Source organism: Vanellus vanellus (genome assembly GCF_965231255.1).
Source record: "Vanellus vanellus genome assembly, chromosome: 22".
Taxonomy (NCBI): domain Eukaryota; kingdom Metazoa; phylum Chordata; class Aves; order Charadriiformes; family Charadriidae; genus Vanellus; species Vanellus vanellus.
Window position 1 is genome coordinate 8,244,649 of NC_138927.1, and position 60,948 is coordinate 8,305,596.

Consider the following 60,948-nt stretch of genomic DNA (forward strand, 5'->3'; position numbering starts at 1 on the left):
TTCCTGCCCATGGCACGGGCAGGAGCATGGTCCCAGACCAGCTGCCCACGGCGCAAAGCGGGAGCGGGGAGATGCTGCTCCTCATCCCACCTCCCCGACGCTGGTGGGAGCCCCGGCACTGCCGTGCCCCAAGCAATAGGGAACTGTCACCATCCCAGCGACGCTTTTAATCGTCCTGAGCAGTAAAAGGGAATCAGTCATGTTAAAAGGGAATCGTAAAGCAGGTTTGGAAAGCACAGAGCCGTGCAGAATTGCTCGGCTGTGTTTGTTCAGAGCCCAGCCATTTTACGGTGCCATAAACCTCCCGGCACGTGGGCTGAGGAGTGTAAATCCTGCGCTTACTCTTCTACGTGCCGGCTAATGACAGGGGCACGGCGCAGGATGAAACGAGCTGACACAGGGACTGGGGTGCCGCGTTGCTGTGTCCTTGGTTTCGCACAGCTAGCCCCAGGAGATTTATTTTTTTGCCGAGTAGACAACTCTGCGCTCCCGGGACACGACAGATGTTGCAGCTTCACCATCTCTGCGGCACTCATTGCGATGCAGTTTGCTGAGCCTCTCGGCCTTCAGTGATTTTCCTCATTGTCACCACTCTCCAGATCATCACTCCCTCCTCTTGCTCTCGGCTCTGGCCCAAAGCGGGTGCCGTGGCTCCTCACCCGCCCTGATGTTTAGGCTTCTGCTCACAGAGAGGTTTATTCTAAATCTGGGGTTTGCTGGAGCAGTTGGTCTAGAGGAGCCGCTGCTGCGACGGGCTCTGCCAGCAGCTACATCCCCTGGGACCTGGGCTGCCCGGCCGAGCCGAGGGCACAGAGAGGCTCCGTCGGTCTCCTGCCCAGGGCTGTCTCCGTCGCTCCCGGCTCGGGCTCACCGGGGCTCGGGGACAGGAGGCCCCTCCTGCGCAGCCCCAGCGCATCGTCTCGGCCTCGCTGTGCCCACGGGGGCCGTGGCCGCCCCCTGCGCTCACAGCCCAGTGAGCAGAGAAGGGGATCCCGGGCAGGAAAAGGGTTTTTATACTTCTGCTCCTCCACCTGTCACCTCCCCGGGGTTTCGGAGCGAGCCCTGCTCCCACGAGGGGGACAGCGGCGTCCCCCACCTGCCCCGTTCCAGCCCGTCCCACGGCTCGAGGAGCGACCGCAGCGCTGTGGGGTGGGCACTGGAGCCGCCCGCAGCACCGCGGGGACCCGGGTGACAAATCGCCAGTAAAGTTGTTGTGGGGAGCGTGCACAGGCAGTAATGGAGTTGTAATGAATTAAGTGCTGTTAAAATTGATGCAGGGCCACCGTAATGAATGTGCATGTGTTGTGAGGATTAGGACACGGGGGTGATGAATATTGTCTATCAGCTGTGATAAAAAGCCTATCGTCCCAATACATATTTTCAAAAACTAATTTAATGCTGAAAGAGATTATTAAAAACGAGGAGAGGAAATTGTCTGGGATATATTTAGAGTCCCTTGGTAGGTAAGATGAATTCCAGAAGTCAAAATACCGCCTGTGGGGTGAAAAGGATAGATGCAGATACTGTGGTAGCTCGTGATAAGAAGACAGGGCAGAGGCAATCCTTGTGCCGGAGGAGAGCGCCCGGGGAAGGAGAGCCCTTGTCTGGGGACCTGTGTGCTGAGCCGACGCCGCAGCGTGGGGACCGTCCCGCAGCCGTCAGCCCCCGCCGGGGCAGCAGGGCACGGTGCTTCTGCTGTCCCGCAGCATCTCTGCCCCCAGCCCGCCGTCTGCCCGCTCCCCTCCTACCCCCCTTCGATTCCTGAGTCTGCGACTGTTTCACAGCCGTGCAGAGGGGACACGAGCTGCTGCAAGCGCTGGTAAAGGACCCCTGAGGGGAAAGAGCTTCCACAGAACAAGGTCTAAGAATGGTCTTTGCCGGGAGCTGCCAAGGAAAGAACCCCCCAGAGGCGGGTGGGCGCTGGTTCTGTCGCCCCACGTTTTGCTCTCTCATGAAGAGGACATGTGCACACGTACACGTACCCTGAGCTGCTTTGCCAGGTTGGGTCTGAGGAGACGGAGCACCGCGAGCCCGCCGTGCTCCGGACATCTGGAAATCTGAGTTTTGATCTTGACTGTTCCCCCGGTCTTTCATTTAATCTCTCTGTGCTGTTCGCAATGACAAGATCATTAGAAACGCAGTTCCTGTTGCAGAGCTCTTCCTCCGGAGCAGTGTGTAACCACGCGGACGATGCCTGCAAGACAAGAGGCTTAATTGTGTTCTGCCAGCATCCAGGGGGATGTCAGCGAGTCAAATTTAAAGCCAGGCTGGGTGGGGGTGGGAAATGCACCTCCATTACTCACCCTGCCTGAATGAGGTTTCGGTTTTATTATATCCCGAAATAGCTGGTGCCTGGGAGGTGCTGATTGAAGCCATTTGAAAACATGACAACATCCTCAGGACAATAGGTGTCTAATCTAATGAAGCCAGAATGCATTAGCTAAGAGCTGCGTAAAGCAAAGAAAATGCAATTAAAGCATTCCTGAGGACAGATGTCGACCTACGTAGGGGACACCGATATGAAGACGTTGGCAGAAGTCTAATGAAAATAAATGATCTGTTTGAAACATTCCTCAAATCAATAACGGAGTCCAAGCCACCGCCGCTCCCCCCAGCCCTCGCCGGCTGCCACCTCGCTCCTTTGTCACCTGCGTTTTGTGGCGTCTGGGCAGAGGCTGGGACAGGTCTGGGACAGGTCGTGCTCCCGCAGGACGGTGTCCCTGGTCGAGGGCAGGGGCGAGGGCCGGCAGGCGCACGGCCGGCACGCGCCGGGTGGTCATCAACGGGGGCAGCTCTGCTCGAGGTCTGTCTGCTTCAGTCAGAGGGCAGGAGCCGGGCCGGGGGCTCAGCAGCTCCGACACCCGCCGGGGCTCAGGCTCAGTGGGTCCCACCCTCCGCAAGCTGGTGCGAGCACCCACGCAGGGGGGTCACCCGGGCAGCGGTCGATCGCGCCCCGCCTGCGCAGCGCCGTGGGCACGGAGAGAGTCTCGTCCTTGCAGCCACGCTGTCCATGGGAACGTCACCGCCTCGTCGTCCCGGGGATTACAGGGCTGCATGTACGCACGCGGGAGCCGCTGTGATTAGTGACTGTGCTAATCAGCATCACCGACGGATCGAGGCTTTTCCCAGACAAACGCCCTTCCCGAGGCTGGCAAACTGAAATTTTTCTTGCAGTTTGTTGACAAGACAGGATCCCTTCTCTCCTTGCAGAATTTTGTAAGTTTTTGTCTCTAAATAACCACTTAAAATTCCTCAGGCTGCTGAATTTTAATCAGCTCTTTTCGTCCTTAAAGACTAAATCAGAGGAACACACAGACTCTTTCAGTGCAGTTAGACACTGATGCATAGGAGCCAGATTTCAGAGATTTCATCATCAATAACCATGGCTCCTTGCCGTGTCTTGTATTTTAGGTTCTCAGACTCTCTCTGACAGAGTTCCTTTTATTCCCAGCTCCTCACTGACACGGGAAGTCTGACAAAATTTTGATCTCAGCCCATACATCTTGCTATCTTCTTTCATCTCGATGCTGGTTTGAGAGGCAGCACAGAGCCACGGCAGCCGACATCAGGGTACGCTCTTCCCCGCACGAACGACGGGGGTCAGGCCCATTCCCTCTCCCGCCCGCTGGTTTCTCCAGGGAGCACTGTGCGGGAAGGGCAGCGCGTCGCTGAGCCGCTCTGCACTTACCCGTGATCAGAGCTGTGCAAACGAGGGCTGTAATCTGGGAAGTGCATCTTCCCACTGCAGTGCGACCAGTGCCAACAGCTGAATAATTCAAACCTCTGGACCAATATACTCCTTATAAAATAAAAAAATCCTGTTTCATTCACCCAGGTGGGCTGCAGACCGTGCCCACAGGTGGGTTGCTGGCAGCAGGACCCCTCCCCACAGCCCAGGGCGCATGGCCCCCCCAGCCCGTTTTTGGGGAAGGGCCATCATCTGCCAGGGCTGGTCCATGGGTGCTGCGGCCGACGGGCACCTCCAGGACGGGCTGGTTCCCAGCACGAGGCAGGAGCGGGGCGGGAAGGGCCATCAGCTCCCAGCCCCAATCCCGCCATCGGCCCCTGCCCACTCCCTGCCCGCTCCCGGGCCCTCTCCTGCCGCTGGGGCACCCGCTGCCTCCCCAGCTCCTGCGCCGCTTGCGGGGGGCGTGCAGCCACACTGCTGGTCCCCGTCGTGCAGCCGGGGAGCCCACCCTGGGCAGGGGACAACACTCCGGCCGGGTGCGGGCAGGAGACCTGGATGGAGCCCCCCCACTGGTGGCAGCCACTGTCTCCCCCGTGGGCGTTTGGGTAAGTGGGAATGGAGGAAATGTTCCTTTTCCATGATTGCTCAAAGTGGATTGTTTCACTCTCTCCCTCTCGTGCTCTGCTATGCTGGAGCTACATTAAGGATCCGGCGTTTCTGTTGCACAGCTAACACATATTTGAGCAGAGACACCGTTAGCTCTCTCTCTTTAGACTCTTACATGTCTTATAAATAGTCATTAAAACCACCCACTTCTGTAAATTACTGGCAAAAGTAACTCACATCAAATCACGATTCTTTGGCAAGAGTTTAAATTTACAGTGACAAGTTTATTTCAAGAAGAAAGTTTTATTTTTGGAAGTTTGATTCATTATGCCACATCACATTTTGATGCAGTGTGATGTGATACCTGACACATCGCGTTTCCCTGCAAGTCAAAGCAGAGATTTATACATTGCTCTGCTTTGTGCTGTGAGACACACGCCAGCCCCTGAGAGCTGCCTTGCTCTTATCAGGCAAGACAATACTCTGTTAACAATAATATTAACAAACTCAGGGAAACTCCTATCCTTTCCTGGGCAAATGTTACAGTCATAGTTGAGCTTCCTTATAAAATAAGTGGAAACCAGGACCTGCCCCAGCTGCAGGCACTGTAGGCCCTGTTATGCACTTAATCATGATTAGGAAATCAAGGATGTTGCAGAGCTGACTGCAAACGTCTTTCTGCCCAGCTCAGCTGCCCCACTAACACCAGCACTTTGGTTGCCAGTGCTTTAGATGGCAAGGACTCGGGCACACCTGTGAGATGACCAGGACAGGCACCTCTGTTCTCGTTCAGCTCCCGCCTGCCCCCGCGCCAGGGCGTGCGGGGCTCGGAGCCACCGCCAGACCCAACACACTGCAGTCTTGGGCAGCGTTTGGGGGTCTGCCAAATCGGGGTTTAGTGCGGTGGTTTTAATCTTCAGCCCGCGAGCATTTGGCAGCATCTTTGCTAACACAAGAGACCCTTTTTTGGTGGGAACAAGCAAAGGCGCAGGGCAGAGCCTTGCAAGGAACTGTGTGAGACCGACCCACGGCCGCTGGCGGGGCTCGAGGCTGGCCGGGCCACAGCATCCACCTCGAGCAGGAGTGTGGCGGCGCGCAATGCCACCAACACGTGAAAACCCCTTGGGTCACGCACACACACACGCACGTGTACAGACAGCACGAGGATAAAACAGTTTCTTCAGGATTCCTGGTGATGAGATGGTGGAGAGGGAATGACTCTGTTGCTGTTCCTCACGTGAACTACCTGTAATGAATTCTGCTTCTCCTGCAAAGCTGCGTTATATCTTCACTTAATTTAACTTTGCCCAGAAACAGCCACTGTGAAAGCAGTCTGCGCCTGTTTTTCCCCACAGAGGTACAGCGTTGCCAATTTACATACCACTTACCCCGGGAGCTCGTATTTACAGTCACAAACCGCTATTTATCCAGCACACCAATTGCCATCATCCCAGAGCACCTAAATCTCACAAAAAGCATTTTCATTGCCCTATTAATCCCTTTGTCTCCTGGCATTTAATAGAATTCACTTAAAAATATTAAACAGCATAGACCTCCCGTGGCTGAGTGCCATCCCTGTGGCTGCCTGGAGAGACTGCCCACCGCCTCCGTGCTTGGGAGAGCGGGAGCACGTAGCTCTGCTGTGCGCTGGTCGCTGGCCCCGCAGCCACGGGGCCTTTCGGAGTGAGCGCAGGCTGCCAGAGCTCCCCAGCCCCAGAGCTGCGGCCAGACAGCCCCTGGGCAGCAGCGGCAGTGGCATTGGCGGGGATGCGCCGGGTACCAGCCACCCTACAGGGTCCATCTGTCCATCAGACACAGCGACTGCGCTGAGGCTGGGGTCTGGCACAAGGATCAAACCAACAGCTTTTGGTTTCCAAGCTGCAGGGTCCTTGAGACAGAGCGCTGACATTCTCCTGATCTGCCCAGAGAAGGCGGCACCTGAGCAGGACGGGGAGAGGCACTGCCAGCGTCTTGGCACAGCCCAACACGAGCTGCAGAAGGGATCGGCGGGAGATAACTGCCTGCGTGCTGTGCCCCGGTGCATCACGGCACTCGGGACACGGTGGGACGTGGCCACTTGCAGGGAACGAATTAAGCTGAGCTACCTAAACATTGCAATGGGTTTTATTCACTGCTAATAACCACAGGCTGCAGCAGGAGCTGTGCTGCTGTGCCCCAGCATGGGAGTGCGCGTCTCCCTGCCCTGACTCCTCCCGGCTTCATGCTTTTGCTTTAAAGAGCAGAAGACCTGTTCCATGTCTGTGGTCCCCTGGGGTGTCCCTGCTGCCTCTGCGCACCCTGTGCAGCCGTGGCGAGGGCAGCTCACCCACCGCAGGCGTGAGCAGGGCGCAGAGGATGCACAGCACACGAGCACCTTGCCCTGCTCCGCGGTGTTGGGCCGGCTGTGCGATGCCCTTCCTCTGGTGCTCCTTTGGCCCTTGAGGGCCCATCCCGACCTGTGCTTCTTTTGTCAGCAAATGCAAAAACCCCACCGCTGCCCCACTGCTGCCCCACCAGGCCTGGGCACTCTGTTAAGCATCCAGCTAACAGAGACGGTATTCCCCTGGGAAAGCGTCAGTGAGAACAGCCTTCATTAAGGAGAAGGGACTTGCAAGAAAAACCTGAATTGCCCAGTTCTAAGTTCTTATTCAAATGTGCAAGGTTTCCCCAAAGTGCCTCTTTGTAACAGATGATCGAGGGCTCCAGGGGGGATAAGATGCTGCTGCTTTATTTCAGCTCCATTATGGAATTTAAATACTGTGCAAGTTAATGGAGATGTTTATGACTGTACATAAAGAGGCGCACTGTGCTCCCATCGCGCCGTGCAGAGAGCAGGACCGGCATTCTGCGGGCTGCAGGTGCCCGGGGGGCTCATCGCAGCACCCGGAGGGGTGCCCAGCCTGCGCCCCCCGCCTGGGGGTGCCCCCGCCACCTGCCCCTCCGCAAACAGCCGGCGGCTGCTCTCCAGCGCATGGGGCTGCGTGCACCGCAGGGCCAGCGGGAGCACGTCCCCGACCCCGCTGCCGCGGGAGCCCGCACTGCCACACTGCTCCGCTCGGCTGAATGTTTGTGGGTAAATATTTCATCGCCCATTTGTAAAGTGTGACTTAATGAACATCCACACTCAGCAGCACCCCCGAGCATGATGCGGCTGCATCTCTAATGAGTGCGTTTGCTCAGCTGCTGCCAATTCCCAGCACTTCGTGGAGTTTCTCTCATCTAATGAAAGTTCTATTAGATGCGATAGAGCCCCATGCACACAACCTCTGCATCACTCCGGTGCAGCCTCGCTGGCTTTTGCAGCTCAGGAGCCTGCGGGGGCTGCCGCCGTGGCGGGCAGGGGAGGTGCTGGCACCGGCAGCAGTGGCGGTTCCTGGTGCGCTCTCAGGGTGCCAGCTGGTCACGCAGCCCGCTCCACGTGCCGGCCACCGAGGACATCTGCTTCTCCTGGGAGGTGCCGAGGCTGCTCGCCCGCTCCAGCAGCCCAGCGGCTCCCATCAAAAGTGCCCGTCTGCAGTGAGCTTTGTGAACAGTTGTGCAACACTCCTCCTGGCACAGCCGATTCCTCAAAGTCTGGTCTGCTAATAAACCAGGACTCATTAAAACGGCCTTTTAGTTACTTACCTCCTTTAAGTCAGATGCCACCCAAAACAAAAAAAAGGGGACAAGGAGGGAGATGCTTGGTGAAAGCACTTTATAAGGGCTCTTTGTGGCAACAGAAACAGCAGAAACCCTCGGAACCACTTCCCATCCCGCTTCTTCCCCCTTTGCCACCACAGAGCTGCCACCAGCCTGCAGCCAGCAGCCAGGTAAGGACACGTCCCAGCCAGCAGTGCCATCCCCATCATGGGTGTGTTTTGCTTCCCAGCACCGTGTGGACAAAGCTAAAAAGGCATTAGGGGCGGGGGGGCATGGCCCCTGTCAGCCCCCCGGCTCCTGCTGTCGGGGCTCTGGATACGGCAGGTTGTTGGAATGCGACAAAAGCAGGGGAAGAGCCAGCGCAAGCTCCCCGCGGTGTGGCAGAGCCTGTGCAGAGGCTCAGGGACTGATCCGGACCTACTGGCTCAGTGTTGTCCCTCTGCTGTTGTTTGTGCCCCTTTGGCTGTGGATGCTGCCCAGGAAGGCAGCCGCTGCGAGTGATAACGCCTTCTCTTTGTCTGATGCTGAAGGTGCTTGTCAGCCTCGGCGAGATAAGGCAGCCAAAGACATTTATAATTGTGTAATTAAACGGCTCCTATGCCTTCCAGACATCTCTTGCTGCTGGGCAGATGGCTCTATTGTCAGAGGCAACAGCAACTGCAAAGGCAGCTAAGGCTACCCACGGGGCTGCTGGCGGGCGCCCAGCCCTGTGCCACGGCCACCCAGCCCTGTGCCACGGCCACCCAGCCCTGTGCCACGGCCACCTGAACCAGGACGCACTTGCGTCAGCCTGGGCCGGTCCCCGCTCTGTGTCACGCCTGTGCCAAGCCTGAACTCCATGGCTGCTGCCGCCAGATGAGCCTGGGACTGGCACCTTCGTCCCCAGCACTGGCACCTCTGTCTCCACCGGCGTGACCAGCGGCAGAGCTGGACGGTGGCCGCGTCCGGCCCCACTGAGGGATGGGGGGCAGTAGGAGCGAGTCCCTGCAGTCTCGTATCTGCGCTGGGGGGCTGAAACTGAGCCTGCAGCCTCTGCTTTAATTAGAAGTGGTTGAAGCAGACAGTGTTGGGCGGAGGCCAGAGTGGATGCAAAGCCTTCGCCGTGGAGTCCTGGTGGGGAGGTGGGCGCTGGGGAGGGGCAGGAGGAGCTCTGGGGTTTTGGCCGTGCCCCGGTGTCTGCAGCACCCTTCTCCCACACCGAGACAGCGGGGGATTAACACGAGGAGGAAAGGTGCATCCGTTCCAGTGACACTTGAACTGACAGATCACTGATTATGATGATAGATGGCACCGGCTCTTCCTGATAATTAGCAGTCGTTCATATTTAAACGTTGTTCTTCCTCCACAGCCAGACTCTTTTCAGTATTTCCCTGGGCATCACCCTCCTCCTGCCCATCTCCTTCCCGCACTGGTCCCAGAGGCAGCATGGGGGGGACACGCACCAGTGAGGATGGCCTTGTCGGACCCCACCACGCCACTGTCATGGGCGCCGTGGCTCGTCCCGGCCTCGTCAGCTGTCGCAGTAAACCTCCAAAAGAGGAACGGACGGGGAAGGTGATGGATTTCATGTCTGAGGCCGCTAAGTGGGAGCGAGGGGCAAGAGGAGGAGACCCGGCTGTCCCTTTGCCCTCCCTGCAACACGGACCTGCCCGCGGCGCTGGCTGGACGCTGCGGCCGCCTCCTCTCACCAGCACCACCAATAAACGCTTTGCTTAAAAAATGCCCCCTATGAGGCAGCATGTGTCAGAAGCTGCAAAGTCCATTGCCGAATATACAAGAGATGCAGAGTGGCAGACCAGGTTGTCATTTTCCCCTCAAACCCTCAGATCAGGGAAGTAGAATTATATGGAGAGAGCCTTTCTCTGGTCTGTTGTGCAGAAGATATTCGCAGTCTGGTCATCTCCGTCAGCAGAGGGTGGGGGAAGAAGGAAACGGCAGCTTCAATGTCAGCCCGTGCAATCCATCACCGCCACAGGGCAGTCATAAAACTGCGAGCACTAAGTTACAAGGACAAAGCTTCCGACTCAGACAGGGCAGGGAGACCCTGACACTGCTCAGTACAGCAGCTCGACCCAGTAAGACAGCAAATCCGCCTCCATGGTTGGCAAGGCAAAGTGCGGTGGGACAGCTGGGGAGCTCTGCTCCCTGGGTGGCAGAGGGGAAGGAGCCCCATTAGTGCTATTAATTATACAGGTGTGTAACAATTCATTTCTGGGCAATTACCTTCCTTTTTTTTTTTTTTCACTCTTCACACAAGGCATCAAGTGAGAAGAGCTCAAACGTGCCAGGGCAGAGGGGAGAAGGGCTCTGAAAGGCGGGACGCAGGCGCAGAGCTGGGAGGGGGCGCGGGGCTGCGGGCTCCCACGCAGGTGGCCGTGGAGCCACAGCACACAGCCGCCACCGGTGCCCGCTCCGACTGCCTTTCACACTGACCTTTCACGGCGCCGCTAATGATTTCTCGGCTATCTCTGCGAGCCACCGCACGCAGCCTATGGCAGACTTGTCTCCATGTGACATGATCTCAATTATTAACGGCTCGCTTTACGCAGCACGCCGCAGCCTCTGCCTGGCACGTTCCTGGGGGAGCCAGTCCTGCCCACGCACCACGGGAGCACCGCGAGGCGGAACGCCCGGTACCTTTGCCATCACTCCCGGCTGCCCGCTGGCCCCGAGGGAGTGCGATGGCTGCAGCTGCAGACCCCCACCACCCCACATCCCCCACTGCACCCCCCGGCTGTCTGTGCTGGGGGTAACCAGCCCCCCGCAGCACAGGGGTCCCGGGCCGGGGGAGATGTGCCTCACAGCCCCCAGCTGAGACCGTGCCAGGAAGGTCACGGAAGATGGGTAAACCCATCACCCGCAGACCACGGGAGGCACAAGTGCAGATAACTCTGGGCAAAAAATACATCTGCTTGGCTGTAACTTGCAATCCACTATTCATAACCCTGCTTCAGAGCTCTAATTATTTCTTTATAGTGCCAATGTAGCCCTGGCCGGGCTCCTGGTGAAGACTGGCTGAATTAATTGATCGACAGAAGGCAAATAGACTTCACCCATTTTAAGCACCCATTCAGTTCCTTTTTCCTAGCAGCTGTCACTGCTGCCAGTGTAGCGAAACCAGGCTTCTGCACATGGTCTTTGGCATTAAGCAGCCTAAGAAAAAGAAAAGAAATGTGAACTAGTGAGAGTCGCATTGAATTATTTCTAAATATTGTTTGTGCGGTGTTTGCATTTGACATGCTGGCCATACACTGCTTTCATTTACTCAATTAAACAATTAATTACATGCTTTGAGCACAGTAACTCTGCAGTGTTTTCCCTCTGCTCAGCAGCAACCCCACACTCACACAGCAACACGTATATTAGACTGACGATTGCGCTTGTATTGACAGCTCCACACTGCACGCTCTTCCAAGGTTATCAGGTCCTCAGGGCGGCGGGGAGGATTCCTGCCTGCCCGAACAGCGTCTGGCTGCCAGGCCAGCCAACAGACCCTTCTGCCCACAGAACATACGCACTGTACTAGTGAAGTAATGGGGTTTTTCCCACTAACAAAGTGTCAATAGCAAGAAATCACCATCCCCAGTCCCACCGCCGCTGCCACCTCTGCAGCAGGAGCAAAGGCAGACGTGCTATTTAATAAAACAATGCATCATTTCACACCTCAGTGCTACTTAAACTACTCCCTACCAGACAGCCGCTGCCCTTGCTGAAGCGGTGCTTTTCATCAGAACACCTGAAATAACCCACACAGACAAGCCAGGGCAGAATTAGTGGTTGTTTTTACTTAGGTTTTTAGGTATCTCATTATTGCAATCTTCAAACATAGTTCAATAAATACAAAATTAACAAAAGTGTCAATGGATCTTTATTACCATTTTTTATTATTATTACTATTATTAATTATTCCAAACCAACAGTCGTTCCCTGGAGATGTCTGACTATAGCTCAAACATGAAATGCACACAGTGTCCCTTATGATATTATATTACATTTGTTTCAAGCTTATAAAAATATATATTGACTTCTCAAGTAAGTATTTACAGTATATAACACGTGGTTAATGAATATTAAAAAGCATCTGGAGATGAACCAACTTGATTCCAGTTTGGTTTCACGTGAGGGGGGTGTTGCGGGCTGCCGGTGACCCGGGAGCCGCATGTCCTGCCCACACCGTGCAGCGCCGGGCTGCAACCGCAGCTTCCCGAGTTCCATCTCCGGCACATCGCTCCCACCCCAACACTGCCTCAGGCCCTTGGCCGTGGCCATGGCCGGGGATGGGACAGACGGCCCCGTGGCCCCGATCCTTCAGGTGTGTGCGGGAGGCAGCGCACAGACCGGCCGTGCGGTTGGGGTCTGTCTTCCCAAGCTCACGGAAAACAAGACAGGGCACAAGAGGGGACATTGGGGGATGGCAGAGGAGGGAGCTCAGGGGAAAGGGCCGCTCCTGTGCGAGTCCTGTCCGGCTGCCCCGGGGAGGCCGTGCTGGGCCTCTTCCCACCGGCAGAGAGGAGCATCTAGTGGAGATGTGGCCAGGAGGAATTTCAAAGCAAAGCCCCGAAAGAGAAGGTCTCCTGCTGCTGTTATCACGGCAGCAAAGCGCCCTGTCCAGCCGCCCAAACACCGGCTCTGAAGATGCAGGGCTGGACGCCGGGTCCACGTCGCTGCCCCCAGAAGCACTCAGCCCGCGGCTGCCCTCACACACCACTGCTGCACCGCTCCTCCGGGGGACACACGGCGGAAAGGGCGTCCTGCCTCACAGCCGCGAGGCACCAACAGCCGACGGGACACGCCGAGGGATCGGGGCTGCCCGCCATGTCCTTCTCCACGCAAGGACAGCCGCAGTCCTGTCTGTGCCCAGACACCCCCACGGGCTCTGCCCCTCTCCTGCACAACCGGCCTCCGCTCTGCCGGACCACCTAAAATCTGACCCGCTTGTAACTGCACTCGTAATCCGCAGGCTTTGCTGAAGCTAATAATACACTCATTCTTTTTTCTTCTCTGAAGAAGCCCACCAAGGCTCACGCTGCTGCAGCAGCCCCCAGCACCGATGAGCTTCCCCACAGCCCGGGGGGAGGAAGCAGCTTTGCACTGTGTCAGCACCTGCGTGGGCAGACTGAAACCATTTACCTTGGTCGAGCAGCTTAAAAACAGCATCACTAATTAATTTAATTATAAGGCATTGAATACTTCTCCAAAGAGAGGTGCTGAGAGCATGTAAGCTAATTTTAAAATCATAACAACAATCTATAACTTAATCTGCTCATTTTATTATCTTCAGTGTTGATGAGGAGCTCAATTAAAAGTGTTTATAGTTGCAATGCTAGAAAGCATACTTCCATTGTGTGCTTTTTCTTCTCTTTTGTGAGAGAGAGATGAGGAAAGCAAACGCCTCTTGTTTCCGCTGAGTTCAAGCACGGTCCCATCCACAGAACCATACTGTCCAAAAGAAACGGCTTTCTCAAACACCACACCCGAGTCCCCCACCAGAGTAAGTCAGAAAAGTAATTAAACACTGAATTTCTTTTGGGAACAGATAGAGACACAAACAAAGAAATTACGCCTTCAATTCTGATTGTCCTACAGAATGTAGTACGGGAGCCCAATTCAGTGGGGGAAACAGTTAAGAGATGATTGAAAGACGGCCTCATGTTTGCTTGGAGAGCTCTAGCACAGAGTGAGCATCCCAGGATGACGCTAGGATGACAGACACAAGTGGCACAGGAGGCTGCGGGGCTGCCAGCCCTGTGCTGCGGAGGAGGGCAGGGACCCCTGCCCGCAGGGCCACGGCAGCTCCCCAAGGACCCACGGCGCCCCACGAGCCACTGCGCCCTGCAGCACAGGAGGAGCTGCCACGACCACAGAGCCGCTGCGCTGAGGTTTCTCCCTCTCCAGCTGGGCAATGTTCAGAGGGACAAAGAAGCAGATCCCAGCAGTTCCGAGAGCAGCAGGAGCACCCAGAGCCGCCCCCTGCCTCGCATCCCTAACTTTGGAGACGGGGTCCGTTCTGGGGGGTTCAAGAGGAACATGACGCTGCCTGCTCACAGCCAGGTCTGTTTCCCAGACTCTGAAGCACTCTGTCACCTTGTCACCAAGCCCTGGATTTCCCCAGACCTCTCTGAAAGCAGCTGCACCAACCTGCAGCGAGCCCCAGGAGCAGCGACCTCCCAGCACCGCTCCCGGCACCCCGGCACAGGAGGCTGCTGGAGACCCCGGCGGGCAGGACAGGAGCAGGGAGAGGGGGAGAGGATCCGGAATCAAGCTGGTTCAACTCTGCCTAGAGAACTATAGTACACTTTTTCTATAGATAAAATGTAAACATAAAGAGCATACAAATTGCACTTGATCCTTGGGATCTGGCATTTCTACCAAATGAAGGTTTCAGTTCACCATTATTACTCCTCTGGGTGTGAAACAGCAGGGTGGCGAGTCACCAACCTGACTGGACACGGGCCAAACTTAAAGACAAATTATTTCCACTAAAAAACTAACCAAGTGACATTGGGGAATGTTGCTTAAACTGCAGAGGTGGCAGGAAAGAGAGAGCTTGTTTACCCCGGAGAGCAGCAAACTCCCCAGTGCATGCCCAGCACTCACCCGCTGCCGGGCACGCACCCACGGACCATCGGCAGCTCCCGGCCCCGCCGGGCACATGGGTTCCTGGCTCGGGCTCTGCACAGCCTCATCTGTGCCGGCTCCCACCCCTCTACGCATTCGCTACCGGGAGCTCAAAACCTGTGTGGGGGACGGTGCTCTTCTGCTGGCCTGCACTGCCAGCGCTGCGGGAGCCGAGAGCCGCTGGGAGCACATGGTGCTCACCACGGCACTGCCTGGGAGCGCTGGCACAAGGCGGAAAACTGATAATCCAACATCAGCCAGCACCTTCCTGAGACAGGTCAGTGACGCTCAGGCAGAGAGTTCTGATCCCTGATGCAATCAAGCTAAAAATATTTGAAAAACATGAAATCTTGTCAATCTTGAGCACCCCTGGAGCCAGCCCGGCCACACAGCCAAGCCAGGAGACCCCGAGGGCCGGCGAGAAGGAAACCACCGTGACGGAGGCTGCGCTAAGCAGAAGCTGGATCCCCACAGCATTCATCCCCTTTGTAAATCTCTGCCTTTCATCATTAATAATTCACTTGCAATACTTACAGATGATAATAAAAGGCCTACAAAACTCTGTACAAGGCTGCAAAGACCCATTTAATTAACTAACTTCAAGGAAACTTGTATTATTAAGCAGATGCTATTTATGTCTTCCGTCAGGGGCCAGGCCTGCATGAGTGGGCACTGCCGGCGTGCAAGGCAGGCAGTGCTGCGCGACTGCCTGCAACGAAATAAAGTGCTGATGTGCCCTGGTTTGCCTGGATTGCAGGGCAGGATCTCGGGGATCCCACGGACGCAATGCCGGTCCTGCCCAAGCCCCAGCGTCTGGCTAGGGTGCGCGGTCCCTCCGGCACAGCCCCTGCAGCCACTGGCACACCCAGACCCACGGTGCGCCCCACTGCAGAGGCTGCGGCTGCCGCGGGGCGTGCTGGCACTGCAGCCCATGGGCATGGACCTCTGCCCAGCCATTAACCTGCGGTGGAGAACTGACACCCTGGCCTGGCCAAGCAGGACGCTCCAGGCAGGACACTGGCTTTCCCCTCCCTGCCCCCCACCGGGCACGGGGCAGACGGAGGAGGAGGGGAAGGGCACTCACTGCAGCTGAGGTGGCCCCTCCAGCAGCCAGAGGCACACTGCCAGAGCGGACATGGGAAGCATCCACCCAAAGCACAGCCATGCTCGCTGTCTCTGACTCCAAACCAATTCCCAGATTTTCATCCCATTTCTAGCTGAATTGGGAGGTTTCTTTCTGCCACTGTGGGTTGAATAAGTGCTGTTCAAAAAACCTTTTCCTCTGCCAAAGTTTCCAGAGCTCGGGAGGGAAGAGCGCTCGTCTGTCTACTGCTGGGAGGGAGAGCGGACACCTCCGAGCGGGATGCTCCAGCTCAGCTGAGAGCAGGGAGTCCCCGGGGTCTGGCGTCAGCCCAGTGATGCTCTGCCTGCTTCGCTCCGCAGCCTAGGGACAGCGGCCGAGCCCATCACAGCTGCCCGGGCAGCCGGCAAAGGCAAGATGTGGGACACTGCCCGCAAAACCGCAAGGCAGGAGACGGAAGAGAGGCAGAAGCAGCAGCAGATGCTTTAGCATCAGTCTGCACGGGTGGCAGGTCTCTGCCTGCGGGCTCAGTGTGTTTGTGGGCAGCAGAGAGCTGCCTGCTCTTGCTCTGGTCCATAAGTTCCCACCCGGCTTCTGAGCTCCAGCAGTAAAATGAGGGACCGGGACCTGCACAAAAGGCAGTGAAGGCTGAGAGCATCAGCAGGGCAGCCCAAGGGCTCCACTGCTTGCCCTCTCTTGGCTATGGGTCTCTTCATCAAAGCTTTTCATTTCTTCCTCTGAAATTGTCTTGTCAAGAGAGCCTTAGAAACATTCAGCACCGTTTGGTCTGCACTTTGGTGAACAAAACCAAATATTCTCCACTAACTGTGGCGTCAAGACTCAGTGAGGTGACTCTTGGAACGGAAGGGACCTGGCTGGGAAAGAGCTTCCTTTCAGCAGAGCAGATGGGGAAAGTCACCTTCCAGAAGTTGGGCGCTGGGTGTGAGCTGTGCTCTGGTCTCTAAAAATAAAAGCAATAAAAGCTCCTTGTGGGGTTGCTAGAACGTGTCACCTTGTATAAAAATACCCATGGATTTCACCAGTAGGATGCTAGATACGAAAATGCTGTCAGCTCTGGATTAAGACAGTGCACAAATGTCCATCCACCCTGTTAACCTAATTACCATATGAAACGGCATCATTACAGTTTGACTCGTCTTACAAAACAGCGCTAGGGAGAGCCACATCCACCCAGGCACACCGCACACGTCCCGGGAATCCTTGGCTTCTCCGGCACAGGGGACGGGACGCCTTGCTCACTTGCCACATAGAACGACCTGTTTGGCAGCAGCCCAGCGATTCCTACATCCCACCCGACACCGCGGAGTTTCAGAGGTTTGGTCCGGTTTGGGGCCGGCTGGCTGCCTCCTCCCCGGGGCACCAGGTCAGTGCTCCGCACCTCTGCGGGGGGCTGCGTCACACCTGCACCCCTCGGCCATGCATTTGGATCACCTGGGCCCGGAGAGTCTGGATCCCGCTCAGGATGGTCTTCTGGTGCTCCGCCAGCGTGATCCCCAGGCTGAGGACATCTCTGCAAAACGAGCCCCACGTCAGCCACGAAAACCCGGCCCTGACCGTACCGTGCCCCGACACCAACGGCTCCCAGGCCAGGGCAGCGCAGGCTTCAGACTATCAGCCTCCTGGGGACCTGCCAGAGTAAGAAATGCCCAGTCTGTCGTCCCAGCCAAAGCAACACGGCCCCTGACCGGGAACCCAGGGGTGGCACCCGCCCGGTGTGAGGTGGCGGCCGCCCTGTGCTGCCTGCGTACCGGGTGAGCAGTAAATTGCGTTAGACTGGACTCTGCTTTCTGGAAGGGACAGGCAACGCTACCCTTGTCAGAAACAAGAGGTTAAAGTCACAAACTCCAGGTTTAAATCTCATCTTCAAAAATCAGCAACTGAGATGCACAACCCACACAGCCCAACCTACGCCAGCAAGCTCTTACAGACACGTCTTGGAAGATCTGTGCCCCTGTTTAGTGACACCTGACTAACTGCCAAGCAGAGCTCACTCGCGCTGCACCCAGCGACACGGGGTTATAGCCGGAAAATCAGTTCACTTACTGGGCTGTCATCCTGGCCACTGACTCCAGGTAGCAGTAGCCTGCAGCGGTGAAGTTGTCTTTGTACCTGCCCATTTCTATTGCATCCAGCCACTCGCCTACGGAGCTGAAAGATGGAAAGGCTGAGAAGGTACGCTCGGTGAGGGGGATGGACGTGCTGTGGGACCTGCCAACAAAACGGGGCGGTGAGGAGGGAGCAGGGCATGGCATGGCACACCTGAGGCAGGAACCGGCAGGGAAAGCAGAACAACAGGCAGCAAAGCAAGAGCGGGGTCACCTGGTGCATGTGGAGCTGGGGCACTTCGGGGGCTCCTGGCTCTGCACCATCTTGCTCAGGATGTTGTGGATGTGCGAGAACTTGGGTCTCTGGCTGCGGTCCTTCTGCCAGCAGTCGAGCATGAGCTGGTGGAGGGGCGGCTGGCAGTTCACCGGGGCAGGCAGGCGGAACCCGTCCTCCACAGCCTTCATCACCTGCAGCAGCAGAGGAGGTGAGGGGACAGGGTCAGGCGCTGCGATGCAGATCGCAGGCAACCCCCGGGACAAGCCGCCCTCCTCACACCCCGCCGGGGCGGGGGAGCAGCAGCAGCCCCTCTGCGCACCACAGAGCCACCTGCACACCATTAGCAACAGCAACATCGTCATCTACCAGTTACTCACGTCCTGGTTGGACATGTCCCAGTAGGGCCTCTCGCCATAGGACATGACTTCCCACATGACGATGCCGAAGCTCCACACGTCACTGGCCGGACTGAAGTGGTGGTACTGGATGGCTTCGGGGGCCGACCACAGCACCAGGCTCTTCCCACGCTGGATGGACAGAAAGGGAGAAGAGACGTGCTCGCACAGCCGTTGCACGTGATTCCCGGGTGGCCGTTTGTCATGTCCTGCCTGGCATCGCAGGGTGGACACCAAGCAAGCCTGTGTGCCACGTGCAGGTTTAGTACTATGAGAAAACTTTTGCCTCAATTTGTTTTAAAATGGTCATGCAACCGTATGCTACATGAGTGTGAGTCCTGAAATATTAATGGGAGAAGAGAACATCTCTGGGAAGAGCTGATGGCATTTTTTACATTAATATTTAATGAAAGCCATTTCAGAGCTGCGCAAACACACAGTCCCTCCACCCCGGCTTGCTCTCCTGGAGTTCGCAATCCCCATCTCGGCACCTGCAGAGCCCTCTGGATGCACTGGGGGAAGCGGGTGACAGGCACTGCAGCTAATTGCAATTAACAGCGGGGAGACCTTGACCCCAAAGTCACAGCCCTGCTGCACCAGGGTGGGAGAAGCCAGGGCTCCTGCCGGGGCTCTCCATCCCCCTCGCTCAGCGGGCTGCTCCGTGCCCGGTGGCACGCCAGCGCCAGGGCGACTCTGCTCGAGAGCTTTGCAGCGCGACAGCCACAGCTGAGCCACAGCTCCGCAGGCGACGCTTGTCACGTCCAGCGAGGTCATGCTTTGCTGGGGACTCTTCAGGACGGTGGTGCTCTCCCTACAGCGCCCACCGAGCGTGCCTCCCTACAGCATGATACTGGCTGAAAGTTTCCCAAGGCTCCTTCTGCCACCCGCCCGCTCAGAGCTGGCACATGACTGCGGCTCGCGGCAGAGCGTGGGCCAAACCCTGAACACTGCCTCTTCCCCCTGGGACGGCCGTTCCCTGCACCGGGGCACAGGCACCGGGTCCCCACGGGCAGCACACGTCAGCTGCAGCTGCCTTGGCACTGCTCCCTGCAAACAATACCCGCTCGTTTCATCGAGGAGTCAACGCTTTTTAAGATATTAATGCCCGGTTAATGTGATGCGCTAACAGCCTCAGCTGATACGGGGCGGCTGCAGCGTACCAAATGAAATACGTCTTAATGCTCTGCAGTCAAAGACGCATTGATGCGCCCTGAAGTGAAGGAAGCGGGGAGGGAGAGCCGGCTCCAGCGAGGGGCTGCGGGGCCTCGGGGGCCCACGGGGTGCGGGGGCAGCCCCCGCTCACAGCCAGGGGCTCCCAGGCCGCTTCTCCACACGCATGCAGGCACTCAGGGGACGTGCTGGCTAGCAGAGCTGACGTGGCGTGCGTGTGAATCAAGCAGGACTTAAATTCTTAATTGAAAACCATGAATTTCATTACAAGTGATAAAACAGACATAAGGAGCCCTGAGGCTGCCGGAGCTGCCTCCAGCCACCCGCCGCCCCCCTGCCAGTCTGCGCAGACACGCGGCAGCGCGGCGGCCAGAGGAAGAGCGGTGCCGGACGGCTGCGGCGCAGTCCCCTGGCGAAAGGCATTTGATTTCTAGCTGAGAAAGAAGCTGTTAAGAGGCAGAGCCCGCATTCACACATGAGGAAGGAAAGGCAGCTCGGAGAAATACGAGTTCTGGAGTAAGATTGCTGTGTGTCTTACTAACTCCACCTGCGGAAGCTGGCTGGCTTTGGAGTCGATCCCTGCTCAGCATTCAGAGCAGGTTGCAAACCTCTCCAGTGACGCCAGGCCCCATCCAAGCGCTCCGAGCCATGGCCGCGCACTGCAGCCAGGGAGACCCACCTCTGCCGAGGTTTTGTAGCTGTTCTGTCAGCATTTTGCTTTTGGGGAATGTTGACAACAGAATTTGAACATGCAGCTCACCATGGTGGAGAAGATGGTCTCCATCTTATCTTCTTGTGGCCGCCTGAAACCAGTTATTTTGCAAGCCAGGCTGCTGTTCACGAGGACTTTGTGGGCAGCAAGGCTTTTATGTACGTAACCCATCTCTGCCAGGTACTTCATGCCAGAGGCAATCCCCTGCAGCATGCAAACGAGCTGGGTGGCCGTGAACTGTCCCTCATGTTTCTGTAAAAAAACAGGAGGAAAAGCCAAAGGTGACCAACGGCCCATTCAAGGGGGCGCCGCCAGCAGAGCCCGAGCGCGTGGCAGAGCCCCGCAGTCACCACCGGCTCCCACAGCACTCACCCTGAGAAAAGAGTCCAGCACGCCGTTCCCCATGTACTCCATCACTATCATCATGGTGCTCCCTGCACGGACAGACAAGAAGCACTGCGTGAGTCCTGCCCGTTGCTCGGGCAGTTCTAACACCGCAGGTGTGAGAAATCCGGGCGCTAACCTCCAGCGCGGTCCGCCCGCACTGCCTGGCTATTAAGGGAGACGAGGACTTATCTCGGACAGTTTGCAATGAGCAGCAGGTCCGAGGCTTTCCTGCTGGGAACCCACCGGATCCCAACATCAGACGCTCCTTTAATCAGGACACTGAACCACAACATAAGGGAGGACAGCACTAATCGGTGAAAGCAAAATCAACAGCTCAGCCCAAGACTCAGGACAGAAATACTTCCTTACCTAATAAAAAGGCTAGTTAAAATCAGCACGCGTGCTCATGTTTCTTTGGATTTACATGAATATCCATTTAACTACAGCATCCGCAGACTAGTTCAGCACACACACTCCCACGAGAGCCGGGAGCAGTCAGAGTCATCTGTTTTACTGACAGAACCTCACTTCAATTTGCTTTTATTAAGAGTGCAGTTTTGCTGCTAAGCCAGTCCTACTACTTGGGCTCATTAGTCTAGCTGTTAGTATTTTATTAATCATCGGAATGCTAAAATAATTAACACATGAGAAAACACCTGATTTCCAGAGAGCAACAGTATTGCGCCTCCGGCACCAGGTCATGGCTCCAAAGCAACAGCTGAAGCGCACTGCCTGCACAGGAGCCGCCCTCCACCGCGCGTGGACACAGGCCGGACCCCCCTACCTCTGGTGATGACCCCCTCCAGGCGGATGACGTTGGAGTGATCGAACTGGCCCATGGTGCACGCCTCCGCCAGGAAGGAGCGCTGCTGCTTCTCCGAGCACCCTGCCCGCAGGGTCTGGATGGCCACCGGCAGCTCACGCTTGCTGGGCAGCTTCAGGCATCCCCGGCAGATTTCTCCAAACTCTCCTGCGCGGCAGAGAGATGAGTTAAACAGCACCCGCGGCCACGGCGGGACGTCCCTCGCAGCTTCCCTCTAGGGGATATTTTCTTTGCTTTGGGACCATAGAGTGCGTTCCTATAGAATGAGTGATGTGTCTTTGCTGTGCAGACAAGCAAGATTTTCCCATCGTTAATCAGAGCATTTGCCAATGCATAAACTCAGAAACACGCGGAGCCCTGCATGGCTGCAAGTTTCCCCGCAGAGTCTGTTCCACCATCTTCCCCCACCTCTGCAGAACACACAACGCTTTGCACAAATTTAGCATCCACATGTGACACTAAAACGTGACACTGAATGGAATTTCTTCTTCCTCTTCCTACACCTCTAAGCCATTCTCTCCATACTGCTCAAGTGCATATTGCACTTTTTCTCATGAAAAGAAGATTAACCCCCAGCCACCGTCCACGCGCCCTGGGCCTGGCCCGTTCTGCTTCCAGCTCGGCACACGCAGGCTCCGCTTCTCATGGAGCACGGCATGGCCAGAGGCTTCCTGCAGCCTTTGAGGGAGAGCGTCCTGCTCCGCACAGCCACGCGCTTCACAACAGGAGCTACCAAAGTCGTAACATAAGAGGCCAATATTGGCTTTACAGCAACAAACGTGTAGCTATGAAAAGCTTTAATGATTTGAAAGCCAGGTTCTTGTTAGGTCAGCAGTAAGACGAATGCACTCCCAAATTCATTATATTTAAATGTATTCCTGACTAATTTTGCTTGATTTTTCAAACACCAATTTGCTTCCGAAAGGAATGTGGGATTAAGTCTCAGATGCTCGACTCGGCAGCTACAGAGATAACCTCCTCTTCTCCTCAGTGTCCTCTTCCCTTCAACACTGTCCTTTGAGCCGGTGGGCAAGCCCTTCCCTCCTCCCTTCCTCCACCCCTTCTTTTTCTGCAGCTGAATTTATCTTTACGAAAAGAAAAGACAAAGAATAATCGTGTTTCCCATGTTCTGGCGCACATTAGCGATTAAGGCTCTAGGGCCCAGTGAGGGCATTTTAATTTGCTTTTAAGTTTTAGGCAGTGAAGTTGATGAAAATCAATAAATCATTAAGTTCACATATTTATAAATAGTTCTCATGCTGCTGTCAGACTGCCCAGATGCAGATAATTGCCGATGCTTTCTGGTCCGCGCCTCCCTCGGTTGGCTGTACTTAGTGCCTCAGAAAAACAAACAGGAATGCAAAATCAAGCTCCCGAACAACATACTCTCCAGCCCCGCTCCCACCTCCCCGCTGCAAGGATGTGCCCCCCCGAGGCAAGAGCAAAGGTCCGCAGCGCTGACAGTGCCAGCGGGCGAGGAGCTGCCCTGGGAAATGCCGGCGAGGCGGGCAGAGCCCACGGGCAGCGGTGGGAGAGCCGGCACACGCCCACGGCACCGCGGCTCGGGCAGGACCGCAGCAGCAACCTCAGGGCACCACCGTGGCCCTGCCCGCGGGGGCGAGAAGGGGGCGCTCCGGCTGGGCACAAGCACAGCCCGCGGCACGGCCACCAGCCCGCGGCACAGCCACCAGCCTGCTGTCCGCCGCAAAGGAACTTGCCTGTCCCGATGATCCTCTCGATTTTAATGCTAGCGTTATCCAGCTCTTTGGCAAAGAGGTGCACGGCCTGCATGGGGTCTTCGCAAGTGTCAGGGTCGATGTACGTCCTCCTGGTGGGTACTTTAACTGCAGGGAAGCAGGAAAGGCACAAAGAGCGTGAGAGGAAGGCTCAAAGAGCTCCTGCCTGCCTGCCCCGGGGAGCACTCTCACAGGTTATCCATCTTCAGGTCTGCTGGCAGGACTAACGTGCCACCTTTTTATAAGCAAAGCAAAAGACAGATTTAAGGTCGCTAGGAAATTTCTTGTGGGATTTAATGAACCTAATTGCTCTGCTCCACTGCCACGACTCCAGGTCAAAGGGAAGCAGCTCCTTCACTCCAGTGCAGCTCCCCCCAGGACTGAGCCTGTCTGCCTCCCGTGATAGTCCTCGAGGATCCCAATCATCTCCACTCCCAAGACCTCCAGGAGAGATAATTATAATCGTGAACAGCCATGTTCCAGGTCCCCTCGATTAGCAGCATGGGCAGCAAAACACCTCCCACAAGCAGCTACCATCTGCTGCATGGCAAGCACGTCCAGAAGAGCCGTGCGGAACGAGGCTGCAAAGCTCCGGAGGGGACACAGCCACCCGATCACTGGGACTTCCTCAAGACCCTAATTCACATCTCCTGAAAACAAACAGCCAAAACAACGGCCGAAGCACATCAGCTCTGCCGCTCGCTGGGCCCCTACTAGAGTGCTGCCGCGTCTCCTCTCCCTGAGCACGGCAAGGAGGACGACGGATGCTTTGCATGAGCTGCTTGGCCCGCCCAGGACCAGCGCACAGCAGAGCCAGACTGCTCCAGGAAGGGGTGACACCACGCGAGGATTCCCTTCCACCTCGGCTCCATTCGCCTTCCCCAGAGCGGGCGGCTGCTGCGCTCCCCGTGCCCTGCACAGGAAAGCTTCGGCGAACTCCCACGGGCAGCTCAGCAGCGCCAGGCCCCTCAAAGGCGGGTGAAACGGCCAAGCTGCATCTGAGAAGCACGCAGGCTCTGCTGCTTCCGAAATGCTTCAGGGAGCAGGAGAGCATGTGTGCGCTTCACGGGCATATGCCAGGAATCAAATAAACTTGTCAATCCTGACATCTGAATTTCCTTTGACAACTGTTGTCAGTAAAATTATTACTGCTCACTAATCAAGAGTAGCCCCAGAAAACAGAGCTGTATTCTCACGCAGCCGTTTGTGTAAAGCTGACGGGATAATTCATATGCCCTGTGGAAAGCTGAGAGCACCCCCGTTTCCTTCGGCACGGCAGTGACCTGTGCGCAGGAAGGACGGACGCCGGCTTATGAAGCTGCCGAGCTCTCCCTCCCCAGAGAGCTGCGCTGCGCAGAGCCCCTGCTCTGGGATAACGCGGGATGACACCACTTCAAAAGCAAGACTCAGGGCTGCTTTATGGGGAGCAATACACACGGGGATCCCCGCACAGTCGCACCGGCCGCAGTGGCCAGGCGTCACTTACAATGGAAGTACAGCTCCTCGTCCCCGTCCTGGCTGGCTTTGCTGTACCCGCACTGTCTGCAACGAGAATGAAGATGCACACCGTTACCTGGGCAGCGGCCTCTCGCTGGCTGTAAAAGCCTCCAGCGGCAGTGCTCAGGAACGGAGTGCGGCCCCACGCACGAGGCGGCAGCAGGCGGCTCAGCCCATCTCCCACGCGCTCCCCAGAGCCCCTCCTGCGGGGCTGCCCCTGCCCCAGCCCCACACCTCCTCAGCCCGTGCCCCGGCTCAGCCGCAGCTCTGCTCACCTCCTCCAGACCATCACGCCGATCACCATGGACACCAACACCATCAGCCCCGCGATGGCCACCACCGCGATGATGAGGATGGGGTTCTGCTCGCTGGAGGCCACCGTCACTGCAGGAGGGAAGCAGAGCGGGTCAGCAACGCGCCCCAGGGCGAGACCATGGCATGGGGCAGCCCCGGCCACTGCTCCCAGTGCCGCCCTGCATCCTCCAGCAAGGCTGTGGGACGGTTCACCCACAGTTCCAGGCTACTTTTCACCACCCTCACAATTCACATTCTGGTTCTGTTTTAAGAGCTCGAGCTGGTGCAATCAGAGCAACGCACAGAGCAGCGCCACGGGCACAGATGGAGCAGCCCCAGCGCTGCCACACCAGGAGCCTGTTCTGTTAGCGCTGAGGAAAGGTTCCTGCTTATCGGAGGGACATATTAACATTTACAGCTTACAAATAGTTTTCCTTCATCACATTAATCCCTTCCCTTCCTGCTTTTGCAAACAGGGGCATTAGAAAGCTACGTTCTATATAAAATTTTTATTGGCTTCAATTCATTCTGAAAACGTCTTCTGTGTGGCAAACGGATGCAATTTAAAGCCCTGTTAAACACAATCTGTGAGAGCCGTACTGAGCCAGCCATCTCGGGGCTCTCGTTTCCAGCCAGGGTGGGTTATTCAGCTGAAGCCGTACCATCTCTCCAAGCTCTCTGTTAGGCAGTGAAATAAGATGCCTCTGGACTATAGCTGTGAATGGAGACTGTGAAAAGCAAACAGCGCTGATGCTGGCTGAGCGTACTCGGCCAAGTGGCGAACACGCCAAGCGCCTCGGGAGCCAGGACAGCAGCAGGGGTGAGCAGCCGTCTCCTGTCCGGGCCACACACCCAAGGCCAGCTGGATCCCAGCCGGCATCGCCTCCCCTGCTGCAGCCCGCGCGGCCGGCCACCCTGTCCCCGCAGCAGGCTGCACAGCTCCGCAGAGCCGGGCAGGATCGTGCCCTCAGGGACCGATGCCGGCTCCCTTCCAGCACGTGCGTGGCGGCCACACAAAGGGGACCTGGCGAGATCTGTTCCAGCACCAACATCACGCCAAGGCAGAACAACCCTGCGGTCACTCTGCCTCTGCTAAGCAATTTCTAGGGCAATCTCAGTCGAAGAGCAGACTCTGTCCCCAGCCCCCACACGAGAGAGCGGCCAGAGACTGGCTGCCCTCACTGCTGCGGCACTGAGAGGAGTGAGGACAGACACCTCCAGGACTGGCAGGCCAGCAGCAGCAGCCTTGTTAAAATCAAACAGGAAAATGCAATTAAAAGCACGCCCTGGAAAGTACCTGCTCTTAAACATGGAGCAGCAGAACCAGAGGAACAGATGCTGCTCCACGAAACCAAGAGCATCTGGGGCAGCAGCAGCGAGCAGCAGCGTCCCCACGACTCAGCTCAGAGCTCCACATGTGCAGGTGTGTAAGAGACGACGAGCCTCGCCAACACTTACGCTCCGCCAGCGTCTCCACTTCAATACTAGGGCTGTAGTTTCCGTAGTCCGGTGAGGAGGATGTTCGGATTTGGAAAATATAGAGGGTTCCAGGCTTCAGGTTATTGACCGTCACGGCCGTTGATGTGGTTTTCACAGTTGAGTAACTTTGATCTCTCTGATCCTGTGAGATAATGAGATACCCGAGATCTAGCTGGACCAGCAGCTGCGCCACAGAGCAGCACAGCACAGCTGTACCCGCGCCTCCCCTCCGGGGCCATCAGGACAGTCCCTCTAAACATAAAACCTTCACCAGGAAGAATACATTTACTAGATGTCTCATTAATAGAAATTACACAGAAAGGTCACGTGAAATGGCAGATGGAGCCCGATGACGTGCTATGAAGACAGGCGGAGGACGAGGAGGTGGGGAGCAGCTGTGCCATGCCGCACGGCCCCTCTCCTGCCCGCCTGCCCCGGCGCTGCCGCTCGGCTGCCGGCACCGTCCGGGCCCTTCCGGCTGCGGCCGCTCGAGCCCTGGCGCAAATACGTGTGTATTAGCACGTGCTGAGTAAGCAGAGCCGGCTGGTGGGTTCGCCAACAGTCCTGTGCCCTGGGGTTATATTCACTTGCCCAACGACATACAGATCCCTCTGCTTCGACGAAGGGAGAGTGGGACGGGCAGTCCTTCTCCTGCAGCCGCTGCTGAAGGCAGGGCAGGCTCTGCCCGGCCAGGCGGCCGGCGGGACCGCTGGGCCACTGGCCCCGCTCTCACGTGCCACAGCGGCACTGAGGCTGCGCCCTTGCTGTGCCCAGGGACCAGCCCCGAGGAGCGTCCCGGCCCCGTGACGCGGCACCGGCGCAGGCAGCGGCTGCTCATCGCGCTGCTCCCAGGGCCGGGGACATCGCTGGGAAATGTATTTTCCATTTGATACGCATTTCCCCTTGAATCTCCATAGTTCAAGTAAGTCTTTAAAAGCAAGGATTAGGAACTAACTTGATTTTCCTGTCAGCATCAAGAGCCTCATTCCAGTCTATCGTTAGAATTCCCCACCCAAGCAGGATGTTTCCTCATTTCACGTACCCTCAGTATCCTGTTGCTGCAGCCCATTTGCACAGGAATTACTGTCTCGGGCTTCAGCGTTCGCCCTCACCCACAGATTCCTCCTTTCAAATCTATCACATGCTGAAAATCACATTAATATGAATCAGCTTCAAGGTAGCTTGTTTCTAAATACAGAACACCAACACGTCACCTGCACAGTTTGCTTGACATGTAATCAGTTTCATAACGAGCCTGAGCACACGCAGATAAGGTAATTTGCGGAACTGTGTCATAAACTGCATTTATTTTGATTTAGAGCATTGTCCCTGCTCTCTGCCCAGCAGTATTTCTTCTAAAATTCTCAACTCACCGCACCCGTCAAATACAGCAGCTATTTTTAAAATTAGGAGACCGTCATAGAAGTGTTTGCTTGTGTCCCCTCCTGTGAGGAAGACCACCCACAGCTCACTGAAGTCAGGGGTTTGGTAGCCCTCAGTCCTAAACCAGTGAAGACCACAAGGTCCAACACTTCCCCAGAGTGCGGGCTATGAACACAGGTGTCATCTCATCACAGATTTAGAAGTCCCGTGTGGTTTAGCGGTCCCTGTCTAGCTGGCTAATGGCAAGCACCCAAACCTCAGATTTCTGATGTCCTTGAAAAAAGCCATCCAATGCATTAAAAAAAAAAAAAGAAAAAGGATGAATCAATGAAAATTATTAGCTTTACTCTTTCTCCCAGGGAGATGTCAACATCTGGATGAAATCTTGCTGCACAGATGGGGGGAAAAAAAACACTAATTAACATAAACTCTACAAATAATCCAAATTTCCTATAACTTGCATAAGCAGATTACATAACACTGTCAGAGGAGAAAAGACCTTATTGGCCCCCGTTTGAAGCGCTCCTCTTCCAGCTGCCAGCAAAATCTTCACACCAGCACTGTCCGCAGACACGCACGCCCTCCCTCTCCCACCGCTCAATCTTCACGCAGCGGGTGGCTGACGGCGACTGTCGCCATCACCAGCAGCACACGCAGCACCGCGCTCCCGAGGGACAGACCCGGCTGGCACGGGAAGCACCCCGGAGTCGGTCAGGGCACAGCCGAGCGCCGAGCCGGCCCCCAGAGCCTACCTTCTCGTAGTACTTGACCTCGTACTCCGTGCCGTTGGGGGTCGGGAAGCCCGGCTCCTGCCACGACAAGGAGATGCTCTTCTGCTCAACTTTATCCGTGCGGATGTCGGTGACAGGAGTCGGCGCTGAAAAAGCAGAGAGGAAAGCAGCAGGTGACCGCGGTGCTGCCAGGGGCAGAGCATCCCCCTGCTCCAGCAGCATGCCCCATGACCTCCCTGTGGCCAGTGGCACCCAAATCCCCCCCCACCAGCCCAGCACAGCCAGACAGAGCCCTGGGGACACGGCCAGCGACACTGCGTGCCACCACGCTTCGGTTGCTTTGGTTCTGAGCAGCCAAGTAAGCGCAACCAGGAGATCACACGTTACAGGGCATTTTATCTCTGTCCTCACATTCGTCTTGGCTGCGAGTCCCACATCAGCACAAACGCCTTCAGTGGTTACTCCATTTCTGCTTCTGCCCTGTGATGGCACAGTAAAAACTTCAGCAATTCAAAGAGCTGAAGAGCGTGCTGCTCCTGCAGATACCAGACCGCCCTCTGTGAATGAGAACTGAAGCAGGGCAAACTCCAAGCTGGTGATCATCCAACAGGAGAAGATGGTGGTGAAAATACAACAGCTTTGTAAGCTGTGGGCAGCTAGTAATGCTCTGTCCAAAAACAAGCAAAAAACCCTAATTGCACCCTCCACCCACAGTGCCGCGAGGGTTCTGAGCGCCAGCTGACGTCCAGCGCTCTGGACCTGCTGCCAAGGATTTCTGGGAAACGCAAAATACAACCTTTGAGCAGTGGGGCTCACAGGACACACCGGGGCTTCTCCAGCCGCCCTGGCACAGGCTCTGCCCCACGCCGCCCCAGACCACCGGGAGGAGGAGAGCGCCGCCTGCCCTGCCCGCTGCCAAACGCACCGGCTGTGCCGCAGGAGCTGGCTCTTCGTTTCTAGTTAGCACATGCTCCACGCTGAATCTTCCTCCCTGGCACGTGTGCTCCCATTTAGTTCATCTCACCATGCAGGATGCACTCGCCAGCTATTCCCATTTTAACCAGGTTTGGCTCCAAGCGAGACGACTTCTCCAGCACGCGGCAGGCAGCTCGCTGTCCCCAGCAATCCACAGGCTCTCCGCCCGACGCTGACGCCTTTGCTGTTTGCGGTGGCAGAGGGGGGTCTGCCCGCCTTACCCTGCCACACTCATCTCTGCTCTCCCAGTGCCTCTTCCGCACCGTCTCCTCCTCTGACCGCCGTCTACTGCCTTCCACCTGCTGAGCTGCACTCAGTGCCCGTACAGCTCCTGCGGCTGACAGGCAGCGGCACCGCCTGCACCGGGCTCCCCGCCTGCAGGCAGCATCCCAGCAGCTCTTCCAAAAGCCTCTGCCTCCCGCACCAGCAGAAAGCCAGCGGGACCTGCCAGACTGTCTGCAGCATCTCGGGAGCCGGCCAAGGACGCGGCATCCCCCGGCTGCCCAGAGCAAGGCAGCAGCGGCTGCTTGGGACACGCTGGGACATCGGCGTCTTTGCTGCAGAGGATACTATTCAAGACAAATTTTAAGTATTTCAGTAGGGAAAATAAACTTTGTACCTGGTGCCTTGATAAAAGGTTCTATTGGGTTCTGCTTTGGGTTGATTAGAGAGACAATTAGGATTGATTAGAAATCTAACCTCCCCAGTGGCCGAACATGCCAAGTAAGGTCTTCACAGCTCTCCTGGGGCAGTGCCACAAGCTGTCCTGGTTGGAGGTCAGAAAGTCTCCTCTCTGGATGAGGAGGGAGTGAGGAACGGCAGAAAAGCCTCCCGTAATGTGGCTCTGAGCTGCCCAGGCTGCCCCCAGCAGCCCCCAGCGTGGCCGCAGCTGGATGGCACAGCCCCGGCACAAGGAGGGTGTCCCTGTGCCACCCCAGTAAGCTCCAGGGGCCAGAACACACCGGGGCGAAGGGGCTGCAGTGACCCATTCACCCGTTTACACCTGCGGCCCTGCAGCAGGCACAGGGAAAGCTGCACGGGGAGACTGCGGTTTCCAGCTTGTCCCTGTGCTCCATCACATCAGGGTGTTTGCTGGACCCTGACTGTCCCACCGAGACTCCTGCGGAGAGGAACAAGTCCCTGGAAAGCAATCTTAAGTATCTGTGAAATTTTGTATTTATTACTTAGCTCATTAATCTCTGCTGAAGAAAAAAGTCCTCCTGATGTTTTATTCATGATGATTTGCTCCTTGATTCCTTCAGCTTCTGCTGAAGGAGGAAGAGGAGCCGAAGGGCACCCGGGAGCCCCCGCGCCGCTGCGAGCTCGTAGCCCCCGCGCTCCATTGTCCCCACCGCAGCCTGGCTGCGCGTCACCCGGCACGTCAAAAATCACTCGCAGAGCAAATACACCCGCCCCAGAGCTGACCTTTAAGGGGATATTGAATTGTCCTCATAAAGAAGGGGGAGACAGTTCACCGCAGCAGTGCACTGCAGCAGCACGAAGCACGGCACAAAGGTTATTAATGCCCTGAGCAGGACGCGAGCCCCGGGCGGCCACACCATGGACCTGAACGGCACGAACGCGCGCCGAGGTCTGCCTCCTTCTCGGGGTGCAGGTGACAGACAGGGCTACGGAGACCCGCACGGGTGCCCACAGGGCGAACCCCTCCTGCTCACGGCGCCCTGCCAAACACCTCGCAGCTTTCGGACTGCCCGCAGTTTTTGCCTACACTTTTTGCACAAGGGAGGCCTGCGACTCCTCCGGCACGGCAATCCCGCGGCGCTGCCATCCTCCTCGCACCGCTCGGCATGACAGTGCAGGGGAAACCGCCAGCACCTGCAGCACCCACAGTACCCGGCCGCAGCAAATGTTCCCCTCCTCTGCCAGAGACCTTCAGCCCCGCCGGTACCAGCAAGAAGCCCTGTGGCCTCTTGCAGCACTTCAAACATCCATAATACGACCAAATTTTCAGCAGTTTGGCCCACTTTTGCTCCAAACCCTACAAACTGCTCCTTATTGCCGCTTCATCAGAGCCAGGTTTAGGCTGGCACAGGCTGTAACGTGGTATTTGCTGTTGGGGAGGGGTGGCGAGAAGGGTTTTCATAGGTAAGAAACATTTCAACAAGATGACAAGAAAAAAACAGAAATGTTCTTGACTTCCTTCATCAGTGTCACAAACACACACGAACCCACGTGCACATAGAGACACGCACACGGGCACGCTCGCGGCTCTCGTCACTGGGGCGGTGGAGTAATCCCCACCACGAGCCCATGGCCTCCGCGGGAGTGCACATCACTGCGCATTTAATGAAATGACAAGTGACACCGGCGGCTGAGGCCAGCCTGACGCTTAACTTGGGGTTTGCTCCTGTAAACTCAGTTAAGTGCTACTCGCTGTTTTATATGATTCCCATCAATAAAATATCACACAGGTGCCCTCCTGTATCTCGGAATCCAGCAAACGGACTGAAGAAACCTGAACAAGTGGTCCTGACTGTTAAAGTCATGAGGAAAAAATCACACTCGCTTAGTGATGGGCTGTAGAGCAGAACCCATGGTACATGCCAGAAAAGCAGGCACTAGCCTCGAACGTGTTTAAAAGGGATTAAAGAAAATCACACAGACTATAAAGCATTTCACACTGTGAAAAAAATGTGTTTCCCATCAATATTTTAAGCTCCCCCAACATTGCCTTTATTCTGAAAAAGCAAACATTAAATTATTCACCACTCTGCCTGATTTTATAAACTCCACTCCGTTGTATGTGGGTTTACTCCTCTTAATTAACCAGCGTACAAGCAGAAAAGGCATAAAAAGATGTGGGCACTGCGTCCCTTCACTGAACGACCCGCTGCATCCCACACCCGGAGGGGGCCCTTAGAGAGGGAGAGCGGCCAGCACTTAACGGGGGAGTGGGCGCACGGGTGCCCGCAGCCCGCGCAGCAGGAGGAGCCGCTCTGGTGCCGCACCGCCCGCAGGAACACTCTCCCCGCACATTTCAGAGCTCACACACACACAGCAAACATGCGCAGACCACAACCCGCCTGCCGCTCCCTGCACGGGGCGAGGGGCAATCAGACGGACAGAGCTTGCCACCGTCCCCAGACACCTCTGCCACCGTCCCCAGACACCTCTGCCACCCTGCACCACGCACCGCCTGCACCGCCGCTCTCCGTCACCGGTTATTAATACCCCAACACAGAAACCGCAGTGGGCACCGTCCCAGGCAACTCCTGCCCCCGGTCCTTCTTCCCAAACCAGAGAAGCAGCCTCAGTGTTACAGCGCAGCTCTTCCAGGCCCGGTTCTCGCCACACAGAGGGCGAAGACCCCGAGAGCGCAGACCATCGCCCCGGGGACGGCTCGTCCTGCGCCCCCCGGCCAGCGCTGGGCTGGCAGTGCTGCACCAGCAACGCGCGCGCAGAGTGGTCGACTTCAGAGGACCTCATTCGGCACAAACCACTTCCCCACGGTCTCAGGAAGGAGAATGCATTTCGGCACTAGCTGCATTATTAATCTGCAACAGATTTAAAAGCCCTTTAAGACAGGAGCCGATCCCTGCCGGGAATATAAATGACATCGTCCCAGAGTGAACATTTACATAGCTAATGCAGCCCTACTCCTGCAGGTAAACAGCTCCGTTCTCTCCTCAAACACTTTTATTTAGTCCCATGCTGGGGCCAGATTAGAAAAAACACAGTATTAATTTTGCATCCCGCAGACTAAATAGCATCTTTCCTTTTCCCCTACAAATACAATGAACAATGGCTAATTCCCTCTTGTGACTGCTAAAGGGGAAGGGCAGTGCGAAGGCTGCACTCGGAGCTATATTTAGAGGAGCAGGGATCTGACAGCTAAATAGGGTCCTGTTTCTTTATTTAATTTTTCCCCTGAATCTGCGTATCTGCAGCCAGCGCTTCCCTGATGCTGCAAACGACCTCCGAGACCATCGCATCACGGCCACCGGGGAACTCACCGCTGCTTCAGGCATCCCTGAAGTCTCCTTTTCTCCTGATCTCTGGCCCTTCTGTGATCGGGCATTTCTGTGATGGGCTTCCATGACGAGGGGCTCCAGGGCTCAGGACTCGCTGGAGATGGCACGCTCCGCAGAGCGGCTCCGCGAGCCGTCGTGCCAGCCGTGGCTCCACGTCCCGCCTGCACAGGGTCCCCTCCCATGCTCTTGCCCGAGAGGGCTGTTAGAGGCAAACCAGACTGAGAAGCCGTCTCCCCAGGAGATGATCTTCTTCCCCTCTTTGCCGATAGGGCAACTCACGTGTTGCCCACAGTGCCAAAGCCAGAGGGCCTTGGGCCACCGGGGCACCTGCGGGAGGAGTGGTCCCAGCCCGGCGCTGCCCCCGCGAGGGGACACCTTCCGCAGCAAAAACTCAAGTGTTTCATGAAACTTCCCGAGCCTCAGCTGCTCGGCTAATTCTGAGCCACCATCTGCATCCGGAGACTTGACAGCTCGACAAGAGACATTGATTTTGAACAGATTACAAGATTAATCATGCCGTATTCTTTCTGTGTATTTCAGTTCCTTCAGGAGTACGCAGCGTTGAGTAAGGGGCTGAGGTTCCCGCTTACCCAGAAGAAAAGCTGTATCACACAGATGAACGGCGAAGGCACAGGTTGGGACCACGGACTTGTCGTTTCACTCCCTACAGAGGCCGGGGCACTCTCTGCCCCTACCCAGCCTCTTGTCCCCCGTCCCCTTCAGACCAGGCGAGAAAGCAGCTCCTGAGCACTGGTGCCCCTGCCCTCTGCCCAACATGAGCCTCTGGAGGAAGAGCTCGTTATTAGACCTCATTAAGCTCAACCCTCCCTAGCTCGTATGCTGGCTCAGGAACGGCCTGAACTCAGGAGACAGATCATCTTCCCAGAGCTAAACCCATCCTTGAACAGCAAAGATCCTAATGAGGAACGACACCTCCACTGAAGAGCAGTCTGCGGCACAGCATCCACCCAACGGATTCACAGAAATTATTACATGAGGGAAGAGAAAGCAACAACATGTACAAAAACATTTGATCAAATGGTGGGAAAATTTTTTATAACAAGATCAAAGTTTAATCTCTTCAGATTAAATTGTTGGCCAATTCCTGCCACGAGGTATGTGGGGATCATCTGTCTCCATTAACTGTGGCTTGGCAAAGGGATTTCATGCAAATTAATAATGTAACCACAGAGGAACAGACAAGGACACAGCAAGCCAGAGCTGATTTTCCTTAGGCATGGCTACAACTGGGGAGGGATCCAACCCCTCCGGCCGGCCACGGCCCCATCCACACCGGCGGACCGGGTGCTCGCTCCCCCTCACATAAGGGAACAGAAACACGAGATGTAAAGTGGAAGGGGACACTTACAGTAAGAAGCTGTGCCACAGAGTGGCACAGAAGAGAGAAATGAAATCAATATTTTTTGTTTCCAAAGGATAGCCAATATTTGAACTTTATCTATTTTAAGGAGTTTTTTGTGAAGGGGCTGAAAACATTGCTTCTTTGAAAGCACTTCTTTGTGATTTGTAAATTCAAACTGCAGCTGAAGCACAGAGCAGACCCGTCCCTTCAGAGCCCAGGCTGTCACCACGCTCGCTGCCATGGGAGACAACGGGGCCACGGGCTGCCCCGGCACAGCCAGCTCCTTACCTCCCCGTGGCACCAAACAAAACCCCCTCGAGAGTGTTGCAGGTCGGTCTCCATCTCCCCTCCTGCCTGTGCCACCATGCTGCCGCCACCACTGAGCACCTCTGTGCCACCGGAGCAAACCAAGAGGAACCGGGGCACTGCCGGAGCACGGGGCAGGCAGAGCCTGAGGACAGTGCCCACACCACCTCCAGACCCCACGTCCTCCTGGTGGTGGAGCCACAGAACCGGCTGCTGAGCTGGTTCCCACGCACCCCAGAGGTGACACACAAGCATGAGACAGCACAGGCAACTGTTTTCTTCATGCAGTGGCAGCAAGGCACTGGGCGCCTTCAGCGATTGCACGTGCTACACGGCAGCCGTACCTGCGAGGCCAGTGGAGACGTTGACCTCGGCGTACTGCTGCCCCGCCAGCGGGCTGATGCCCGAGACGCCGTTGACAGCCGCCACGCGGATGGTGTAGTTGACGTGAGGCAGCAGGTTCACCAGGGTGACGGTCCGGTCCACAAGCCCCGTCTGCTGCGGCACGAAGCCCACGCCGCTGCCGCACTGCTCACAGCGGCCCCGCAGAGCCGCCGGGCACCGGCCACACCACAGGCTGTAGGTCAGGTCGCTCCGGCCGCCCGCGTCAGCAGGGGCACTCCACTCCAGGACCAGCGACGACTGCCGCAGGCTGTAGACCAGGTTCCTCGGGGCAGAGGGCGGACCTGGAAGCAGAAGAGGATCTGTGCGCAGGCGCCGGGACAGCAGGGCGCTGCCTGGGGGGAGCAGCAAACCTACGGGTGCCGGGGGAGCAGCAGCACAGGCACCAGCGGCCGAGTGACGGAGCATGGCCCCAGGCAGCCCCAGCTCGTGGCAGCGCAAGGGGACATGGCCGCAGTGACGCATGCAGCACGGTGGGGACATGCATGATCCCGCCGGAGGGACATGTTACACACAGCAAGCCACAGCTCAGACAGCGCGTGAGAAGTACCCAACCGGACCGGGCACCTCCCCGGGGCTCGGTGGCCAAGGGGCCGGGTGCCCCGCTGCCGGCCGGACAGTGCCCAGACACAGACACGCACACGCACAGGCAAAGCGGGAGGGTTTGTCATCGCTGTGCAGGCAGCTCTACGGCATCCATCACTGGAGTAGCTGGGGTCCAATCCAATTAACTAGAGGCTATTTAATTAAAGTCTGTGAACTATATTGACTAAATGACTGTGCCCTAGTTTTACCGGGGCGTCTGCAAGCCCGACCGCGCGTCTGCCTTGTCAGATTGCAGCCTCAGCCTGCGAGCTGCGTGGCGCAGGGACAGCCCCTCCATCCCCTCCCCACCACAGCAGTACCCAGCACGGACCAGGACCCCCGGGGACATGCGTGCCCAGGGGCAGCTCCCAACGGCTTGGACACCGTGCTGCCGGGGACAGCCCTGGGCAGCCTCCCGGGCACCCGCTCGGCTCTGCGCTGCCGGACAGACCCAGCGTCTGCGTCCCCGTGTCCTCGCCTTACAAAGAGATGCCATTTCAGCAAGACCTACGTGTGCAGGAGGCAGATGGTGGGTCTGACGGGGACCTGGAGTAGTTCTTCTGGCACGAACAGAACGTGGAGGCTTCCTCATGCGTGAAGCTGTGCTCGGGGCAAGGAGAGCAGAGAGCGAGACGGAGGGAAAGCTTGTAAAACCCAGGAAGGCAAGCTGGAAAGGCAGAGAGAGGGAGTTATGGGAAGAACACCACAAGGTGAATGGGGGACCTGTTTGATGACTGCATTTCCCCGTTTCCCAGGACATCCTTTGCCTGCCACTGGCCGGCAGGTATCACTCTCCAAGCTACCTTCGTGAGCACCTGCGTAATCCTGGCACCAAGAGACATGCCTTTGGTTTGACCCAGAATGGACATCTGGGTGCTGCAGCTCTGCACGGACGTCCAGGCTGTGGGACTTTCAAGGGGCCAAAGGGATGGTCAGACATCAGCTGGAGCAACACGCAAAGGGGGCTGGAGGGGCTGGAGGGACATGGGGACGAGGTGGCCGCAGAAAGATGCAGGATATGGAAAACACATGGCTTCAGGTTTAGAGTCAGGTGAGCAGAGCAGAAATGACATGGGAGCCACAGCAAGATGCAGCAACATCCCCAAAAGGGGAGGAATATTGAAAACGGAGAAGTTGTAGACCTCATCAGTCACCAGCCTTTCATACACAAACCCGAGCCACGCGGCTGTGTCTGTGGCAGCTACAGCTTTATCACCGTGGATTACACAGCAGTCACCGCAGGCAGTGAAGTCCAACAACAGCAGTACAAATTTGCTTTTATAGGCCATACATAGGCTTCCCCTATCCTTTGAAAAGTACCTTTGATACACAAACAAGTAGTTCACATGCTGGTCAAGGGTTTGCTTGATCTTTACTACAAGCAGCCTACAGGCGACACCCCGAGCAGGACACCCAGAAGCTAATTCTGCATGAAAGACTTATCACTTTACAAAAAAAAAAAAAAAAAAACCAAAAAACAAAAAAAGCTGCAAAACTCCATAAAGCAGTTTGGAACAGCTTCAGTTTGACCCTAAAACATCTGAAAAGGAAGCAGCCCGCAAACAAGCATGCACACACCTCCTGCCTGCGCTGTGTCCCCTGGGGCCGGCAGCCCCCCGGCGCGCAGCTGCACCCCAGCAGGGGCAGCCCCAGGGCAGGAATTTCAAGCCAAAGAGAAGCGCTCGTGTTTTGCTTGGCTGCTTCATCTTCTTGGTGTGGTGCTGCTGTCGGCCACCCCTTCACCACGTCCCTGAATATTTAAACTTAATCACTCGTAAAGTTCCTAGATGAACCGCTCCACTAATGCAGTCCCCTCTCTTATCATTTTTAAGGAGTTGGCTGCTGAGACTGTTCCTTTTAAAGCAGATTATTCCAGCACACTCTGGTTCATTAATTTTTAGCATGATATAAAACTGGCAGCTACAGCTGTGATCTGAGGACAAAGCACTAGACACAGACAGGATGGAAAGCATTCCCTGGGATGCTGAAAATGGGTGAACATCTACAGGGAGATTATTTCATCTACCGCGAGATCTTTAGAAATTCCGTGCCCTGCAGTCACACACGGGGAGGGAGCGCAGCACCGTGGCTGAGGTTTGTGCTCCCCACGGTCCCTTCACCCCCGGCGCGGGCACACGGCAGGCAGCAGCTCGGCAGAGCTGCGAGCAGCAACGCACAGCAGATACTTTTGCTTTTCCTACATTACAGACACAGCCTTTCAAGAGCTGCCTCAAAGCCTTGCTCCTTGCCAGACACGATCTTGTGCTGCCACGCCACCCAACGCAAGCAAAGCCTGCAGACAGCCGCAGATTTGGCCTCCTCGAGCCCATTCCAGTCTCACCCAAGTAATGAAGAGAGGCTTTCTCGTGTCTGGAACGGAAGTGGCAACTTTCCAACTGATGTGGACTCAACATTACATTTCTACAGCAAAACTGAAGAGTTAAACTGTTAAAACGGAGAATGAAAAAATCCAAAACTTTTAAAAAATGAGGGAACCAAAATTAGCAGACTATTCCTGGGCCCTCTTGGCTGTGGTTCCTAGCTGAACTGGGCGAGACAAAGCATTTCCACCCATGCTGCGGTCGCCCAGACGCAACGGGCAGCCTCACCAGTGGGCTCTGGCCGGCTGAGCCGGTGACCGAGCTGACACCAGGACCCCGCCGCGGCCACCAGAGAGATGCGGGTGTTTGGGCATTTGTCTGTCTGAGCCGCCTGCGACGTCAGCGCTGGGTGAGATGACCCCCGTCCCAAAGTCCCCGCTGCTCTCACTGGCTGCACGGGCAGCCCAGACCCCTTCACCAGCCGCCAGGGTCTGCCGGGCAGCTGGAGCATCCTCTCCTGAGAGCTGCTGCAGGAGGGATTTCTAGGAAACCGCGTGTTTCTAGGAAGAAGAATTGACGTTTGCTCCTTGATCTTGCAAACTCTCAGCGACAGCTGCTGCCAGGACGGGACTGGAGAGACTGCGGTCCTGCATTCGCCTCTCCTGTCTCAGTCTGCGCACTCCAATGCCAGACAAAGCCAACCGTTAAGAGCATGGACTGGACAAACACAACAGAGAAGTAAGATTAAGACAGCAAGCCACGATGCATAATAAATGTCATTCCCTACCTAGGGTGCTAGATAAAAGAGGAAAAAACAGCAAATATTTAAATTACTCCCAAAACAACCAGCCTCCTCCTTTTATTTGAGAAACCAAACCAGAACTCATGTAATATTCACATAATAGAGACACAGTTTGATTCTTCCTTCAGTTAGGCAGCGCTGACCACAACACGGGGCAGAAATACCCCCAGCCGCCCGCTAAAGACCCCGACACCCACACAGCACAGCCGCGTCCGGAGAGCAGACACCCGAGAGCACATCCCACCACAACGGAGGCAGCAGCCGGACTCCAACACAGAAACCCAGCGCGAGCGTTGGAGGTCTCTGCTGAAAGAGCCACCGACAGCGAGCCCACCACGCGCTGCGGGCAGCCCAGGAGGCAGAGAGCGGGCTGAGCCCTGGGTCCCGCAGTCCCCGCGGGCTGGGGACAAGGCCTGAACTGCCCTGAACACCCCAGCGGTCCCTCCCGGCTCTGCGGAGCGCTGACCCGAGCGCACGCCCAGACCCGGCACTGGTGCCACCACCGAACCGGCCCCTCTCCCAGCAGCTGGAGGACACCGGGAGCCGTGCACCCCGAGAGCGGAGCCAGGACGGGGGCTCAGGGGCTTCGGTGCCACACATCAACTGCCGCCTCTGTCGGCTGCGGCTCATCCCTCCCCGCGGGGAGAAGCCCATCTCGTTACGGCATCAGCACCTGAACGCTGGCGCGAGATTCCCGCTCGCACTCTCTGTCAGGCAGAACAGAAAAATCAATCTTGTTTACAAACTTGATGGGACCTGAGCACTACACCCAGTGCGCACTGCCGCCATTCCTTGGATTTGAAGGCGAGCCTGACAGTCACATAAATTTGACATCTTGTCATAGGAAATTGAACGTCTTCAATTAGAAGCACTTTTCGGGCTGTTCCTCCCTGTTTTCCGATAGCTAGAAGCAAGTTTACAGGAGTGTCTGCAGAAGGTATGGCAGTTAGTAATGGTACGAAACGCCTCGATTGGCATTTCCCAGGAACACAGGCACCACGGCCCACACGAGCGCGTCCCACGAGGGGCCTGGGCGCAGCTCAGCCGGTGGGCTTACTCGCTAATTTTGTTCTTTGGTTGTCTGAATCTTACACTCGAGAACAAAAGTGTCCCAGCACATGTGATGCATCATGTGCGCATCTCCGTTTCTTTTCTCAGATAAACTCCCACCCTCTCCCACCTCATCCTACGAGTGTTTTTCTCGGTCCCCAGCTGGTTTAGGTGTCCCTGTTATCTTGCAGTGCTCATTTTTGCAGTGGGTATGCGACAGCTCTCAGGAGATCAGGCCATCAGTTTATAGAATGAAATCCTCTTTTTGTACACTATTTTCTATCCTATTGCTTGTCCACTGGTAGTACCGCAACTTAATTATTAAATAATAAAATTCAATAATACATTCTCCTAGCGCCAAAGAGAAGCAGCTGGACGGGTCAGATGGATTAATCGCCTCTCTCCAGCTCCATCATCGCTGCCCACACAAGCTACTCCTGTTCACCAGGCGTGCCTCGTTCATCCCACTGACAGAGCGCGCACATGCTCCCTCCTTGATATAACGCTGTACGCACACACCATCGAACGAGTAGCAGAACAAGCAACACTGACCTGTGCGGCAGCCTGGCAGATTACCCGGCGCGATGCGCCCATGGGACGGGTGTCTCTTACCGACCCATCTGCCGCAGCTCCTCGGACAAGAGCAGACGGCTCCGTCGAGAGGAGGGGGCAACATCCTCTCGGGCCCAGTCTGTGCCGCAGGGAGAGCCGGGGCAATTGAGGATGCAGAGTTGAAAAACGCACAGTTTCTGACTCTACTGGCATGGGACACCTTTAATTTTCCCTCCCCAGCAGTTCAGACACCTCCACCTCACGGCACCATGAAGCCTGCCAACGAGATGGCTCCTGGGCATAACCCTCCGCTCCAGCCAGGGACTCGGAGTCACAGCTCTGAGGATGCCGAACCTTCTCCTTCTCCAGCACAGATCTCAGCGTTTTCTAAGCCGGTCAGCTGCGCGTTCAAGTTTTGGCTTAAAAAAATAGCAGAAGAGATCCTGATTAATCAGCAAAAGGGCAGCAGTTTGAGCGGCTTTATCTTGTTAATCGATGAACAGTGACGAAGAGTGACTCACCGAGTGCAGCGCGTAGGACAACCTGAGCACAGGACGCAGGCGGTGTGAGCTCCAGGGCTGATCGCAGTCGCTGTTCAAGTGAAGCACGGCCAAGATTTTGCATGCAGCAGTAAAATGAAGTTATTAATCACCCGGCAGTACTTACCAGCTGGTCAGCAGCCTTTTACATCAACTGTTCCAGCGATGGGCATCTCGGACAATTAAGTTAACCTTTGTTTTCTTTTTGAAGAATGGAAACATTAACCACATCGACAAGCAGGAAACTGGGACAGAGCAACGATATGACTTGGACAAAGTCATACAAAACAAATGGGACCAAGAAGAGGACTGGGGTCTCTGGAGGTCCCACCAGCACAATGACTGCACAGCCAAAGACAGAAGTTGACCCTTAAGGACTTGCAGCTTTCCTCTGCAAACGCTCTGCATGTTGGTTTACACACACGCAAAGAAAAAAAATTGGCTTTTAACCAAATAAGGGCAAACACCACCCCAGACACATCGCAGGGTCCAGTAAAACCAAAAATCCATTTCTTGCAGCTTACAAGTCTCTTCTAATTAAAAACTGTTCAGCATTTTACAGAGAGGAAGGGGCCAAGACCTAAGTAAATACAGAAGCTTAGCATAAAGTATTAAGAGAATGAGCACAGATGGAAGATTAAATACTAGGCTGAAATTTCTTCATAACATGGATTTAGGAATAAAGCTACTTAACCCAGACAACTTCATGTTAATGTTAATACAAAATCAGGCAAACCCCATCAAACATACTTTCTGTCCATCTCCATAGCTGGAAAACACGTGTGCATGCAGTGTTCCCTTCTCCGCCTCCCCAGTCACATCGTGCCGTGCCACAGACGGAGCAGGACACACCTGAAGATCCCACCCGGGGTGCAGTCCAGGAGGACCATTTCACGGCCCGTTTCAGGCCGCCGCCGCTCTGGGTCCGCGCTTCTCAGCCCGCCCCCATAAAAGCGGCGACAGACCCCGGCACAGCCCCTCTCGCCTTCAGCCACGGTCCCCCTTCCCCGCCTGGTCCTGGACAGGGTATGGAACACCACGACTCCCGCACCCAGGCCCTTGACCCACACCACCCAACAGAGGCGCCACTTCCGAATGAAAATGTTATTAACGATTCTGCACACGTCAACACAGTGTCTGTTAAGGGTGACCACGGCGAGACAGGACACCCAGCTTGGGGCGGCCCAGCGGCGGGCGAAGGGTCCGGCACCCACCCGGCTGCGGGGCGGAGGGGAAGAGCAGGGGCCGGCGGCACAGCTCTGTGCCCGGCGAAGACCACGGCTGCGGGTCGGCTCCTCCAGGCAGGAGCAGGACAAACCCCTCGCTGGCGGTGGAAGGCGTTCGCTCTCTCGGCAGCGAGCTCCAGCGCCGCCCCCGTCCCCACGCTTACCCCTCCTCGCTGTCATTCCCTCACACCGGAGTTTGTTGGCTTCTTTACACCCTCCTCAGCATTCACCCTCAATGCTTCTGATGGGTTCTGCCTCCCCCCCCCCCCCCCTCACCAAACTGTCTCCAGTCAGCTTGTTGACCCACAAACCTTGCAGATACCTTCGAAGAAAGAAAAAAAACACGAAGGACACTGCCTGCATTAGCACTATTGAACTTCTTCATGTTGCTGAACTCCTGCAGATAGCAGAGGAGCCGCGTGCGTGCCTGCATGAATCAATAACGCCCGCAGTTTCACTCAAAACGCCTATACAGTCATTTATAATTAACACTACAACTCGGTTGTCTTCCAAAACCAATTCCTTTCCCTTTTTTGTCATGAAATTGTATTTGACAAAGTTCATCTGCTTTTAACGCATGTTAATTTTCCCTGCTGAAGCCGGCATTCATAAAAATGCTATTGAGGAAAGACAGCAGCTAGGGGAAACACACAGCCGGCGCCGAGGGGTGCCGCAGGGAGAACCATTGTGGCACCCCAGCAGACCGACCAACCGTTCCTCCCGGCGAAGAACCGACTCGGAGCACTGGGTCCCCCCGAGCAATCAGACTCACACCCGACCCTCACCTGGCAGCGGTCAGACTTGTGATTGCAACCCTCAAAATAGGACGGGGGAAAAATACAAGACAAAACCCTACCCCGTACTCATTATGGTCTCATCTGCGTTGGCGTCCAAACTGGAGACCACCCCTCCCCAGGCAGGCCTGCCCCATCCCCCCGCAGCATCCCCCGTCCCAGCCTTCCACACTCGCGCCTCCCAGGGGTCCGTCCGTCCTTCCACCACGGCTGCCCAGTTTTACTCCAGAACTGTCAGTTGTACCCCAGCGCCCACAGAGCCCCCCACCTCCAGCGGCAGGTCTCGGTGTTGGTGCACCTCACCCCGCGCAGAGAAGGGATGTGTCTGCTCCGCTGCCGAACGCAACTGGAGGCACACCAAGGTCTGCGCCAGCCCCGCCGGGCACCGAGGGGAAGAAGTCCTCTGCTCCCCGTGACACAGGCCACCAGGCAATGGCACACGCCAGGCACTGCTTCCGCACCCGTTTCTGCTGTCTGCAAACTCACCGCTACCATTGGTCATATAAAACACACAGCTGTTCTCAACACATCTCCCACAGGACCAGGTTAGCCCAGCCAGCCTCCATCTATCTAAACTCCATTATCAAGCCAAGCAAGTCACGGGTTATCATGTTCCAAACATTTCATCAATGCGTCAGGAGCGGAGGTGCGCAGCAGGAGGGACGGGGCCGCAGCCCCCACGGGGACACGGAACGATCAGCATCGGGGCGGGTGCCCCAGAAGGACGGCTGTCAGCGAGCGCCCGCGGACAAGGACAAGTTGCCCAAAACCAGGCAGGGCACCTTGTGCAAAACACACCGACAGAACGAGGTTTCGGTGGTGTATCGAGCTGGCAAAAGAGCCTTGACAACAACCGTGCTCGGGTAATAGAGAGGCTCCTGTCTTCCCCCGACACGCTGGGTTTGCAATCTTGCCTTGTCTTACTGCAAAAACTGTAATCAATACTTCGCAGGCAGAGCGCGGTGCCGTTACAGAGCCCCACTGTGAGGAAGGGAAAGAAATCGTGTCCAATCTCCGCGCCTGTGCAAGAGGGACAACGTCAGCGCGAGGGAGCGATCAATACGAGCACTGGATGGGGTCTCCAGCTCCTCCGGCCTCGGCACCTCCCCGGCCAGGATGGGCACTTCAGGCTGCGCCACCCGAGAGAATTCAAAGGCAGCTTGTCTTTCCACAAACTTTTCTTTTTTTTTTTAATAACTAGTTTTCAATAATACTTCTCAGCAGCCTACAGTCCAACATGTTCCCAGCATCTCTGAAACCTTCAGGACAATGCTACTCTATAATTTTTGCCCTTGTTAAATAATTTGAAGAGCAGTGAAATGAAAACCTATGTCCGGAGGGTAGATCTTTGTGCATCTCCAACAATGAGCTCTTAATAGCTGAAATTAAATTCAGCGATTTAGTCCAGAAGAAAATTAAATACCCAAGAATATTTAGTAAGACAGTCTTGAACTATCTAAAAGAATGCATTTGCTTGAATTCAGCGCTACAGCAGCACTGAACTCATTGCTATTTATGCAGGAACGTTCCTCAAGGACACCCTAAAGCAGGCACATCCACTGAGCCAACCGCAATTTACTGTTGTCTCTTTCGGTTCCCTAATGCATCTACCAAATGATCCCCTGCAAAGGACTGACTGACCTGCGTCTCCAACGCGCCCGGCTCCTGCCAAGGGCTTTATCTCACACAAACTCCCTTAGCCGTGGGCAAGATGCATTTCCCCCCGTATTTCAAGAGATAAACCAGCATGTCCATCTAGCAGCCAGGTATCTATTACCTCAAGCCTGACAAGAGATCTACAAACGAATTGTGATGCTTGTAATTTTCTGAGTAGTTTGCTCTAAAATTAAGTGTCATAGAGTAATTTGTGTCTGGCTCTGCCACAATTTCCATAGCCATAATTATTTCAGACACACTGTAAAACAGCAATATAATATGCAATCCCAAATAATAAATATCTCCAAGCTTGATCATTACTCCAAAAAGAGACTGAAGAGAAAGCATATTTTACACGGGTGTTTCATAAGCATGACTGATGGAAAGCAGCATCCTCCATACGGCACCACGGCTGCCACGGGGGCCGCGAACGGGCTGACGGAGGCGCACACTCCACGCTCATTCAGTGCAAAGCTCTCCAGGTCTCCAAACTGTCACTTTGCACAGGTCACAAAGGGGCTCCTGTCACGTTCTGCCAGAACACAAGACCCAGGAGGAGAAACCCAAACCATAATTCAGAAAGGAAACTGAAATATAAATTTCATCAGTGCTTATTCCAGGTTCACTCCCGCAGCCCCCGCTGGATGCGCAGCCCCCGTTTCCCACCCCATTGCTACCCAGCGCAGCCACGGTGTGTCTGGCGCCCGCACTGGCAAGTGCTGCTAGACCTGCGCATCAGCGCCGGCCCCGCGAGCGCAGCGCCTGTCTGCGGGACGCTGACGGCTGCGTCGGTGAGGAAAGTAAAACCTGGTGCTTTGTGCAACTTACCGAATGCCAGGAGAAAAAATAAACTTATTATGCATAATACTCAAGAATCAGTCAGAAGATAAAATAAACTCCAGAAGCACAAACAGGTTTGTAAGCTAATGTATAAAAGATGAAACAAATCAAAAGCCCCGAGCGCCGTACGTTTGGATCCACCTTTTCTGTATTTAAATGGAGAAGCAGACCCCAGGCTTCAAGAAGTATCTTTGCACTAAATGACAAAATAGTTCAATTTATTATTCTGCACTTCTCTAACTTTCAGTTGAACTATTTATTTCTCATCTAAGGACACTGTAGTGACATGATGCCTTGATGGGACACGTGTGACGCACAGGAAAGCACCTTTATCAATGCCACCCCCCACTGCTGCCTCAAACGTTCGCTCAGCAAGAGCGAGCCCCGGCCGTGCAGAGCGCACGCACGCTCCGTTTCCAAAACACCTTCCAGAAGCAGACAGCGGCTCAAGAGGTCTCCAGCTCATATGGTCTTCACATGCTTTCCCTCCTCCTTCTCTGCTCCCAGGGGAACGACGCGGCCGGTTCCCGAACAAGAGGAGGGGTTGGGGCTGGCCATGGCCTGGCGCGTCCAGCCCGGCGGCTCTCCCCATGCCCGGAGACCGCTCCCCCACGTCCTGCGGAGCCGCAGCAGGAGCACGGCCACCAGCCCCTCGCAGCAGAGCGGCCAATGCACGAGGCGGCCTTGAGACTCACAAGGACACCCGCCTCGCTGGTAGCTTGCCTTCATTAAGAGAAAGACGGTGTCAGGAGCTCTCGGGGCCAGGCATTGCTCTGGGCCTTTTTTTTTTTTCTCCTTTTAAAGTCAACATCTGCAACTGTCTGGCAGAGGGAAAGGCACTGTCCCCCCGGGAGGCACCGGCAGTGTGGGCAATGGGCTGCTCCCTGCGCTCCCCCGGACGGAGCTGCCGGCACTGAGCCACAGGAACACACTCCTCCTGCCGCCCCGCACCGCTGCTGGCGCTGGACCGGACGGTGCATTTCCCTGTGGGGGCGGTGAGCCCCCGGCGCAGGGTGCCCCGAGAAGCTGTGGCTGCCCCATCCCTGGAGGTGTTCAAGGCCGGGTTGGACGGGGCTGGGAGCGACCTGGGCTGGGGGGAGGTGGCCCTGCCCGGGGCAGGGGGTGGAACGAGGTGATCCTCAAGGTCCCTTCCAACCCAAACCATTCTATGATTTCCCTCTCCCGAGGAAGGGCAGGGACAAACACTGCCGTCCAGCACCACAGCCAGGCAACGGCACTCGTTGTGGCGATGTCAATGGAGGAGTGTAGAAGAGGTCCAACACCAGAGCGACCTCTGCCCCCACATCCAGCTTGGGATGCTCAGCAGCAAAAAGGCAAGCAGTACCAGGGGAGGTCCACAGGACACAAACGGAAAAACTGTTTTTTTAAAAGGCAAGCCCTTCATTGCAGCACTTCCCTTTGGAAAATAAAAATCAAGGACTTTAACCAAACCCTATTTTTTACAGAAAAACTTCCTTTTAAATTTGCTCTAAACTTTGACCAAGTTAACGTCCAAGTAATGGCTGGCAGCAATGAAGAAACTACTCTGTTTCACAGTATTTACAGCTGTGGTTTTGTCCACAAACCCGCTGCTCACAGCGGCAGGATGATCTCAAAGGCTTCGCTTATGCGTTTGTTCCCCTCCTATCCAAGAAGCCAAGCAGAGGAAAGATAATATTGACTTTCCTGAGGTATCTGTGCCACGGCGGTCTGCTGTGAGAGCAGCGTTCTCATGGCTCGCGGGCGCCGGGACAAGAAGTGATAAGCTTAAGTGACTGCAACGGTGACTCGTGCGAGACACGAGGAGAGCGAGGTGCTGGGACAGGCTGCCCGGGCAGGCGGCCGAGGCGTCGCTGGAGGGCTCTGAGAGGAGGACAACCACCGGTGCTGATCCCGGGGAGACCCCAGAGCGCAGCGCGGGTGGGCAGTTAGGGGGCAGCAGCCCGGCCGGCTGCCTTCACACGGGCACCGCTCTGTGCCGCATCACCGGGGGAGAGGCTGGAAACGGGGCGGGAAAGCAGCAGCAACGAAGGGCCACAAGAGAATCCAGACTGTGCTGCCACAAATTCTGCCTCCTCATTAACAGCAACGATTATAAGCTGCCATAAAGTGTAATTGTACTACACACAGCGTCAGATTCATCGGGCAATTACAGCCATTAATAACACACCCCAACCCGACGGGCAGAGCGGACTCGCAGCCTGGTGTCCTTCATTTCTCAGGAGACCACTGAGAAATCCCACGGTAGATCAGAGGAGCCATTTCTTGCCTATTGCACGGTGTCAGGTGCACATCGCGCTGTGTATCACTACCAGTCACCATTAGCGTTGACTTGTGCCTTTCATCTCATCCCTGCGCCTCGAGAGCGGCAGCCGTACCCGCTCGCCCCGCGAACCCCCGACGTCCGTCACACAGACAGCACTGGGGCCGAGCCCAGCACAGACCCAACACAGCCCACCCCAGCCCCGACCGCGCCGCGTCTCACCGACAGCCTGGCGCGCTGCAGCCTCCTCCCGCCCGGGAAGGGCTCGGGGGGAAGAGTTGCCCCCGGCCCTCGGAAAGCCCCATTTTTACATTTCCACCTAAGCAAAGAGGCAGAGCAGCAGCCGGGCTATCTGCGCAAGAGAGAGGGACAGGAATACCCAACAGTGTGCACACCCGCCCCTCCGAGCCTGGTAACTTGTGCTGAGTTATCACAAACCTATAGGAAGGGGGTGGGAAAAGGAAAAATCCCACAGCAGCAACACTTTTCCCCTCCCTATCCTTGGAGCGTCGATCCAGGAGGGCCCAGAAGACCAACATGCTTTATAAGTGAAGGTACAAAAGAACAAGTCTACGGGCTCTTATTTTCTCTAGCTTTCTCCCTAAGTGAGATACAGTAAATCTTCCTTGTGTCTTGTCCATGGCACATTGAATCTGACACACTGCTCGAAAATCCGTTCAGCAATGCAGAAAAGTAGGGAACTTTTTTTATTCCCCTTTCCAAAGACCACTGCAGACATCGGCGGCTGCTCCTTGTGCCCACGGGCTGCCACGAACAGCACGTCACCGACACGACTTCTCGCACGAGGTTTTCCTTCCCTGACAAGAGGCGACACTGACTGCTCACCACCAGGCGGGACAAACCCGTGCCCACGGTCAGACTGAAGCAGCACCGTCCAGGGACCGGCCTCAGCGCCCGCACCGGGGCTGGGCCAGACTGGTGCCCGCAGCCAGGAGGTGCCAAACCTGACCCGGCCACATACATCAAATTCACACATCGCTTAAAAATCCCGACAGGGCACTAGAAACGATTTCCTCCCTGAACCTGGTTTCAGCAGCGTCATCCCTGCGCAGTGAAGGGCTCCTGTCCACTAATTAGCCATCGTCTACCGAAGGCACGTGGTGCAGAGAGCACCTCCCCAGCGCGAGCTCCCACCACTGCCCTCCAGAGCAGGGGGAGACAAATTGAGAAGGAAACAGCTACAGCACAAATTTACGTTTCTGTCAAAGAACAGTGGCTGACAGCTATTTTTGGAAACTGGTCTCCATCATATCAATTCAACGTCTGGTTGAAGTTGTCTCATTTGCAGCAAATCTGGCTGGTAAATATTAACCTTGGGCTTTGTTGAAATTCTCCTTGCAGATATTACAAGGGATTGGATGGAAAAGATGAAGCAGAAAGAGACAACTTTACAGCAAATGTCAGGCAGATCCTCCACATCACAGTTTCATTTACACAAAAGCCATTGCAGTGCACCACAAAGTAAATGGCATGAAGGGGCCGCAGCTCATGCCTGGTAAAATTAAGGGTAAAAAGACACCGGTGCTGAGAAGCCTGGCGAAAACAAAATAGGGATGGACAGGCGATCATCCACAGGGCAACAGGACTTCTCACTCGCCTGCCGTGCATCTGCTGGAAATAGGTTTTAACATCAGAGTCAGCGCAGACCAGCATCTGGCCGCAGATATATATTAGACAAGAAACGCAGTGTAAATGTATTTACAGTGACAGAACCTCTCCTCTTATTTGAGAGGAGATGTTAAACAGATTGCTGGAGCTGCTCGGTTCCACCCTGGAGATGGTGCGTTTCAACGGCCACTGAAATGATTCATCAGAAACGCGCAAACCCGTGGAAGCCCGTCAGGCGCGCCGCGGCGTCTTGGGAGACGCGGTGCCATAGAGAAGGGCGGACAGTGAGAAGGCTCAGCTTCCTGGCAGCAGTAATTAGCAGTGCCGTAAATCCTGTTGGTCTTTTTTCATCTCTCCCAATTTCAGCGTGAGGATACGAGCGTTCTCTCGGCAGCAGGATGATGTCAATGCGTGAACCGCAGTTACGGGGAGAGCGGCTTTGTGATTTAGTTCAAACAGCTTTACCAGTTCAGTGGGAAATAAACCTCATTCCTCCTGCAGAGACAGCCCACAGCTCCCGGCCGCGCGCCGCGGCCGCCACCAGCGCTGCCAACCAGGCACAGCCCGGCCCGCGCCGGCACCAGCGAAGCCCCCCCGGCCCCCGGCCAGCTGGCACCGTGCCGTGCCGCGGGGCTGTGCCCAGCCGCCAGACGGGGAAACCGCTCCTTCGCTTCTGCTGTTCCATTTCCCTTCGATTCAGACCCAAGAAGTTGCGCCATGCACTTGGCCCTAAGCACCACCCCGGATCCAGCCGGCAGCCAGGCCCCGCAGGGTCACCGCATCTGCCACCCCAGCGGTCAGTGGGGTGCACGGGTGACTGATTTCAGACACCAGCACATCCCATGCTGCAGACGCAGCCAGAAAGCCCTCGGAGAAGATGGAAGGATAAGGGCCAGGAGCTGTGAAGCAGCGCCCGACAGCCTGGAGAGCCGCCGGCTGTCCCGGCACAGGATGGGGGGTCGGCCCCCGGGGCCGTCCCTGCTCCCCACAGCGGTCCTTCAACGAACGCAGGGTCCAGCCTCCCACGGCCACGAGAGCTGCGACAGAGACTGCGGCCAAGGAGTGTCCCAGGCAAGGAGGACCCAGCAGACTCCGAGGCCACAGGACCACAGCGGTGGAGCCAGTTTGCCATGCCATCACCCGGCCCTTTCAACATCCCCACCGCATTTACCTGCCTCCCGCTCAAGGGCTTTTGTCCTCGTTGAAGAATTTCCACAGCCCTGGATGCTTTCATCAGAAATCTTTTAAAGTCACTCACTTAGTGCTATGCTAATGCAGGGCTCTAAAAAAAAACCCAAAAACTTTCAACCCTTAAAAACTATTTTCTGATATTTGACCAGACATCAGACATTGCTCCACAGAGAGTGACTAACAACCTGCTTTCTGTGAGAAGGGAAAAAAACTTAATTATGTCCATTAAATTACTTCAAATATTTTTCCTTAGAGAATATGAATTATTTAAACTCAACACAGAGAAACCTGAAACATTAGCAAAAGCCTTCTGGGACTCACTATGTAAATTCCCACTCCAAACAGATGGGTAAAGCATGGCGAGCTGCCACGCAGCCACTGAAGCAGTGAACAGCACTGAGATTTCAATCCGATAGTTTTAATAAGGTCTTCTTAAGGAGGGCACCAAGCAAATAGCCACTACCCAGAGCAGTGGGAAAGGCTTCCCACATGCTGGAGGAAGGCGGCACGGCTGGCACAATTTAAATCCGAAAAGCCTCAAGTAGCCCCTGAAGGACAGACCTGATTCCTCAGGAAAAGCTCACTCCCATACCATCCCATGTGCCCCAAACATGGGGGAACTCTACCTGCCTGGGACTTATTTAGCTAATTTCCTCTCAATCCATGTTCTACCTGGTGAAAAGGTCCAAGGTATCACCTGCACGCCCGGCACGGGCAGTGAAGGGTGTTCTCAGGCATATCTTACCAAAGAAAACACCTCCTCACACGTGTCCCAGCTGGTGGTCTGAGCTCTCCTCTGCCCCAGAGGAGCTCCGCACACTGCCAGTTAATTGATAGCCAATTACACCTTTCGGAGAAGAAAAGCCACCGGGTGCCAATGGATGGAAGAACAGCCGTTCCCGGGGTAGGAGACGCACACCTGCCGCCCTGCACGCAGAGCCGCCTCCGCTCGCCAGGCACTGCTGCCGGCTCCTGCGGGCACCTGATGGGGCGCAGAGGCAGCAGAGGCCACGCTGAGCTGCGACGAGGTCCCAACCACGGCCCCAGGCAGGAATGTACCCGGGAGGAGGCACCAGCCCGGCACCGCTCTCCTTCAGAGGCTCACACGCTCCGAGACCGGGAGCACAGCATCCCGCACGCTCCAGGCTCAGCCCACGCCTGGCTCTTTCAAACCGAGATTGAAGCGGTCACAGCACCACATTCGTTAGAGGGATACCTGCTAAGGTAGAGGTTATATCCATTTTTACAGCTATCATTAAACATAACGTTGCAAGCTGTAAAGTCACCGAATTATTGTGGTTAAAGCATGACAATGGGGATATTAAAGTTCTGGAGTAATTTTATAGCTACAGATACAGCTGTGGGAAACGCCTGACGGTACTCAGAGCTTTGGCGCTTCTGCCGAGCCAACACCTCGCTGCAGAGCAGCTATCAGCAATGCGCCCCATTTACCCAACTGCCACCCTTCCAATTAAGGCCTGGCTGTAGCCGGGGAGCTGCAATCAGCTAAAAGAATCATATTGCTGACAAAAGGCAATTTCACTCGTCTGAGCCGTGCTCGGGCACCAGGCAGACTGGAGCAGTCTGGCAGCAACACGGACCGACACAGACAGAAACTGCCAGAGGACACCGACGGCCACTTTTACCTCTGCATCCCCCGTCCTTCTCCTCAAAGCCGGGACCACACGTGCACTTCCCTATGGGCACCAGCCACTCGCCCTCCGCGCTGCAGTGCATCCTGGGGGGATTATCCACATCCACTTCGGCATGAGTGACGCAAGTGCCCTTAACTTCCACCAAAGTGGCGAAGGCTGTCTCTGCCACCGTGTCCGGAAACACGGCCAGGTTCTGCACGGTGGCGAGGCACTTCTTGTAATAGACCTTCACAGAGACCAGCGCCACGCAGGCGCCCACGTCCTGGAAGCCCAGGTGGAAGCCTCTTTTGCTCAGGTGCCCAATCTCCCTCAGCTCGGTGTTCAGCTTCATCTTACGCTCACCCAGGTCCCCCTGCGTGAAGCTCTCATCAGCAGCAATGGTGTCGATCTTGGTGTGCTTGCTCTCATGGACGCTACGGCCCAGGTCAGCATCAGACTCGACATAGTACAGATTGAAAGTCTCCTTGCAGGTGCCCATCACGCCAGGGATGCTGTTGCAGTCCCGCAGGGTGAACTTCAGCTCGATGAAGATCCTCTGACCGTCACGCCTGGCAATCCAGCTCGTCTGCAGCCAGTTGTTCTGGTTTGGCTCCATGACGTTGCAGACCTGGTACGTGCGTATCGGCTTGTAATTCTCATCCACACCGCTGATTTCTTCCCACTGGGGAAAGAACACAAAGGGCCGTTACAGCTCGAGAGCTGCCGTCAGCAAGAACCAGCCATGCCGGCAGAAACACACCGATCAGTATAAACATCACCAGCACAAGCCTCTCCACCTACAGGCCATTATATCACAGGCACCAGAAGTCCTCAGTCCACCGAAACCCCAGGCTGTGGTAACACAGCAGTGCTGCCGTACCACCTAACACCCAAGCTCCCTGCAGAGGTGCAAAGAGGGAGACACAACCAGAAAGAGGGCACCAAAGTCTAACATGAAATTGGACACGTCGTCTGCTGAGCAGCCAGAGCCTCTATCTCCCACACGCCCCTCGCGTTTTCCATCCCTGGGAAGGTGCATCTGCACAGCGTGACCACACAGCGTGAAGCCAGATGGGGGTGGGCTACCCAGAGAAGTCAGAGGTGACCAAGGAGATGTGACACCAGTCACACCACCACACAACAAGTGTTCTTTGTGAACAGCAGCAGCAGTTTCTCTGTCAGGAAAAGTTTTAGATAGAGCGGGACAAATCCTGCGACTGCAAGTGAGACAGTATTTCCCCAAAGTTACCAGCAGAGATTCCGATTAGTGAAATGATGATTCAACCCTCACAGCCGTAAGGATGACCTGGCAGCTTCCCAAAACAATTCTTTCTGGGGGTAAATTTATGCAAGATTGCCAAACATACCCAAAACAGAGTTTCTTCTGCAGACTAACAGCTGGGGAATGCAGATGACTCCAGGATCTATCGCTATCCCCCCTGAATGGTTTGTTTCCATTCTGAAAACGAACCCAAAGCAGCAAGGAACACCACTCAGTTTCCCAACACGCTCTCCTGAAAGCGGCTATGGACCGACCCTGGCAGCAAAGCAAGGACCTGATCAGACAAACCCTACACGACACGGAGCTCCCGACGATCCCGCACCAGCCACAGCCCTCGTCCAAGAGCTGAACTGATCCCCAGGAGCTCGTGCTGGCGTGCAAACTGCAATACAAAGGCTTAACTGGCTGGTGTTTATTCACTTATTACGGAGTGTAAAATTCGTTTTGAGGAGCTGTTCCATGCTGGCTGTACCACTCACGTAACCAGTACTTCACTTCTCACTCCGCTCCCCGGGTTGCCCAGCCCTGGTCAACACAACAGCTCATGCTGAGCTGCCCGCCCGCCCCCGGCTCGAGGAGACCCCGTGGCTGCCAGCCCCCTCCACCCGCTCCATGTGTGGACTTTAAATACTGCTGAGCACCGAAGGGCAGACCCCCTCGCAGAGGGACAGTCCCACCTCCGCACTTACCCCGTTTGACGGGTGCGAGGTCCAGCCCAGCTCCGCTTGCGATTCCTTCGAGTCCAGCAGGACAACTGCAGGGAAGACGAGTTAGAAAGCAAACTCACTGACCTGGGAAACACCAGTGAACATCCACGCAGCCCGTCCGCGGGGAAGCTCAGTGCCGTGCGCCCTTCCTGGACACCCGCCCAAGCGGTGGGTCAGGTCCCCCAGCGCAGGGGGCAGCTCCAGCCCCGACTCCCCCAGCCGGACTCAACACCACAGAGCTCCAGGCTGTGCGTCCACCGGGGACCTCGCGTTCAGGCGATTGGCACCCTAACCTAACGAGGATGACGTCCCAGGGAAGGCTGCGGTCCTTCCCACAGGACAATCCACCCGCTGCCACCCGCCAATGCTGCAGCGGTTCCGTGCCCGTAGCGCATCTCCCGGAACCGAAAGGTACCGGCAGCAGCTGCTCTGAGACATGAATGTCCATGAAAGACCACGTTCTTTTCCCACAAAACAGCCAATTCTCTGCTCGACAGGAAGCACTGTTTCCCCCAAATTCACAGTTTGGCGATGGTCCCACAGCCAGCGAGCAGAAGCAACCCCTGACGGGCAACTTGTGTCTCCTCCGGGGTCCGTGACACCGGGTACCGCCGGCGGGTGGGGACACCGGGGGGAGGGTGGGGGGTCGCCCTTCCCGGCGGCGCGGCCCCGGCGCACACAGACCCGGGGGCTGGAACCGGCCCCCGGGGACGGGGGAGCAGCGCTGCCCCCCGAGCCGCCGCAGCCCGGCCGGGCTCCCGCCGCTCCGCTCCCGCCCGGTACCGGCGGCGCGGCGCGGGCAGCGGGCGCCGAAGCAGCTCGTTGCTCCCAGTGCCTCTGGCGCTGGCGATACCGGGACGCCCGAGTCCCCTCGCTCCGGGACCCGCCGAGCCCCCGCGCCAAACCCGCCCGCCCCGTCGCGCTCCCCGGAGCGCGGCGGCTCATCCACCCCACAGAGCCACCGCCGCGCCGCGCCCGCAGGGGCTGGCGGCGACACCGGGGGAGGCGCGCCCGGACCCGACCCACCGGCCCCGGGGCGGCCCCCCCGCCTCTCCCGGCACCGCAGCGCGCAGCCCGACCCGCCGCGGCACCGAGGCCGCCGGGCACAGGGGGCACGGCGCGGCCGGGGCGCTGGAACCGCGGTCGGCAGTGCCGGAGCAGCGGGTGCGGCGGCCGCTCCGCCCGCCCGCCCGGCCCGGCTCACCCTGCTCGGCGGCGGCGCGGGGCAGCACCGGCAGCAGCAGCGGCAGCAGCAGCGACAGCGCCCGGGGGAACCCGCCGCCGCCGCGCGCCGTCGCCATGGCGCCGCCGACTCCGCGCGCCCCGCGCCGCCGCCGCGCTCCGGCCGCATCGCCCCGCCCCCGCCCCGCGCCGCCAACCGCCGCCGCCGGGGCGTGGCCAAGGGCCGGCACGGCCAATCCGCGGCGTCCGCCGGGGGCGCTCGGCGAGAAGGGGCGGGGCGAGGACGCCGTTCACGCTGGAGCCTAATGACGGCAGGTGCAGCTCGGCCGCCGCCAGCTGTGTCGCGTTGCACGGTCAGTGGGGCAGGATCGTGCCGGAACGGGCTGAGCATGGCGGGGCTGAGCTTTGGGCTGCCGAGGGCAGCAACTGCCCTCCCCGTGGACACCAAAGCACTGCTGTGGCACGGACAGGCCTTGCTGACACTGAGACACTGCAGCGTTGTGGTCACAGCCGTAATTAACAGCGCTGTGGGGCCCCCCACCAGCTGACCTTTGCTCCCTGCTGCCATTATCAGGCAGTCAGCGGCGAGTCAGTACCTTATTGCTGCACCACAGGCCCCAGGAGGGAGCGGGGCAGGTCGCATTACTGCCCTTGCCGGGGAGCAATGCCCGGGAATCCCAGTTTTATGTCAAGCTCCCTGTTCTGCCTTTCTGGGTTGGAATTTGACTCCCAGCTTTGTCTCAAAGTCCTGCAAGCCCAGCGGCTGCCATAAAAGTCCAAGTGGCCAGAAAGAAACCCCAGGAAAAGGCAGCCCCAGGGAGGGCGGGTCCTGCCAGCCCTGCGCGAAGGGCAGCGCTGCGGCAGCCAGCAGCGCGCGGGGAGGCTGCGGGCAGGTTGACTGGGCTGGGGGAGGCAATTCCCGGCTTGCCACAGGCGAGGTGCGTGCTGTCAGGCCCACAGCCTCCAGCACCGGGGGAGGAACTCGGCAAAGTTTGATATCACTGATTGTAGGTGTTGCAGGTCCCTGCAAAATTTAGTCAGGCTGAACGCCCGTCAGTTTCCCACCTGATGGCTGAAACCGTGACACCAAAGCTTGCTTATGTAGCAACACTTGTTCCTGTGGGATGTTCCCTTCACTGTGATTATGTGCTGTCAAATGTAAAACACTGCAAGTCTGGAATAAAAATATTGAGTCTCCATCTCACACATGCCGGGTGGGCTATGGCACAGCCCCCGCTCACGGTGGTGGGTGCTCGGACCACAGGCCAAGCCCTGCACGCGGCCCCACAGCCCTGCGGAGGGGCACCCCCAGCGCCCGCCGTCCCCTGTGTGTCTGCACAAACGCACTGCGCTTAAACACCTTAAAGTGTTAGACACTAAAGCCTGAACCCTGCGGTGCCTCACTCATGCTTGAGTTTACTGCAGCAGGTATCCTCTCGAAGCCTGCTGCCAGTCAGACTCAGATTTGCACATTGCATAATAAGATTAATTAGCTATGGTGATTGAAGTTCATTTGCCTCATGCTCCAGCTTCTAAGTACGCTCTTCCTGAAGTCATGAGACTACCCATGGGAATACATTTAACCGCATGTGAGAGTCCCTACAGGATCAGGGATCCTGAGCAACTCAGGTACAGGCTCAAAACCCCGAGCACAATGTTTCCTTAACCTGTTCCACGGGAATCCTGACGTTCTGAGCATATTTTTAACACCTAAGGCATGTTTGCTTTCGAGAGGTTTGGGAGGCACTGCACCTGAGTGTAAATCTCTTGGAAATCCGGGGCTCTTGGCCAGTTAGGAGGAAGATGCTGCTGCCACGGCCATTCTGCAGAAATGGAGGAAACATTTTTCAAGCACAATGAAGATTCACAATTGGATTTGCCAAGATATACCCCTAATATTTCTACTCGCGCTCCATGTCTTCCAGCACTCCCCTCCCACCCCAAAGCACCGACTGCCCGTATTCCAGCTCAGCCCTGGAAACCGCTGTTCGGGGCCTCGTTAGCGGTAGCCCGGCAGACGGGGGCAGAGACCCGGAACGGGGCGCAGTCAGCCCAGCTGGACGCCTGAAGCCGGAGGGTGATCCGCTGAGCTCTCCCTCTACGTCTCACCCCCCTGGAAACGGCCACTACCTTTTCTCTGTGTTAACTGGACCCGCAAGAAAATCCCTGTCCGTTTATCAATGCTCTTTCTGTCCAGGAGAGCTCAGCACGGGCCGGAGCTTTGCCGTGGCGCTGCCACAGCGCACCAGTGCTTCCCGCCCGTCCACGCTCCCGCCTTGCGTCTGCCGCCCTGGAGCTCCCGGCAAGCCCGGGGTACAGCCCTGGTGACGGGGGTCACAAGTTCATCCGGTTAAAACTCTCCCTCCATCCCATTACAGGGCAGGGAAGCAAAAGACAGAGTTTATTTATAATCTTCCTCAAGTGGAAACCAGAAGTGACCCATTATTACTGGAGATTTTTCAAGCCACCCAGGAAGAAAAGTGATATTTAGTTGTCGTTAAAGGCTCATAACTGCATAACAATTTCATGCTATGTTAACTTCTAGGTTTTCTTTCGCATATAAATTTTTAAGAAGTAAAATAGAAAAACCCAGGCACTTGACCTTTAATCACAGTTATTTGTGTGATCAGTCAAGTGTGGGAAAAAGCTAGTTGTGCTTGAAAGATGCCCTTTAAAACTAGATTGCTCTAATATGACACACAACTCACATGGTGTAATATATGGGATCTCGCTTACCAGCCTCTGGGGCACAACATCCTCCCATTTAGTATTCATGCGCAGGATCTTGCTGCTGGTACACTGGAAGGTATTAATGTCATGAAGCAAATCGATACGGACCCCTGGGGTAGCTCCATTCACCACCGTGACCCAGGGGAGGTGTACGCATTCCTGTCACTGAAGAACCAAACAGGGAAGAGCATTTTCAACGCATATGGAGGATTTGATGTTAAGAGATACGTTTCATTAGAAGAAGGGTATGTCATGCTAATAGAGTACAAAGATTTCCCATTTATCTGAAATATTATTCCAAGCACTTATAAAAGCTCAATATTAGAACAGCCAGAGATATTTTAATTACGATTTTGAAGTATCATGTTGTTTTGGGGAAATGATCTCATGAATTTTTCTTTGGCAAGACTGGATGACTAAAAGCCATTGCTGGGGTGAAGGAAACAGAGCAGCCATTTAAATTGAGACTATTGGATTTATCCATTATCGGGCACAGCTGACGACCAGGGCCGGGCCTCTGGGTGCAAAGAGGGGCTGCGGCACAGCCGAGCCAGCGCCAAGGACACGGCCCCGCGGGCCGGGCAGAGGGACGCTGTCCCCGGGCAGCACAGCGCGCGCACCGGCCGTCTGCTCCAGCCCCAGCGGCGTAACGAGGGGCCGGTTTCTGTAAGCGAAGGAAGAGGAAAACACCCGGGTTGTCTGGTCCCCTCTGTCGCGCACACCCAGCACACGGGCACCTTCCCTGACCCCGCTCCCCCATGCGACCGCAGCCACGGGATGAGCCTGGAGAGACGGGAGTGGGAAAGCACGGCCGCCTGGTTATCCGGGCTCCAGACTGCCGAGGGGAACTTCTGCAAAGAGCTGGGGCTGGCACAGCCCAGAAAATGTGTAATTCGCCGAGCTGAGCTATTACCTGCTGTAAGTGGAGACAAAGATAGTTTTGAAACCACAGTGAAAATAACCCTCCTGGAAAAAAAAAAATCAATACAAACACCAAGGAAAGAGGATCAGAATCCGAGACCATCAATTCCTGAGATAAAGAGCTGAAAGTCTCAGTGGGAGGACAGCCAGATCTGGACTGAAAAACAAAACTTTGCTTCTTTTGCTGACAAATGACTTTTTATGCTAAAGGACAAAGGAGCCAGGAGGACGCGGGCCACGGCGTGTGGCGGTAAGAGCTGCCCTTGGCGAAAGAAGGAGCGGGCGGAAACCTCACAGAAGCTCTTGCACCTCTCCTTCCTCTTCCACACTTGAAAGGATTTTCTTACAACAGAAAACAGGGATTTGTGCAATTTAGTGCCGCTTTGGGCATGTCACAAAACCATGCCCCGGGACGAGTTTTGCTGCTTCTGCAGTGACGAGGCCGGACTCGGAGCAAAGCAGGCAGCAGTGATGCAGCACCAACGTGTATGACATGAAGTGAATATCCCGCACAGGAAAGCGGGAGAGTTAGTGGGGCTCAAACGATCCGCACTGGGCACTGCCAGCGCCTCGTCAACCCACTGCCCCCAGCTCATCCCAGGGCTCGGACACCACTTCCCAGGAGGACCGCGCTCCATGGCACTCGCTGCCTTCACCGCCTGCTGCCGGCAGCGCCGCCTTGTCCCTGCACCATCTCCTCGCTGCTAACTGGTGGAAATCACAGCAAAAATAAAAGTTAGCGTAAAGCTTCCCCATAAATCTCACAATCAAAGCTGCACAGCCCTGCGTCACAGGCTACAAAAGGACAATACTCTGTGTATTAACTCCTTTTACCTTCTATGTTGTTTGTCTGAAAATAAAAGCAACCAGAGCTATGCATTTGTTTTTAACGGCTTAATTTTTCTGTCAGATGTTTACTCTTTGCTTCAGGATGTCTGCACTATAAATGTTTTGCAGCAGCTCTTTAGCTTTTAAGGTAATCACATAAAAGATCCTTGACTGCATAGAGGCAGCTAATCTGGGTAAATGCCTTTAAGCATCTTTACTTTTCTTGTTAATGGATTTCTAGGCAACCCACAGAGGTCCACGTTCTAGAAAATAATGTAAAATATAGTAAGTGTCTAATTTTTTTAAATGCCTCACATTTGTCATATACTGAGAAAATCCAGAACTCCAGGCAGCGTAAGATCATTATGCTTATATAAGTAATACTCCGTTCTGTCATCATCAGTACGAAGCCCAGCCTTTCGCTGGGGGCAAGGATCCACTCAGTGTTAAATTCCAACTCAACCAGAGACAAATTATCACACGCTATTAATTAGAGCCAGACAGGAGGGATCCAGGCGCTGCAATCTGGTGGCAGTCTCTGAAGGGCAAGCCAAGGCATTTACTGAGCTCAGGACTCGTCGCCCTCTCCCCACCTC

The 60,948-nt window shown here is 56.0% G+C and overlaps 1 protein-coding gene across 1 annotated transcript; it reads right to left on the minus strand.

The window, feature by feature from the left end:
- Positions 1-17,048: 17,048 nt before the first annotated feature.
- Positions 17,049-55,992, minus strand: EPHA10 (EPH receptor A10; the record flags this gene model as incomplete). The annotated part of the gene is made up of 17 exons (XM_082494328.1): positions 17,049-17,163; positions 17,697-17,861; positions 17,973-18,166; positions 18,353-18,502; positions 20,301-20,504; positions 20,625-20,686; positions 21,424-21,609; positions 23,181-23,306; positions 24,685-24,740; positions 24,971-25,079; positions 26,448-26,610; positions 28,604-28,728; positions 35,563-35,904; positions 36,717-36,872; positions 52,715-53,384; positions 54,674-54,738; positions 55,896-55,992. 17 exons carry the CDS (start codon positions 55,990-55,992, stop codon positions 17,049-17,051), a joined length of 2,985 nt encoding a protein of 994 aa, XP_082350454.1.
- Positions 55,993-60,948: the final 4,956 nt, after the last annotated feature.